The sequence below is a fragment of the Theropithecus gelada genome, chromosome 1, assembly GCF_003255815.1.
Source record: "Theropithecus gelada isolate Dixy chromosome 1, Tgel_1.0, whole genome shotgun sequence".
In the NCBI taxonomy this organism is placed as follows: domain Eukaryota; kingdom Metazoa; phylum Chordata; class Mammalia; order Primates; family Cercopithecidae; genus Theropithecus; species Theropithecus gelada.
The window spans coordinates 146124115-146196203 of record NC_037668.1 but is presented as its reverse complement, the minus strand read 5'-3'; the positions used below and the strand labels follow the sequence as shown (position 1 = coordinate 146196203).

The window sequence follows — 72089 nt, the reverse complement described above, 5'->3', positions numbered from 1 at the left end:
TCTCAATAACCACTCTTAAAGGTTTCTGAAGAGGAATGGGCAAACTGGCTTCGAAAGAAAGAATGAGATCTGCAGTCAGGCTCTTTCTCTGTGACATTGAGAGCAATAAAATACGTTTAATTGACTACTGTACCCTGGACAGGTGGCCTAGACTCAGCTTCTAGATCTAGGTTCCTTGAGAGAGAAGAAACTCTGAGTTGATGACAGAACCCCTTTTAAAATTTGGATGCTGGCTGTGGGTTTGCCTGGAGGAAGTGGCTATGCATGGGAGTTGAATGCACAGGCCACTAAGAGCTTGTGCTGAAGTGTGTAAGACATAGTGTTAGAGAAAAAATTGTCCTACCTTGAAGACAGAATCCTGTTTTCACAGTCAAGGAAAAGGTAAGTAACAACTCAGTGGAGTGTTTTACAAATATACAATAAGCAGGATAAACAATCAGCCCTAGAGGAGGCTCCGGGGTGGGGGGGGGCGCGGTGCGAGGTGAGGGCGATAACTTTCCAGGAGGGTATGCTTAAAGGTTTCATGGAGAAGATTGAGCTTGAGATGAACCACGAATGATAGCTAAGAGTTTCAGAAGTGAGAAAGGGAAAATAATATTCTAGCTGGAAGAAAAACGTGTGGATAAACAGGTGGCTGAGAAAAGGTCTAGTGTATATGAAAAACAGTGAGTGTGTCAGGAGGATTCTCTTAGGGAATAATGGGAAACGTTTGGAAAGGTAAGTTGACTCCAGAAAGTGAATTCTCTACTGAGGGTTTTGGATTTTTATCCCTTCTGCAGCAGGAAAGCTTTGGAGAGTTTCAATTTCAATTTGAAATGATCAAACAATGTTACTGTGCTGGTAGGATGCAGGATGGAGTGGACTAAATAAATTTAAACCACAGAAATGACTTAGAAGTATACTTTAATACTTCAAATAAAAGAGGTAAAAGCCTGAACTTGGGAGTGACAATAAGAATAAAAAGGAAGGAAACAATGTGAGCAATATTGCGAAGAAAACTTTAAAAAATAAAATGGGAGTAGTGGCTTACACCTGTAATCCTAACACTTTGGGAGGTGGAGGCGGGCAGATCGCTTGAGCCCAGGAGTTCAAGACCAGCCTGGGCAACATAGTGAAATGTTGTCTCTACAAAAAGGACAAAAATTAGTCGGGTGTGGTGGCCCATGCCTGTAGTCCCATCTACTCTGGAGGCTGAGGTGGGAAGAACACGTGAGCTTGAGGTCGAGGCTGTAGTGAGCTGGGAGCATGCCATTGCACTCCAGCCTGGGCAACAGAACAAGACCTTGTCTCACACACACACACACACACATTAAACTAAATTATATTAAATTACTTGAAAAAAGAGAAGTAAAAAATGACACTGAGCTTTTGAAACTGGGTGTCCAGAAAATGAGTGAATTTTTGCTTTATCAGTTAAGGTAGACTGTTATGACAATTAAATGCATAGATACAATGAAGTTTACTTCTAGCTTGTGTGACTTTCTTTAGTGAGATGGGTCTCTTCAAGTGGTTCTTCAAGGACTTGAGCTCCTCAACAGTGTGGTTTCTCCAAGATGTGAGGCTTCATTGTCATATGTTTCCAGCCAGCAGAAGGGGAAGGATTGTGGGGGCTGAGCACAGCAGGTTTCTACGAGCCAGTCCTGAAGAAGCACCATTACTTCTGTTCTCAGAACTAACAACAGGGGAGTCTGGGACAGACCATCTAATTCTATTCTGATGAACACCCAGCAAGCAGTCTCTTCCACATTCACTTTATGAAAGGAATATTTATCTTATCGAAATGATTTGTTTTGAAATAAAAAAATACTACATTTGTACCATTTTTCTTTTTCACTCTTTCCGATGTGAAAATTCTTCCTCATCAAAGTTCTTAATTGGCCAATGTCCTATGTATTGCTTATTTTTCAGAAACATATCTATTGCATTAAGTGAGGTGAGCTCGCCTAATTTCTCAGTAACTCTTTAGAAGGCCAAGAGTAACAAAGAAAATGATCATGTTGCAAAAAGAATTTTAAGTAAGAACGGTATATTTGCTCTCTAACTATGGAATTGGATTGGATCTGTTACATATATCTTCTGCTAACTGCCTTTCTAGGCAGTAAAGTTTAAGCGTAACCATGTAACTTGACATTCGAGGTTCTACACACTGTGATCCCAATTTGTTTTTCTGGTCTTTCTCTTCCTCCACTTCCTATGGCATACATCTTCACTGGAAAATAAAGCAGCTTTATTATTGTGTTACTGGAAACCTGTAGAGGAAAAAACAAATTAGATAAGAAATCATTTCACCTTTTATTTCTCATATGCTAGTTATTAAACAGAACCTAGTTTAATTTTAGAAAATAGATGGGATTTTTTGTTGTTGTTGTTGTTGCGATTCTGCATGCAGCACATGTTTTGGGGGCTTACAGAGTGTAGTGGCACCTTTTAAAAAATGACACCTAGTTCACTTTGCTTGGTTTGATTTTGAAGAATCTTTTGCTTTCTACAAGAGATTTGGGGGACGACATTCAGAAGAATATTACAAATGGAATGTGCTTAGAAGCAGTATTGTGTATAGTGTTAGAGACGTCCTATTTCGTTTGTTTGTTTGTTTGTTGTTGTTTTAAGAGACAAGCTCTCGCTGTGTCACCCAGGCTGGAATGAGATGGCACCTTCTTATCTCACCACAGCCTCAAACTCCTGGGCTCAAGTGATCCTCTTGTCTCAGTCTCCCAACAGGTACACATCACCATTCCCAGCTAGTTTTTTGTAGAGACTCAATCTCACTATGCTGCCCAGACTAGTTTCAAACTCCTGACCTCAATGATCCTCCTGCCTTGGCCTCCCAAAATGCTGGGATTACAGGCATGAGCCACTGCACCAAGCCTTATTTGGTGGTTTCCCTTCTTGGTTTAATGTTGGCACTTCCTCCCTTAACTTCAAGACTTTGGGCAATAACCCCTCCATAATGCTATTTCTATAAAACATGCTATTATTTTCACTATTTTTAAAATAATAGAAACTATACTATGTACCTCATAGGTTATAATCAAGAGTAAATGGTATGAGTTAGATGCATAGCATGATATCTGTCACACAGCAAATGCACCATAAATGGGTAAATGTCTGCTATTATTGCTCAGAGAGAATAAAAGGAGGGTGCCTCAAAATGTCTTTAAAATGATTATGAAGAATCTGTATCTTTTCTCACATTCATACAGAACATCCTGTAATTGAAAACCTCGTCCCTACATCCCTAAGAATGCTGTTACTTATCATTTGTATGGCGATATGAAATGAGAAGTGTCCTTTGGGAGCCTGCCATGTAAGCCCAATGTTACCGACACGGGCAAGATGCACAACAAAGACAAATCAAAATGAAGTCTCCACGCTAAGAATTTACATTAAGTACAGCAAAGGAGATAAATGCTTTTTTTTTTTTTTTTTTTTGGTTTACTTCTTGAGACCTCTGGAATGATGAGTTGGCTCATTACATTTTTTTTTTAAAAGGAATCCTATAAGACATTATCCAGAAACTTTTCAATCCAATCTATTTGTGATTGCATCTTTGTTTTCAAAGAAACTATTTTTGGAATTGTTGGTTTAGAGTTCCAGCTCTTAGTGTTGTCAAAATTAACTACTTAGAGATAACTGGACAGGATGTAACTGAGTCAGCTAATGGAACTCATGTGTTGAAGAAAAATTTCTTTACTAAAAAAAAAAAAAAAAACAAGGAAGGTTGGGGGTAGGGGAGGCACCCAGAGGAATAATAATGTGATGTAGAATATGCCTTACCACATTGGCATCTGAAAAGGTTTTATATCATCTTCTTTCTTGAAAGGAAATTAAATTGCCATAAGAGGCTATGCTATCCTAAAATAGTAGCCATCTTTTTGTTTATTTTTAATTAAATTCCATCCAGATAAGGGATCCTCATCTTCCTTCATATGGGCTTTTCGGACTGCCACTGATCCATGTACCACATAAACAAAACACCTTCCAAATTCAATCCATTTAGGATAGCTACTTTTAAAAGCAGTATTTTAAGAATCAGATAACTCCTAATATCTTTTGATAGGGAAAAGGAAATTCCTATTTATTTTAGTGGCTGGAATTATCTCTGAGGCCTGAGAGAAAAGTTACCCCTCAAAGAAGGAGTATTTAATCTAATTCTTTCTGACTACTTGCACTAGGGAACGTAAACAGCTGTCTGTTGTCATTTGAAGGGCTCTGTGACAGCTCCCTACCCTTTAAAATAAGCAAACAAAGAAACAAAAATAAAAAACACTTATATCCATTAGCCCTGCCAAGGTGCTCACAATTCTCACATTCATTCATTCACTTGTTACTGAACACTGATCAGGCATAGGCCACGTGCTAGGCACTGGAAGCACCAACAAGCCCTGTTCTCATAAGCTCACAATCTAACCATATTATGCAAACTTTGGTAGAAGAATACTTTCCAGAGTGTGTTCTGCAAAACAAGTTTACAGTATAATATAAATTGTGATCTGTAAAAAAGGTGAAGACTTCTATGAGCAAATACACTTGAAAAATAAGTTAAAAACCATATAGACAATTTTTATTTCTTGAGTACTTCTCAGCATCTTTAATATGCCCCAGACACCACTGAGTGCATTGTTGAATGCAGAGGGAAGGATAGATGGATGAGGGGGAAGGATGAATGCAGCAGGGTTTGGATAAGACCCTAACTAGAATGACCAGACTTCTTTATCAGCCCTTTCGATTTTTCCCATTATCACTGCATTTCAGTTTGATTGTTGCTCCTACATTTTGCAATAAACGCCAACATTAAGTTTTAGTTTTATCTCTTCATGGGTATCCAGTCTTATATCGTTTTATGTAACTAAGCTGTACCAATTCCCATCACTAGCTCTGCTTGGTGACATTAGGGATAAAGAAAAGGGCATGCGTTTCAGAGTTACAATAGCTTTAGCACACTGACTGGCACTCAATCGAGCCTCAATAAATATTTGTTAAATAAATAAGCAAATATCCGGACTTACATTCCAGCTCTGCCATTTCCTATTTGTTATTCGAACATTCTGAGCCCTAGTTTCGTCAACTGTAACATGGGCCAACGGTATTGATTTTAAAAGAAAGTGATCAATAAATCAGCTGTTTTCACGTCTAGTGGAAGTAAATTTTGCTTTTCTCTTTTGGAACTACAATACCTAAGTTTATATCACTCCTCCTCCCATTTATCTCATGGTTTTAATACATATACTGACTAGGCCACTTTTTCCAAGTGTGGGCTTCGCTATCTGTTCTTGTTTTCTTGTCACCATTAAAACTTTTAGAGAAATGTGAAGGACTAATTCAAAAGTCACTGCAGTCCTCTCTTTCTGGATTCCATCTTTATTCTATAATTATTTAATGAATGCTGAGTATTCTGAAGGTTCTGTGCTAGGCACTTAAGATATGGTAGGCAAGGGTCCTACCTCCATGAATATTAGCAGCATGAGAAGTCAGTGGGACTCAGAATTAAAGAACACTCATTTCTAGGTTTAAAGACCTTTTTGTGTTGGGAATTGGTGGGTTCCTGGTCTGGCTGACTTCAAGAATGAAGCCGCGCACCCTCGCAGTGAGTGTTACAGTCCTTAAAGATGGTGTATTTGCAATTTGTTCCTTCTGATGTTTGGACTCGTTCGGAGTTTCCTGGTGGGTTCGTGGTCTCACTGGCTACAGGAGTGAAGCTGCAGACCTTCGCGGTGACTGTTACAGCTCATACACGTGGCGCGTCTGGAGTTGTTTCTCCTGCCCTGAGTTGTTCATCTCTCCCTGTGGGTTCATGGGTTCGTGATCTCGCTGGCCTCAGGAGAGAAGCTGCAGACCTTCACGGTGAGAGTTACAGCTCATAGAGACAGTGCGGACTCAGAGTCAGCAGCATCAAGATTTATTGCAAAGAGCCAAAGTACAAAGCTTCCACAGCCTGCAAGGTGATGGCAGTGGGTTGCCACTACTGCCTGTCAGCCTGCTTTTATTCCCTTATCTGACTCCACCCACATCCTGCTGACCGGTCCATTTTACAGAGAGCCGATTGGTCCATTTTACAGAGAGCTGATTGGTCCATTTTGACAGGTGCTGATTGGTGCGTTTACAAACCTTGAGCTAGACACAGAGCACTGATTGGTGCACTTACAATCCTTTAGCTAGACATAAACGTTCTCTAAGTCCCTGCCAGATTAGCTAGATACAGAGTGCTGACTGGTGCATATATAATCCTCCAGCTAGACATAAAAGTTCTCCAAGTCCCCACCCAGCTGGCTTCACTTAGTGGATCCCTTGCAGGGGCCAGGGATAGAGCTGCCTGCCAATTCCAAGCCCCGCACCTGCACTCAGCCTTTGGGCGATTGATGGGACCAGGCTCCGCAGAGCCCTGGGGCGGCGCCCATGGGTAGGCTCAAGTGATGCGGGAGCCCACGGCAGGGGCGGGGAGGCGGGGTGGGGCAGCGGAGGGGGGCTGGCGAGGTGGCGGGGTGGTGGGGTGGGGGGGGCAGGGGAGGAATGGGAGGGGGCTTAAAACTAGAAATCCGTTGTCTCCCAGTTCTAGGGTCTTAAAGATTCAAAGCCAAGATGTGGGCAGGACCATGTTCCCTCTGGAACTTAAAGTAGATTCTTTCCTTGCCCCTTCCTAGATTTGGGTGGTGGCCAGTAATCTCGAGTGTCCTTTGGCTTGCAGCCGAATCACTTCAATCTCTTCCTGTCACCGCATGGTCTTCTCCCTGCGTGCCTGTCTTCACACAGCGTTTATCTCTTCTTTTAAAGGCAACAGTAATTTTTCGTCCATTTTGACAAGTGAATTTTGCTCTGATTAATTCTGCTATTTTTTTAAACAAAATTTTGAGATAGTTTTAGATTTACAGAAAAGCTGAGAAGATAATAAAATTCCCATATACCCCACACTCCACTCAATGTCTCCTATTACTAATAACTTGTTATTAATGTAGATTTGTCACAACTAATGAACCAATGTTAATAATTAACTAAAATTTTTATTTTATTCAGATTTGCTTAGTTTTTACCTAATGTTCTTTTTCTGTTCCAGGATACCACATTCGTTTAGTTATTGTCTCCTTAAGCTCCTCTTGGTTGTGACAGTTTCTCAGACCTTCCTTGTTTTTGAGTTCCATGACAGTTTTGAGGAGTACTGGTCAGGGATTTTTGTAGAATGTCCCTCAGCTGGGATTTGCCCAATGTTTTTCTCATGATTATGGTGCAGGTCTTAGCCCAGGAGAGTTCTTGGCTTTGCCCAGTAAAGAATTCAAGAGTGAGCTGGTGGTGTTAGACAGCAGTCTTCTATTGAAGGGTACTTCTCCTCGTAGAGTAGGGCCAACTCAAAGACAGTGCACCCAGAATCAGCAACATATGGGCTTTTGGCAACTCTATTTATACTCATGTAAACCCATTTTTAATTGTATGCAAATTAAGAGGTTGATCAATGCAAATTGAGGGGTGGGTCATTTAGAACTTTCTAGGGAAGGGGCTGTAACTTCTGGATTGTGTCCACGGAAAGGGGTGGTAACTTCCAGGTCATTGCCATGGTATTTGTAAACTGTCATGGCGCTGGTGTGAGTGCCTTATGCTAGTGAGCAATGAGGGCAGTTATGGATCCTTTTTGTTGCCATCTGCTGGTTGCTGCTGGTTTTTTCTCTTCATCCTGTCTGGACCAGATCCTGTTTTGGTCCACAAGGTTGTGACCAGAAAACAAGTCCTGCTGGTCTCCTACCTCAATTAGCCTGGGCTTATGGATTTTTAAGAGGAAGGCTACAGAGGCAAAGTGCCATTTTCAGCTCATTATGCTAAAAGCATGCACTACCAAAATGGTTTGTCACTTACTACTATTAACCTGCACACATGACTGAGATAGTGTCTATCAGATTTCTGGACAAAATACTACTTTTTCCCCTTTCTAAACTATATCGTTTGAAAGAAGTTACTATGCACAGCCCACACCTAAGGAGTGAAGTTATTCTCTACTCTTTGAGGGCAGTGAGTCTACATATATTATTTGGAATTCATTTGTATAGGAAATTTTTCTATTGTCTTCTATTGTTTTTGTTTTGTGAGCCAGCCTTATTAGTATAACCACCATGACTATTAATATCATTATTATTGGACTGAATCAATACTCTAAAATTTAAAACTTTGATAGGAAAAATAGAAACTTGAAAAACAGTCTACGTTAAAGCTGCAGATAGTTTGTTTTAATGGCAGTGGACTTATTTGTCATGCACGGGTAGTAAAGATCATTTAAAATTGAGATCTTTGAGGGTTGTCGTTCTAAAGAATTGCCTGTGTAACGTTCTGTAAAAGGTTGTCCATGATATAGGCAGTTGTTATGAATGAGAATTGGCAACCAGAACCACTGATGCACTGTAAATAGTATATATTTTTTTCTAAATAAATGTGAATCTAATCCTGAATCAGTTCAATCTGTTATTGTTGGGTCTGACAAAAGTCTTAGAGTTTTAAATACTCCTTTCTGGACACCAGGAATGTGTGTCCTTTGTCCCATCCTGCAGGGGCTCTTCATGACCAGTGGCTTTGCCACCTCAATCCCATAAATGGAACAAGGGAATCTCTGCCAAGGAATCTGCCAAAGAATCATATGGCAGGGTGCAGCCTTCCAAGGCGTGTGGGGCAGTCATCCCTCCGGGCCTTGCCTTGCACCCAGGGTACTGCCATGAGGCAGTGCTTAATGGCCCCAGGTGCTGACACTGAGTAGGCACCATGACCTTTCCTCCTTTACTGTATCAAGAATTCCATTTTTCAACAGGGTCTTGGATACTGTTACTTAAGTTCCCCCTGCCCAGGATACATATTAGGTTTAATTAAGTAATTGCAGCTGACAAAACAAGTAGGACCTGACTTCATCAGCTTCCACATTCTCCCCTGCAGGAATTTTTGGGGCATAGAAATCTAAAATGCCTGGTTACCTATTTGGAATCAGAAAAAAAACAATGGGATCAAACCACAAGTCAAAACCTCAAAAAAAGTTATCCTGCCATTTTCTTTGCATGTAAATTTGTTTCAGCCAAGAAAATGTACTTCCCATCTCAATGTCCTCCACTGAGAGGACGGACCCTAGGTCTCTGTCCAGAGTTGGACAACTCTCATTCACAAATAAAAGATAAAGGGTAGCAGTTCCCACACACAAAGCCAACCTATCTATGTGGATATTTCCCTTAGGCTCCCTAGGCCCATTGAAAATTTGAACCTTCCCAGTCCTTTCAGCACTGATTCTAACCCATGCTAGGGGTTCTGCCTCAGTCTGTGTTTGAAGACTAAAAATTTTAAAACATAGACTATTTTTTAGAGCAGTGTTGGGTTAACAGCAAAACTGAACACACAGTACAGAGAGAGTTCCCTTATACTTCCTGCCTCTATATATGCTCAGCGTCCCCAGCTATCAACCTGCTCCATCACAGTGGCACATTTGTTATGACTGATGAGCCTGCATTGATACATCAATAGCACCCCAAACTCACAGTTTACATTAGCGTTCACTCTTGGTGTTGTACTTCCTATGGGGTTGGACAAATGATTAATGCCATGCATCTATCATTATAGTAACATATAAAGTAGTTTCATTGCTCCAAAAATCCTATGTGCTCTGCCTTATTCATTCCTCTCAAAAATCCTATGTGCTGTGCCTATTCATTCCTTTCTCTATCTCCTCTCACCCCTGGCAACCCATGATCCTTTTATTATCTCTAGAAAAGTTTGCCTTTGCTAGAATGTCATGTAGTTGGAATCATACAGCATGGAGCCTTTTCAAATTGGCTTCTTTTATTCAGTAATATGCATTTATGTTTCCCCCATTTTTTTCTTGGCTTGATAGCTCATTTCCTTTTAGCACTGAATAATATTCCATTGTCTGAATGTACTTCAGTTTATGTATCCATTCACCTACTGAAGGACACCTTGGTGGCTTCCAAGTTTTGGCAATTATAACTGAAGCTGCTATAAACATCCAAGGGCAGGTTTCTGTGTGGACATAAGTTCTCAACTCCTTAGGGTAAATATCAAGAAGAGTGATTGTGATTGCTGGCTCATGTGGTAAGAATATGTTTAGTTTTGTTAAGAAATGGCCAAACCATCTTCCCACTGTTTAGGGATTTTAAAACTGGCAGAAAGTTCAGTTGGTCCTCAACCAATTCTACAGCCATGTCTCTGCATCATCAGAGCCCCTGCACCACTGATCAGGAGCGAGTTCTCAGGACTATGATGGGTGAGTAGTCAGCCCCACCAGAGCCAGGCAATCATCTCTCAATGAAAAGTCTGGCCTTGAAATCTCCTCTTCCTGATTATTGAGAAAAAGGAATGCTGATGATTGGGCTTGTGCTCTTCAGAGATCAGAGTTGGTGCATGCTGTGGTTCCTCTTTGGGTTTCTGAGCCCCACCCCAACACACACACACACACACACACACAGAGAGAGAGAGAGAGAGAGAGAGAGAGAGAGAGAGAGAGAGAAATGTGCTTTAGCTTCCACATCATTAGCTTACACATTATTTGCTGGACCCAGAGGGTATTTATGGCTGTTTCCCCTGTGAGGCTGGGCAGTGTTCTCTCCTGTTATGTCCTGACTGTGGGGTTAGGGGGTCCAGCCTCTGCACGTGTCCCAGGACATCACCAACAACAGCAGATTAAGGCACATACAGGTAAACAACATGGAGTGTCTTGCCTTCATTGTATAATTAAGGAGTCTCTGAAAGGAAATATGTGTACAGCTAGCTTCCCGAAGTCTAAAAGTGGTAGTCAGAGTTCTTAATTTCTCTACTACAACCTCATGAACACTACCTGGTAGGCCTGAAGCTGGTGCCAAAACCACAGGGACCAAGTCCCCTTGCTTGGCAAAGGGAACAACTACCTTCACTTCTTCCTCATTCTTTATTATCTACAGAACTTGGGCAAAGTTCACAGTGGAGTAATTTTCAGCAGGGAGAGGACCATAGATCTTGGCAGGAATACTTGGGCAAAGCTCCTGAGGAAAGAAATGGACTTGTGAACTCCAGGAACAGCCATGCCAAGTAACAGATGAAAGTCACTCACAGTGTTAAATATTAATTTGTTACCCCAAAGGCTTCAGAAAAGTCTTATTGGAACTCAGAAAATTCAGAATTACAGTATTCAAGATTTAATTTCACCAAATAAAGGGTTTGAGGGGATACTACTGTGTGAGTCAAGGTTATAATTTACATATTCACCCTAATAATTTGCACTCTATTTTGATTGCATCCTCTACCTTTTCATAATCCTAAGAAAAGATCATCCTTGTACTGCAAAATCAAGAATATTCTCAATTTCCATATGCTTGTAAACTAGTGGTGGAAGCTGCCCTTGGAAAGTAGAAATCACCCACTCATTACCCTTAATTTTGTAGTCAAACGTTTAGTTCAGAGCGGCTCATACACTGATGGTTTTGCAAATCCCATGAGCAGCGTACACATAGCCTAATTTTTTTTTCTCCAGTTACTTGTTTTATAATTTGGTAATGTTGCCATTGTATGAGTGGGTTTGTCATTTGTAATAAAAGTGCTGACCACCTGCAAGAGAAATATTGAAGTATCATGGAAAAACACATTTCAGGAGAAAAAAAAAAGGCATAATAATTAGAACCACATAGTTTTTCTTACTGTGGCATCTTTTAAAATTTTTTTCTAACCCTATTACTGTAAATTCTGGCTTTCTAAGCTTCAGAGATTACTTTTAAAGGTGAATTTCACATAAGTAGATGTATCATGCTCTCTCAAAACAGAGTAATTTAAGTCCATTCTGAAACTTTTATTCTTACATCTTAGTTCGTTTAATTTGGAAATATATCAGTTATTTCTAAATGGAGTCTACTTTAAGCAAATACTCCTGAGAAATCTGAACCAGTTGTGAAATTGGAATTTTTAAATAAAAAATTCAAGTGAGAAGTAAACAATTTGCTTGAGATTTGACATGGCCAATAAACCAGAAATGCCTCCAAGTATGATCTGAAATATTTCACAACTCTGGTGAACAGAGTGTAACCTTTTAATAATGATTTTGACATAAAGGGTTAGGCCCAATTTATTAACTAGTTGGGACATCTAATCAATCCAGCTACAGAACTGTCAGAGTTAAATGGCATAAATACAAAATGAATTTTTAGCTATCCAATCCAGTGGCCCATCATGTTTTTCAGGGTAAAAGTGATTGACTTCACTATAGGAAAACCAGATCACAAGGGAACAACCTACATGAGAACCCTAGAGAAAACCATGGTGTCAGCCGAAGCTGCATTCATAGCCAGTTCTACCATTTACAAGCACCTGAGGAGGCCATTCAACTTCCTGAAATATCAGATAGATTATTCACAAGATTGTTGAGTTTAAGATGTTTTCACTATTGAAAGTGAGCAATGCTTATGCTGTGTTCATCATATTAATTACAGAATATTCTGCTGATAAAACTCGAGCACTGACTCCAAAGATGTTTGTTCATCCTCAAAGCCATTGAAAAACATCTAGAGATTCTATTATCCTACAAGGTATATGAGTAGTGCCATGAGATGGATGTGTGACAAAACAGAAGATGAGAAGGAATAAAAGGAGAAGGAGGATAGCAGGAAGGTGAGGGGAGCTTCAGGATGAGTTAGTTTCTTGGAAGAAAAGGTAGATTTAGAGAGTGACTCAAAATAATATAATAAAGAATACTGAAAGAATTGGAAAACCTTACAAAGTTAAAGGATTACTTTATCTTACTTTTAGGTGAGTACTCTTTGTTATTATTCATCAAGTAATCATTCATGTTTTGTGTATTTCTCTTTCACCAACAAAAATTTGATTGTGCCCTTTCAGGATGACAGAGGAGTTTATAACACTGTCTTTCCAAAAGTGGTCAGTTGCTCTAAGCTTTGAGGTTAACACAACCTACGCTGGTTGATCTCTTAAGAAACACTACATACCATTTTCCCCAAGGTTAACCATCACATTTCCATTTGGAAAATAGTTATTTGTACTATGGTGAACGGCAGTTAGAAGATGCTTTCTGTAAAAGGGCAACTAGTAAATTGTTAAGATTTCTGGAACTTTGTTGGAATTACTTAATTCTGTCATTGTAGTGCAATAGCAGCCACACATCATATATAAATGAATGGAAATAGCTGTGTTCCAATAAAATTTTATGTACAAAAACAGGTTGCTGGCTGGATTTGGCTTTTGGGTCATAGTTAACCAACCCCGATCTACAGAACCAGGAACTTCGTACCTGGCCTCATAGCTATGAAAATAGCATGAGCCCAACAATTATACAGGAATTAAAAAAAAAAAAATAAGAGTATATCTTAAAATAATTAATAATGGGAAAGAAAAAACTGAAAGCCAGGATCAACTTAAAATAATATTCAAGATGCATAAATAACTATTTTTCTTCTGGATAAAATTGTTGGTTGGATGGTTTGGGAGTGGGCTTTTAACTATCTGTGTGTGTGAAGAGACAGCAGAAACTTGATCTTGCTACTCAGACTTCTTAGTAGGATATGGAGTTACAGATCTATGAAAATTCCAGTCACATAAATTTTGCTGTACATATACCAAATATTAGCCATCTTTGGTCATTCACTTACTCAGTTGGTAATGATTTGTTCTTAGTCATTATAAAAATGAAAATCCATGAGCTTGCACATCCCTCCTTCCCAACTATGATGGAGCATGCAATTGTTCATCATTCACAAATCAGGAAAACTCCTGACCATACTTTGAGAAATAGCTGAGAAATAGCAGTCTAAACTTTTCCCACCTTGATGTTTTTGCTCACAGAGTTCATTTTGCCTAGAACACTCCACTCTACTCACTCACCCTCTGTTCACGCCTTACTTCTGGCAGCCACATGTACAACACATCATTACTCAGGGCCGAGGAAAACCTTTCTTCTTCATACAGTGTTCTTGGACTTTCTGGCTTTCTGCTCTTACCAACTGGAAGTAATCTACTGGCCCATATCCCCACCCAAAATGTCCATAGAACTGGGCTTCAGCCCACCATGTCCCAGTGTTAGTGACATTCAACTCTGTGTTATGGTTATGTGTCTGTGCTTTCCTAATAAACTCCTTGAAGAGGGTGAATGGGTTTCATTTTGCTGTGGTGATTCACTGTGCTTTGAGCAGTAGATTGAACATAGGCAAATATCAAGTACATAAATGAATTTCTGAGTGAGATATATAAACCCATAATAACCTATTACATCCAGGCTCTATGTCATTTTCCAAACATTAAGACTGAATCCTAATTGTCCAGTGAGACAACTTCATTGCATTGTATATTTACTTGTTTACTAGGTATACATTAATGATGGTCACTTTTGTACAATTACATGGAGTTTATGGAGAAATTATTTGAACATTCTTTAATTAGAACCTCACAATAACCCTGAAAGGATATCAAAGCACGTTGCAAATGAAAATCTGAAGCTCAGAGAGTTTAGCAGCATCACTCAGACGTTATACTTAGTAAATGGTGGAAAATAAATGTGAGGTGTTATGGAAAATAGAAATATTTTCCGTCTCTTTCTCTCTGTCTTCCCTGATCCTTAGAGGTTTTATAAACTTTGAAGTAGAAGACAAATAAATCTTATCCAAGGCAATCTCTTATAAAGTAATACCATTCTTTATTATGTATTATAAATACAGTGTACATTATATATCACTATACACTATAGTATATAATTTACTGTATATGATATATTATTTATAATATATGTTACTTTGACCTTTCTGTCCCTGTTTTTTCTTATACATAAGAGAATAAAAAATATAGCTAACATGTATTGAGGACTTGTTATGGGTATTCTTATAAGCACTCAAAATATATTAACTAACTTAATCCACACAGTAACTGTTACTATTTGTCTTAATCCATTCAAACTACAATAACAAAATGTCATAGACTGGGTAGTGTATCAACAACAGAAATTTATTTCTGGTTGTTCTGATGGCTGGGAAGTCCAAGACAAAGGCACTGATAGACTCTGGTGAGGGCTTGTCTACTGGTTCATAAAGGCCATTTTCTCAATGTGTTCACATGGTGCAAGGGGCAAGGGGCTCCTTTCATGCCTCCCATTTATAAGGACTGCACTTTCATGACTGAATCACCTCTCAAGGCCCTACCTCTAATACCATCACCTTGCTAATGAGGATTTCAACATATGAATCTGGGGCAGACGTAAACATTCAGACCATAGCACCATCAGTATCCCATGTTACAGATGAGGTACAGGCTTAGTGATTTGCCCAAGTTCACAGCTAATTAGTGGCAGAGCTTTGATTCAAAATATAAGCAGTAAGGTGCCAGATCCTGATTCTTCACTTCTATCCTCTACTGGCTCTAACTATAAAGTTAATACAGTTTAAAATCATATATTTTTCTGTGTGATTGTTAGTATAACATCCAGCTCCCTTGACAGACTTAAGCCACCCAAATTTGTTAATCCTCAATTGCCTCACTTGTAGAATGGGGACAATAATAGTAGCACCAACCTCACTGAGTTGTTTTTAAGCTTCAGGGAGAAAGTACATATAAAGAATTTAGTATAGGACCTGGCCATAGGGAATGCTGCATTCAAAGTGGCTCATGAAATTTGTACTTTTAGTGATCAAATGCATTTATTATCCTATAGTTAATTCTGCCACCATTCTGGTCATACCATACAAAGATACCATATTCTATCTAAGTGTGTCATTACGCTTGAGCTATATGATGGATTGCCTAAATTCAGGTAGCCTAAACAGAGAAAAAAAAAAGTTTTTAACTCAGACAAGTAACATGTTTACCATTTCGGGAAAGTTCTGTAGCTCTTGAGATCTGCTTCCGTTGTTGAAGAGTTTTTTCTCCTTACCGTTGTTCTAAAGAACCAACTAAAAATTGTTTTTCTAGTTCTGTGCAGGTGTAAGATCCATACAGTAGAAGCTTCACAAGAAGCTTTCAGGGCTCAGCATGGGAAAATGAACTTAACATAACTGACAACTGAGTCTTATAAATGAGTGTGTGTGTGTTTGGTTTGGGCTATAGGTAATTTGGGCTTGTTTGCAGAGAAGCTGAGACAAAAGGTGAAACCTAAGATGACCGTTCATATGCATCTAAGCTTCTGACCAAACTAGCTGGTAAATCCGTCCTAAGGGAAAATTAGAAAAGGATTCTGCCATCTAACAGTTTATGTCACTAAACTGGGTATTCTTATAAGCACTCAAAATATATTAACTAACTTAATCCACACAGTAACTGTTACTATTTGTCTTAATCCATTCAAACTACAATAACAAAATGTCATAGACTGGGTAGTGTATCAACAACAGAAATTTATTTCTGGTTGTTCTGATGGCTTTTTTTTGTTTTTTGTTTTTTTTTTTTTAAGTTCTTCTCACTTTGTCCTCTCAGTGCTATTGGCTTTCAATTCTGTTCCTCAGAAATGTACTATTTATATTAGAGAAGTTTCATAGGAAAAAAAAATTGTATGACTGAGATTTTGCTTTTGTGGTAGGTGTTTTCAAAGTACTAGCTGTCACCATTGCCACAGTGGCAGCAGCAGGATTATTGATATTAGAGGCAGTAAGGGCCAACATTTATTAGCTGAGGGATGTTTCTAAGACTCCAACATATTTTACATCTCACATAATTACCACAGCAACCCATCAGGTAGGCAGTTTTTTTTTTTTTTTTCTTGAGACAGAGTCTTACTCTGTCACCCAGGCTGCAATGCAGTGGCATGATCTCAACTCACTGCAACCTCTGCCTCCCAGGTTCAAGCAATTCAAGTGCCTCAGCCTCTTGAATAGCTGGGACCATAGGTGTGAGCCACCACACCCAGCTAAATTTTATATTTTCAGTAGAGACGGGATTTCGCCACATTGGCCAGGCTGGTCTCGAACTCCTGACCTCAGGTGATCTGCCCTCCTTGGCCTTCAAAGTGCTGGGATTACAGGCGTGAGCCACCGCGCCAGCCCACGTAGGTACTTTTATATCCTTATTTCACAAATGAAGAAAGATGCTGCTTATCTTGCCCAAAGGCAATATGGCTAGTAAGGAACAAAACTGCGAATCAGATCACTTCACTCTACTACTTCCTAGCCGCATATTATAATAATATGCATCATATTCAAAAATAAGTATCAGCTTTATGCAAATAAGTGTTAAGCATCCACAAGTTTTAAGATTTCCCCTGTGGTCTTATGGACTTTCTAGACATTCTTCATCCTATTAATAAAAAGTCTTCATCAATGTGGTCAAAACTGCCTTCCACATGGTATGTAGCAACTTTTGCATCCATTTATTAAAGAGTAAAAATGTGGAACTCAAATAAAAAAGACTTTCTTACTTTATATATGTCAGGTTCAGTCATATTTGAAACATGGAAAAAATGAATAGGTCTAGAGAGAATAAATAAGAATTTATGGGTTACTGCTTTTGAAAATATCAGGTTGCTTTGTGTGTGAGCTTTTGAATTTTATATGCACACACTTTATAGAAATGTATATTATATATGCAGCCATCCTTTGTGTGCAAATTGAACATTGCTTTCTTAAATGTGAAATGTACTATCTTCACTGAAGTTGCTCTGCAATTTAAAAATATGAAAGTTAGAAGTTGCCCGGCCTTTGCTTCACCTCCAACCTCTCTACAAAAGTATGACAGTGACTCTGATTGTCATTGTTAACCTGCCAGTGTTAGAGAGGCATGACTGGAGAAGAACCTCATCAATCTCCAAGCTCTGCTTCATTCTTTTCCATGATCGTTTCTCCTCCGAGATGAAAAACAGCATTACAATAGTTTCTTGTGTTCATGAGATCAGAAATTTCTGAGAGTTTTGTTTTCCATTTGAATTGTAGTTTAAATTTGTAGGAAAACCAGAAATGGCCAAGTTTTCCGTTTAAGAGATCGCAGCAAAGTTTGTGACACAGAGCAATCTCTAAACACAAACTCCCAAATTAGTTTTTCTTGTAACTTTGGCCCTTAGGCAGGTACCAACTATAAAAATCTATGACCATGATGGCTCTGCGTGGGAACATGCTTTCAAAGATTTCCAGGCCTTCATCTTGCCATGACTGTTGGAAGACTTTTGGCTTCACTGTGAAAGCCATAAAACCATAAAGCAGATCTGAGAAAAACCCACAGCTGCATACATCTGATGACAGTCAAACTGATTTTCCAAAGATAGGGAGTTCAGCAAAACCCAAACTCCATGATGTCAACAATGCTGGACCTTTCCTCCCCCAAGCAGTGGGTATTCAGTGGAAGATTTAATCCATGTGTTCCTGATCTACTTACAGTTATCTCATCAAAATGCCATTTGCATAAGTGTTTCCAAAGTTTCATGAGCTTTTATTTCTCAGTCTCTCACATGGATTCTGGTGGGAGTCGAGTTTTGCCAGGGAAACATGACTCCCAAAGTCTAATTTATTTTCAAAACCAAAAGTTTGTAAATGTTAAGTAGCTACTTTAACACTTGTAACAGACTTCATTCTCAGCAACCACGTAGCTCATCAGTTAAAGTGTTGTAGAAAAGTGCCCTTTCATCACCACCAAAATTAATGAGACTGGTTCTTTGCCAGTCCTCCTACTTCCTGTATTTTTTTCAGTGCAATCTACAAAACCCAGCCCCTGACCTTAAGGAGCTTACAATTTAATAAGGACGTTGGAAATGGGCACAAATAACTACAGTAGCTTACGATCCTGTAGTGGCTCTCTCTTATATCGAATTAGAATTCAACAGCTTAATATTCAAACAATCATCATCCTCCTTCCACACACAAGTAATTTTTTTCAAACGCATCTTTCAAACAGCATGTGCCTTTTTTCTTTCTCTCCACCTGGCATGTTCTTCCTTTTCTCTTGGCAGTACATTTTCATTTCTCTTCCAAAATTCTGCCTATACTTTTATTGTAGCCTTCCTTCTTATGCATGGATTCTTAGCTGGGTACAGACTAGTATGGCAGGTGAGTGTGTAAAAATTGTGTGCGCATCTGTGTGTGTGCGCATGCGTGCATGTGCGTGTGTGTGTGTGTGTGTGTGTGTTTTCATACTCAGAAATCTGGCCTTATCTAGACCAGATTTGCTGACAATTGTGCCTACCTTACCTTTGTGAGAATGTAAGTATTTTTTGTGTTGCTTAGTGAGACACTTCCAGATTGTCCATCAAACTTTTCATTTTGTGTCACCAAACTCCTTGGTAAGAGAATGAAGCAAAACAGGCTTTCAGAGCTGGAATTAAAGGAGAGAGCAGGAAACTCGAGGAGGAATAGGAGGCCGTATGTAGCCAGCTCGTACTTAGGATCTCACCCACTAATTATGGCACATGTGAGAATACATGAGTCATCTCTGTACTTGAGCATCAAGACTGCATATATCTCTCCTTGGACCATCACATCATGATATCACCCAGTGATCGTTGGGGTGAGAATTTCAGCAGGGCGCAGTGGCTCATGCCTGTAGTCCCAGCTCTTTGGGAGGCTGAGGCAGGAGAATTCCTAGAGGACAGGAGTTCAAGAGTAGCTTGGGCAACTAAGTAAGACCCTGTCTCTACAAAAAATTTAAAAATTAGCTAGGCATGGTGACACACACCTTTGATTCCACTATTTGGGGGGCTGAGGTGAGAGGATGTTTGAACCCAGAAAACTGAGGATGTGGTGAGCTATGATGGCACCACTGCAGTCCAGCCTGGGTGGCAGAGTGAGACCCTGAGAAAAGAAAGAAAAGAAAAGAAAAGAAAAGAAAAGAAGAAAAGAAAAGAAAAGAAAAGAAAAGAAAAGAAAAGAAAAGAAAAGAAAAGAAAAGAAAAGGAAAGGAAAGGAAAGAAGGAAAGAAGGAAGGAAGGAAGGAAATAAATTTCAGGGCCTATTTTCCTATTGCCCTAGGGTGCCATTTTACATCCCAAGTGGAAGCCAATTTAATCTGAATTTATTAGACCATTCAATAAATATGTATTGAGTGATGAGTTAAAACTGTAACAAATTTAATAGGAAATTCAGTTGTACATGAAGTATGATCCCTGCCCTGAAGAAGCATACAGTTATCTTGTACTTTGAAGCATAGATCCTCAGAAATAGAAAGAACCCCAAAAGTCCAAGTGTCTCATTATTTAAATGAGATAACTCAGATCTAGAGAGTTAATGTGATTACCTTTAGACAACGCTCTTGTCTAGGTCAGACACAGTGGCTCACACCTGAAATCCGAGCACTTTGGGAGGTCAAGTTAGGCAGATCACTTCAGCCGAGGAGTATGAGACTAGCCTGGGCAACATGGTAAAACCTCATCTTTACCAAGAATACAAAAATTAGCTGGATATGATGGTGTGTGCCTATAGTCTTAGCTACTCCAGAGGCTGAGGTGGGAGAACTGCCTTAAGCCCAGGATGTCAAAGTTACAGAGAGTGATGATCTTGCACTCCAACCTGGGTGATAGACAAGATCCTAGCTTAAAAAAAAAAATCTTTTCTAGAAGCCAGGTTCCGGATTCAATTCTGTGTTTTTTCCATTATGTGATGCTTTGAGAGCTTACTTTGTTTTGCAGTTATTTTTCTTTTTCCCTCCCTAGCTAAATTATAGGTGTCTTAAAGGCAGGAAGTAATGTCTGATATTTTTTTTCACATTCAGCCCACCCAAGTATGTTATGCATAATTAGACAGACTTAAGTATTCAGTAAATGTTTGTGGGATGAGCAAGTAAGTAAATTAATGAATGAATAGGTAGTGCTAACACAAAGCACTAAATGGGAGAGAACGCTTTGAAAACCCTCATTCTTTCCTATTCCATTGTCTCTGTAGTGATTGCCCTTTGGTTTGTGGCTTAGCAGCTGTCAGTGTGAAAAACATACAGGCTTAGTTGACTCAATACAACTCAAAATGCTAATGTAAACTTAGGTCTCCTTAAAGGAGGTATACTGTCCAAAGTAGGGACATCATAGTTCCACTCTGAACTCTTCTAATGGTCTATATCTAGGTGTAGTTTTTTAATTTAATTTTTTATTAATTTAGTGGTAGAGATGGGGTCTCACTATGTTGCCCAGGCTGGTCTCCAACTCCTAGCCTCAAACAATCCTCCTGCCTTGGTCTCCCAAAGTGTGGGGATTACAGGCATGACCCACCCATGCCCAGGAGGACCTAGGAAGAGTTTCTAAGGGGGCTTTTGACAATAGTCAATCTTGTACAATTGTCTTTAAGAGATACTTAAAGACACTAAATATGCCTTATTTAATTTTGTATACTTCACCTAACAAAGTACTTTTCGCAAAAAGGAACTGGCACTATAATATGCCTAAAGGAGAAAGACTACAGTGGAGAATGGTTCAAATCCACACAGTATGAAGGATGGTTAAGAAACCAGCTGGGGGTGTGTGGGAGGACTTTGAATATCCAACGAACTATCATATGGGAAAGGAGTTGGATTTATTCTACATGTTGTCAGAGGATACGACTAATAACAAATACTTGTGAATGCTACCCTGACACCGATTTGGATGAATACAAAGTACCTTTTTTGCAATTAGAGAGTTACTTGAAAACAAAAGTGGCTGTCTGCTGAGCTGGAGCATGCCCTGCTGCTGACGATGTAGAAGCAGGGTCTGGACGACCCCTTGTTGAGGGGATTTGCTGGCCAGATCTTCTTTACAGTGTCTTCAGACCTTGGGCTCTGATGAAGGTGACGGTGTGGCTCTGCCACTGACATGGCACAGTGCCGGGCCTATGCAGCTAATTTCTTCTTCTTCCATGGCCCTTACCTTTATTACCAATTTCTTAGCAATCCATAACTGTCCATGGAAGTTCTTCAGAAGATTATTGAAGTATTTCTCGTTTCTTGCTTGTTCTGGAAAAGTACTCTCAGTAAACAATGCGTGTTATTATACACATCGTCTGCTACCCTAACCCAACCTAGTATTGTTTAAAGGCAATGAGGAAACATCAGATAGTGCCCAATATAGTCAACAGAGTTCAAATCCTTGCTCCAGCAGTTGCCAAGTGGGGGGATTTTCCTAACCTCTCTACCCTCCTTTCCCCAAACTGTACAATAGGGTCAATGATATTATTGAGCTCAGCAATACGATTGAGGATTAAATAGCATAATGCATGTAGAGTGTTTAAGTACAATGCCTGAAATACAGTAGATGCTCATTGATACCAACTATATTTCATTGTTAATAAAAGAGACAAATTTCTTTCAGCTGCTTTGATTTAAGAAGACAATACCATTTCCAGACATCTCTTTCCTGGGGCTAACTATATTAGTATTCTGAAGAAACTTCATGGGCAGTAAATAGCCAATTTAGAAGCAGGAGAAATATGAGGTAAGCTGAAATGTTACCCCCTGCTGACTTTTTGAAATGCAGATTCATCAATCTCTTTGATGTCCATAGCCACTTCCAATGAACATCTTTCAGCATTTTATTTGCTTTCTTAACCACATCACTTTTCACTGAGTTCAACATTCCTGGAGGATTCAAAGGATCTTGGTACATTCCTCCAAAATGAATTCAGAAGGTAAGTGGAAAGAGAGGGGAAAACATCTTTGAATAGGATCCAGGTTCAGACTGAGGGTAGGAGGAGGTCTGGGGTGGGAGGGTAACAGTGACTCAAAGGGTAACAGTGAATTCAGCTTCAGGATTTCCGTGTGCCAGTCTACTCTGCTAGTGGCCTGATGACTAACCACAACCCAGCAACCCACCCATCTCCTCTGTCTAAATAAGTGGACGCGATGGCATTCAGCCTCCTGAAGGGGAAATGGAGGGACCACACAGGATCAGAGGGTCTCCTTAGGAAAGCAGGAATTAAAGGGGTCATCACTTTCAGCCTTCCCTTAATCTGCTGTTTCAGGGAGTCCACATTCATAGTAGAATATTTTCCCTTTCAAAGTTAAGCACTTAGAATAATGCATTTTCAAATGATTAATCAAATCCCAGTGAGAAGCAGGCTCACTATGCACTGGTTACTTCAGCCCACTGCATCTTGGGCTGCACTTTCACTACTTGCTCCCGTAAGAGAAAATACTCACACATACAACAAGTTCCATGAAGGGGTGGCAAGGAACAGCCGACACCTTGGATTCATGGTGAGCTGGTTTCTCAAGGCTCAGAAAAGCTGCCCAGGGCCGGTGGAATCTCATCTGTGTGTGCTTCACTTGCACCCCAGATGCAGGACCCTGAAAAGTAGCTGTCTCTGGGTTTTCTTCTCCAGGGATAACATGACCTGCTGGATTAATGTGTTGAAGGACATCCTGTTTCCAGTGGGGACTGGAACAGAGCCTAGGCCTTATCTCAGGATGTTGCATTCCCAGCACATTCTAGTTATTCTTAAGAACTGCAAGTGAGAAAGTGGGAGGACTGGTTTGGTCCAAGGCCATCTGGGGAACTGTCCTGCACCAGATGCAAAATATCACTATCAGAGGTCTTCTTAATACCTGCCTCTAATCCTGGGCTGGCATCACTGAAGCATACATCTTTGTCCAGGAGTCTGTCTTCTTACTAAACCGTACACTCCTTAAGGACAGAAACTGGCTTTTATTTACTTTGTATCCCGAGCAGGGTAGAAATGTACATCAGATATTACATGTTGGCATACTTAACTACATTAAATCCTTCTTCCAGAAAACCATCCTGTGTGCTAGAGGCCAGAAATCTAACAATATTACGCGTAGTTACACAGACTCCCTGAGAGTCAAGCCACATCTTGAACCAGCTTCTCCAAGCAGATTCACCCAGGTGACAGCTGAAAAACACAGTATCACGAGGCAGGGCCATGCTCCTGCTGACAAACAAGCACAGTCATGAACACACTTGGCTGTTCTGCAGTTTCCAGGGTCTAGCTACCTGGGTGTCAGCCTGGATCCTGGGCTTCCAGCCCTTCTATTTTGTAAGCACCTAATTACCTCTATTAAGTAGCTTTCTGATGAAATTAGTTCAACTGGTTTTTGTTATCTGCAATTGAACTCTAATTTGGTGCTCATCAAATGTTTGTCGAATGAATGCACTGGGTAAACATTGGTTTACCCACAAGGTTTACCTTAAATCAGTTACTCACACCTGGACTCCTGAAATCACCTGCTGATTCTCAAAGGGGAACAAGGTCCACCTTAAATCAGTTACTCACACCTGGGCTCCTGCAATCACCTGCTGATTCTCAAAGGGGATGATTCATTAACAAGTAAGAGAAAGTTTCTGAGAAATGCCTCCAGTAGAATTCTAAAATGCAGTAAAAGGGGAAAAAAAAGTCACTGTAAAATACTATTCGGAGAAAGAAGTGGCTTTTTGTTCTTACATTTTACCATTATCTAGAAAACTCATGAAGTGGCTTATTTTTGTCACTTAATTCCAATTAAAATAGACTATTGCTGTGTTTTCTAAATGATCACAAAACTACAGGTAGGAAAATATTATTCAAGGTTTACATTCTGAAATAAATGGTTTGTGTGAAGTTGGGGAACTAGCAGAATTATTAGAGTGAACAATTCTTTTTAACCCTCAGATTTGAGTCAAAGACTTGACCTTTGAGAACGTTTATTTAAATGCTATTTATTCTTGTGAATCCCGTAAAAGGCCTGGAGCTTCACTGGATTAACTTAAGGCTTAAACAGTAAGCATCAACCTGAACATTCTGGGGCAAGGCCTGATTCCTAACCATTGAAATGAGCAAGGAAGCAAAGAGCTCTCCTCTGAATTTCTTCGGTGCAAGAACAGCTGTTGGATTCCCCAAGCGAATACATTTCTGTGAAATTATTGCCTTCTTACTGAAGATTCCTGGCCCAAGACTTATGCCTCTCTACCCGAAAAATGCCTTTTCCTTCAGCAGTGCTGTGATTTTTCAATTTTTAAGGCTGAATGATCAGCACCCCTCCAGTTTAGTTAAGGATTAACTTGGCTAGCCCAGACATTTCTATAATGGATCCATGTGTTGACTGACAAGAAGAGGTGCCATCTAAAAGGAGATTGAAAGAGTCTTACAGGAGAGGGGAGGATTAGTGAGGCCTTTTTGCAATCATGAAACAATCAGCCATGTTCTTAGGAGATTTCACTCTGTTGTAACTGAATGTGATGCTGTACTGGAAAAAATAACAAAGCAGAGTGCTAGGCCTGGGATAATGGTCCAGCTTGTCTAGACCCCATGTCCCCTCCTCATGGGAGAAAGCATTTATTCCTTGTCTCTTTCACTCTTTGCTACAATAGATATCAAGTGAGCATGTATGCAGCATACTCTGCGTGGTAGGCACTGGATATTCCTGGGTGAACAAAAGATGCATAGTCATTGATGTCATGGTGATCACAATCAAGTAGGGTGGAGCAGACAATAAACAAAATAAACACATAGATAAAACTGCAAATCCTGCAAGGTCTTATTGGATGCCAGAGATAAATACTTCCACTAAAAGCGTCTTAGACCGTAAAGAGATTTAAAAACTAAGACATAGGGTGGTTCCAAGAGTGGTCCAGTGACTCAGTGATGCCACTAAGGACCCAGAACTTTCTATCTTCTCATATTCCATCTTCAGCATGATGAACTTTCTACTTCAGTGGCTTTTTGAGATATTTTTCTAAAGACAGTTCCTTCTCCACAAGAAAATTAACAACAGCTGTTAGATAAAAATCAACATTAAATTATTTATAGAAAATTGTTATTAGCCTGCGCTTAACTCGTGTCTCTTTGATGGGCTTAGTGTACAATGTTATCTTCTTAATGTTAATAATAGTGAAAGATCAGGCTGGGTGCATCTGATCACTGGGTGCAAAAGATCAGGCTGGGTGCTCACGCCTGTAATCCCAGCACTTTGGGAGGCTGAGGCGGGTGGATCACGAGGTGACGAGTTTGAGACCAGCCTGGCCAACATAGTGAAACCCCGTCTCTACTAAAAATACAAAAAAAATAGCTGGGTGTGGTGGAGCATGCCTGTAGTCCCAACTACTCAGGAGGCTGAGGCAGGAGAATCGCTTGAACCTGGGAGGTAGAGGTTGCAGTGAGCCGAGACCACACCATTGCACTCCAGCCTGGGTGACAGAGTGAGATTCTGTCTCAATAATAATAATAATAATAATAAAAGATCAGTGACACATCCCACATTCATTGAAAGCATTTGCAATGTCTATTCTCACAGTTTGTTCAAGTACTGCTGTCTATACAGTCTGTACCAGAATGCAATATTGTGAAGAGAACTAGCCCCAATCCTTGTCTACACTCCTTTTCATTCTGCCCCAATGCCATCTCCTATTACAAGAAGCCTCACACATAGACACAGGAACACACTAGCCCATACACCCACACTCCAGTCACAGACTGTACAAGATCAGCCATAGTCACTGGTGTGCTTTGGGGTACTCATACCTGTGTGCTGTCTGCTCTTAAAAGAAGACACCTGGGGAAAAGGCCCTCACAGGCCCAGAAGTAGGCTTTGGTCACTTGGATATAAAAGTCTTGGGTTCTAGCTCCCTAGAGGGATAGCCACTTTGTGTCTTTAATGAACTCTAGGTGCCTTTGTATTTGTGGGCCCCCTTTTCCATAAAATAAATCACGAGTTATGTCTTACAACTGTGCTGGTATAGAAATAAATATATTAATATGACGCCAGATATGTTTTCAACCTAAAAGTTCATTTTTTTTTTCTGATTTTAGAAGAAATTTTAACATTATTGTGGCCCCTAATAGTAATAAGGACCCTTGGCACTCCACCTATTGTACCTAAAAGATAAATCTGCCTGCCTGGAGCTTAGTCTTGAAGGGGGAAGGAGCGTGTGCTCTGACTTGGCCTAGAGAGTCATTGCCCCATGGGAAGAGGCAGAGCCAGAGCAGAGCTAGAATTCTGGACCCTTCAGTCACAGGGCTCGGATTTGGGGTTCCTCATCCACCACAAGGCTAAGCGTGTTACCATTTCATAATAAACATGTGCACTCACGTGGGCAGTGAATTTTATTATTATGAAGAGCACTGAATTAATGCTTGTTCTGCATTTGTGTTACTAAAGATCCCATTCTGGTGGCTCTCCTCCATAAGAAAACAGTTGGCCCTGAAAAATGAAAGAACTTCTAGGGAGTCAAAACAATAGCTCGCAACTTCTAAATAACAATTTTTCCAGGTTCTTTGCTTCAGTGTTTCAAAAAAATAAATCCAAGGGTTTAGTCTGAGATTGGGAACTCTGTTACACTATTTTTTTCTTGATATATTAGACAGCACAGAATTAACCAAGAAGGCCAGGAGAAAACTTGGGGCACATGTGAAGTTCTATGAACCACCTCTCTTACCTCTAGTGTATACAGAGTGGACTAGGTGTTTAGTGTCATCCTCTGAAGTAGCCGTAGTTTGCTTCTCCTCCTCCCATTCAAATACTTGAAGCTGCTCAGTACTTCTCTCTGGAAAAGACTGGAAGTCTGACCCCACCAGTTAGTAGAAGTCGGAGTGCCACAGGGCTGGGTGAGCTCAGAGCAGGAGCAGGAATGCCACCATCAGCCTGTGGGGCCCTCCCATTCTCACACCATCTTTCCATGTTCTGCCCATCATCCCACCTGTAAAGCATTAATAACTAGGACATCTTGTTTTCCTTCTCTGCTCCTACCCCACTCCATCCCTCCTAAATGGCTCTCAAATCTTCCACGTCTTCTTCATCTCAAAGCCAGTATCCTAGCTAAGGACCACCTGAACTCTTGCAATAGACCCATTCCTGGTTTTCCTGACTCTGATCCTTCCTCTCCCTCCCTATATTTCCATATTAAATTGCAATAGAAGGGATCTTACATAGATCTGTGCCACCAGGTACCTCTCCCAAACTGGAGTTCAGGGAAATGTTTCAGTAGATATTAAATATATATTTTATCTTGCCCTCATTGGAACAATCTTTTATTCTATTATTTTTAGGCCATGCAACAATTAAGTCCCTTCTCTCCCTGGTCCCAAAGACACTCTGTTTTATTTTATTTTATTTTATCTTATCTTATTTTATTTTATTTTTTGAGAAGGAGTCTCAGTCTGTCATCCAGGCTGGAGTGCAGTGGTGCAATCTCAGCTCACTGCAACCTCCACCTCCTGGGTTCAAGTGATTATGCTGCCTCAGTCTCCCGAGTAGCTGGGATTATAGGTGCCCACCACCACGCCTGGCTAATTTTTGTATTTTTAGTAGAGATGGAGTTTCACCATGTTGGCCACGCTGGTCTCGAACTCCTGACCTCAAGTGATCCAACCGCCTTGGCCTCCCAAAGTGCTGGGATTACAGGTGTGAGCCACCATGCCTGGCCCTCTCTGTCTCTTTTAATTTTAGTGAGGAAAAAAAGACTCCTCTTATAGCAAGAGGCACAGACCCATCAAAGAATTTAATTACCCTTTACTTCCTATCAAATACAATGACGAAAACTATTTAGATATCATTAGCACTATGTTCAGTCCTCATCTGGAGATTTGAGACTTTGGTGGTAATACGTCTATAGTAGACACCCAGAGGGAGCCCATGCCTAGGGTTAGGTATCTATTGGGAATTCCCAGGCTGTCATTCAAGCTAACAGAGGGAACTCTTTTCATTGTATTTCTTAAGGTAGGGTTTTGGGGAAGGGATGGAATCCACGACCTTTGTCCATTTAAAAGGTTGATAAAATATTTTGCATTTAGTTCCTCGTGCAAAGTACCTGCACATGTTTTATTCCTCTTATTGAACATGCAAATAACAAGAAGGACTAAGAGAAGCCTATGACTCTCCATTGTTCTGTAGTAAACAGGAAAACTAGCCACATAGTGTTGCCAGGTTATCATCAGCACCTATTTGGGAAGTTTCTTGGGGATTCCCACACAACAATTATAAACACATTTCTGACTTTGCATTTAAATGTTTTCTCTTCAAACAGATAGAGGGTGAAATTATTCATATTACAGAAAGATGCTTCACAACAGCAAACGATCACAAGGATACTTTCTATGGCATTTGCTCAAGTTTTGTTTCCAGATCACTAAATAGTTCAGCGGAGAAAAAACTAAACTGGGGAGTGTTCTAGGCCACTGTTGATAACATATCCATCCATCAAAAATGAAATTATAATGACAAAGGACATTAGTATGTCAATGGTTTGTTTATATTTTACAATTTTTATTTCTTTAGACAGAAAGCTAAGCACTTGATAACCCTATTAAATCTTTTTCATGCTCTTTCTTGCCTACCCGATATATAAGACCTTTCATCCTGCATGTTCCTTCAACTTTATTTCCCTTTGCTCTCAGACTCACTCAAACTCTATTTTACCTTCAAACTCATTTCTGAACTATTTCCTGTGCTTGCCTTGCTCTACACTCCATTCCACCTATCCCCAGTCCATCCGGCACACCCACCCAACAAACTCATACTCCTGCAAGACTCAGATTGGGCCTCGCTGCTCCATAGGTACTTTTCTGACTTCTGTTGGGTTTACTGAAGTCCTCCTTTATCCCTTCCATATACCTCTATTAGAGCACAGATAACATGGAACTCTTGGTAACCTCCCCAATAGATTACAAGTTTTTTGAGGACCAGAGTTGCCCTCCTCTTTTCATAACCAGTGTGTCCGTGTTCAACACCTCCTCATGAATCACTGCAGTTCAAATCCTGCCTCTTCCATATGTTATCCAACCTCAGCAGCCTAGAATACTCCCTTACATTCCTACTCTCCAAAACAAATGAAACTTCCATAGCACTTGTTTATATTTTGCTTTGTGAACAGTTCTTTTCAAGGAAATGTGCAACACACAGTCCTTATCTTTTAACCACAATATTAGATATATCAAAATAGTTAGAATACTATGGACACTCCTAGGATTGGGCCACACTAAACAGTGGCTATTTCATAAGTGCTTGTTCAGCCTAATGGAATTAGTGTGAAAGAAGAAATAGCAGGGTCTGGCATTGTGGATATATACTGTTGGCACAGCAACCTTGCTGTTGCAAAAGCATATATATTATAACTTACGGCCTTGTGGCTTTTGTGGAATCATCAAATATTTTTCATGATTATATAACAAAATTAAGTTTGAGAAAAGGAATCCCTAAAGGACAAAAGCAAACTAAAAGAAGTAAACCCAACTAGACATTGCTTTATGGCATAACCATATACAGAGAAACTATTTTAATTGTCTTAAGAAGACAAAACTGTCTCTCCCTCTCTATATATATACACAAACACACACACACACAGACACACACATACACACACATACACACACACACACGCATACATACACACACACATACACACATACACACACATACACACACATACACACACACAGACACACACACACAGACACACATACACACACATACACACACACATACATACACACACATACACATACACACACACATACACACACATACACACACATACATACAAACACACATATATACACATATATATATACTCAGTGGGTTTTTCCCTAATGATACTAAGAAATTCAAATACACACACACGCACTCTCTCTCTCCTTTCAGTAATCATATTATTGGGAGTGCTATTGGAAGTGTTATTCTAAGATTCATCCATTGGGAATTCCTTATTTTCAGCCTACAAAAAGAAAAAAACATTGTAACATAGATTAGATTAAGCAAAAATTCTATAGTCTTAAATTTGATTTTGAAATATTAGTATGACCTCATAATTTCATCTTTTTAAGAAAAACATATTTACTACCTCTGCCCACTGAAAAATGTCTAAAAGCAAAGGTCAACCCAGGATCAATGTGTATTCCCTAAATACCACGAAGAAATGACTGGCCTCAGGTCTGGGAAGGAAATGTACAAAATGAGCCTGGATCTTCATGTACCACAGAGAAAAGATAACATCAAAGACCGTTGAAAGTGTGTAGAAAGGGCTCAGGAGCCATCCTGAGGAGCCTCTTACTGGCCAGAGATGGGTCAATTTAAATATCAGTAAAGATAATGGCAATAGATTGAAAGACATCAAATATATTTAAATTTCTTAGTTAATAATGGCTATAGAAATAAAAACAAGTGGCTACTTTTGACCAGCGAGTTATTTAACTATTTTGAAAACTGGTAAATAAAGAAAAAAGATTAAGCATTTATTCTGACTTTTCTATATGACCAGTACTTCAAGTCAACCAAGTAATGTATGAGAATTTTCTCTTTATGGAAGGATTCCAGGTAACAAATTTAAAGAGTATGATAGAATACAATATCACCTTTTTGCTACTCCTAATTATATAGTGTATCTAAATAATGATCATCAATCACTGCTGGCTTCACAAAAAGGGAGACAATTAGACATTTTATATGCCCTAATAGAGGCTCACAGCACCATTTATGAAGCTGGCTTGCCAAATGAATCCAAGGTGAACGTGATGGAGCCTCTAAATCCAACTAATAATTTGCAGAAAACACATGGGATAGAAAAGCATGATACGTGAAACCACAAGGATCCAATTAGCAAATCCTGACAGTGGGAAATTCTACAGGAAAACAATGTGGTTAAAAAACAAAAGAGTAGGAGGAAAATTGAATCTATACATTAAAAGAAATTTAAATGACATATCAACCAATTTTAGTGTATGGAACTTATTTTGATGCTGATTGAAGATATATAAATGTATCAAAATTATAAGATAATCAGAGACATCTGAACAGAGATTTAACATTAAGAAACTATAGGTAGGATAATGATACTGTGCTCATTTGTAAAAGAATATTTCCATTTTAGAGATAAAGAATTAACATTTTACAGATGAAATAGTATGAGGCCTGAGATTTGTTTGAAATAATCCAGGTAAGGGTTGTCCGTGCGTTGATAATTGTTTAAGAAGGAAATTGGTATATGGAGGCTTATTATGCTATTTTCTATATTTTTGCATGTGCTAAATAGTCTACAACGAAGTGTTTTTGAAAAAGATTTTGAATAGCTAATTAGAAGGGTGAGAAAACAAAAGCATAAGACCCAGCTTCTAGAAATAATGCAAAATTAAGACTCAGAAACACTTTCGTAAGGAAAACCCTGCAGCCACCACTAAGTATCATTGGAGTCATCTGTTCTTACAGGAGAGCGAGAGAGAGAGAGAGAGAGAGAGAGAGAGAGAGAGAGAGAGAGAGACTGCCAGAGAGCACAAGCATACTCTCCACTCATTCCGTCTCAGGAACTTTTGAGGAAAAGTCTGGGGAAGATGCCTATAGTTATCAGAGCCTTTCCATAGCTTCAAGGGAGTCTGGAAAGAGGGGGAAAATGATCATCTAGTATTTTCTGTTCCAATTACAAGAGGTTTGCTGTCCCATCCCCACTGCGAAGAATCAAAATGAGAGCAATTCCAAAAATACAGAAAATAATTCAGACATCAAAACACAGAATTGAATGAACAATATTTACCTCCTTGGGCAAGTAGCAACCTCCCTGAGTTTAAGTTTCCTCATCTGGCAAATGATTAAACAACACCATTCTCCCAAGACTGCTTTGAGGACTGAAAGCAATAATGTGTCTATTAAACAGCACAACACAAAAGGTCACTCAGCAATCTTTCCTTCCTCCCTGTCTCTCTGTTTTTCTCCCTCTTCCCTTCCTTCCTTTCCGTTTAACTTCCTATCTCGCTTCAGTTTCTATGTCCTTTGTGTTTTCAGGATAATATTCTATTTACTTAAGGGATACAAAGTAAATAAATGTTTTTGAAACTGAATTAGATCGAATTGGATCCAGATTTTCACAGGAAAAAAAAAAAGTTTCCTTTTCCCTTAGTTCTTCTTACACACCTGGCTTTGCAGGAAAAGAAATTAGCATTTGGAAACACACATCTGCCTCAGTCACAGGTGAGATATTAATGCATTCCCACATGTCCCAAATCCTCAATCTTTGATCAGTATGATGGGAACTTTCATTGTCCAATAAAGCAAGGGACGGACTCTTTGTTTCATTCAAGTCAGTATTTCTTCTAACGGAAACACACCCCAGGATGAAACAGCCCTGCATTTCCAGCAGCCTCTGGAGCATCAGGTGGCCCTCCAGCCTTTGAATGCTGTGGGCTGGATTGACTCAACCATGGTTAGCTGACTTTTATTTCTTTTCTTCCTTCCTGCTCATTCAATATCATCAACCAGAGAGAAGGAGCTCTGTGTCATAAAAGCGACCACAGCTGAGCCGATCTCTCCCTATGCCAGTCCACGTGGTAATTTTGGAAGGGCCCGGGGATATCTGACCTTATAAGAAAGTTTTGTGATTAATGGTGATTTTTATCTTCAGACTTCAAAGACTAACTCATGCAGAGAATGAGCAATCTATAGGTCAGATATCCTACATCCCAGTCATTTTCTTTCGTTGGTCAAGAATTGAGAACTAAACACCGACCAGCTGTAAAAGACATCTATCCAGTCTGCAGAAAAGCCTACTTAATAGGCCCCTGAGGGGAATTGTTTAAAATAATGCTATGCAATTTCTCCAAGAGTTTCTGCTGGGGAAAAAAAAAATGAACAAATGGAAAATTTAACACCTAAATGATTGATACTTCATTCATGAAGCAAGGTTATTATCTTGCCTTTTTCTCTTGTGGATGAGGTATTTTGCAGGTACTTTAAGAAGTCAACCTACCTTTTATTCAGCAATTTATCAAATATTTATTGTGGCTTTTCTTATAAGATACAGTACAGGTCCATGGGGTTATAAGGGTAGAAATAAATGGTGCCCAGCACTGAAGGATTTTAATAATAATAATGTTAGCAATGGCAATCATAACTTCTAATGCATCTACTAAGCTTTACTTTTTACAGTGTTTTAATATGTCCTAAGTCATTTTAATAATTCTTATAATTTATTATAATGTGATAACTTTTTCAAGATCATTTTAGCAATATATTGTATTTCATCTCATCTTCTAGTTGATAATATAAGATGCTTAGCCCACTGTGTGCCCAGAAGTACAGTAAGTCCTTACTTATCTTTGACGATAGGTTCTTGGAAACTGGGACTTTAAGTGAAAGCACACATAACAAAAATAGCTTTACCATAGGCTAACCGATCTAAACAAGAGTTAAATTGCTACGGCATATTTCTGGTCACACACACACACACAAAATAACCAAACTTCTAAAGAAAGACCCAAACACTTCTAATACTGAAATAAACATCAAAATAACTTTGAAAGGAATGTGGGCTACACATACATTTAAGAAAGGTTGACAAAAACAAGTAAGATAATAATTTACCCACTTATTCAAGTTCAGGAGCTCAAGCGGCCAGAGCCAATTCTGGTAGCTCAGGGGTACCATGCTGGAACCAGCCCCAGACAGGCCACCATTCTCATTGCAGGGCACACTCATACACAGCAACACTCACTCACACTGGGACCAGTGAGACACACTGATTCATCTGACAGACACAGCTGTGGGTTTTGGGAGGCAACCAGACATGGGGAGGACATGCAAAGTCCACACACACAATGACTTCAGCTAGGAATCCTCTTTTTTTTTTTTTTCTCATCGACACTTTAAGGAAATGACATTGAACTTAAATGGCATTATTCAAGGACCTGCTGTGTAAGCTCTAGAAATAGTAGAAACCCCTTACCCACATACCTTGTTCCCTTAGGTATAATGAATTTAAAACTACATTTGCATGTTCACACCAAACACTTGTCACATAGCTGTGGCTTTCTATTTTGTGTAGCCAGGAGGATTTCATAACTTAATGAATAATCCAAACAACAACTGCCTGGTTTACCTTGACTTAGTTTCCTCTTTCCTTTGTGTACACAGGTAGAAAAGGCTTAGACTATATGTTTGGTTTGAAGTTTGAAAATCTCAGTTTTTCCCCAACCATCAAAAGTATTTACCTCCCTCCCTTGTCCCACAAGCAACTAAGCCGCTTTCTTGAATTGATTCCCACACCTGTTCATCATAGAACGAAAAAAATTAAAGCAAATACCATATAAAATCTCTCTTCTTCAACAAGGTCTTCTGTTTTGAAATACTGAAACAGTTCCTGTTCTATTATCTCACCAGCTGTGGCCTTTTATCTCCTAAAGGGAATAGCTGACGTCTTACCAGTCAGAGTCATTGTGCTTACGGACGCCATAAATATCTCCTTTAAATCCTACATGATAAATTTCCCACTGATTGGTAAAGCAGATACTGTAACATGCAAAAGGGAGCGGGAGAGGCTTTGATGATGCTAAACTAAGCCCCTGGAGATATCCCAGCCCTCCCTCCAGAATTTTACTTTCCAACAACTGGAGTCAACAAATACGGCAGAAAATGTTGTCTGGATTATCGACTCCCATTATTTTTTTTTAAACTGGATTTCAATGACGGACAACCTAAAATTTACTCATACGGAACACAAGACAGTTGAATTTGTTAAAGGTCCAAATGAGAATGTGTTTCTTGTACAAATCACAATATGCTTTCTAGACCACAACCTAAAAAGGAAGGAAAAAATCCTGTGAATAAAAAATAAAGCAAGGATTTTCAGTTTTGTACATACATTTAAAATGACTTTATCTCTGACTCATGTTCTACTTTATTTTTGATTCTTGGGAAGACCTGTTCCTATACTGTAATTTTTTTTTCAATAACAAGTTTCCATTTGTAACTATTAGTTGATCTTTCCACAAAATTGGTTTGCTGGAAAGGACAGAGAAAAGAAAGCGCATTCCTGGATCAAATGGAACTGGTGAGTGTGAAAGTCCTTGAACTTGACCAAGCATTGTCAGTTCTCATAGTATGACCAAAAAGAAACTAGATTATTCTTTATGTTTTTCTTGGTACTCCTAATGTAAGTTTATTCAAATGGGGGGAAAAAATAAACAAGTAGACTGTAGTTATAAGAGAAAAAAGGTGAAAATAAATTATTTTGGTGTTTTTTATTACTTGGAACTTTATTTATGGTAGGATATAGATTTAAGATAGTTTTTTGTTTTGTTTTTTGTTTATTTGTTTTATTTTATTTTTAATTATTTGTTGAGACGGAGTTTCGCTCTTGTTGCCCAGGCTGGAGTGCAATGACACGATCTCGGCTCACCACAACCTCTGCCTCCCTGGTTCAAGCAATTCTCCTGCCTCAGCCTCCCGAGTAGCTGGGATTACAGGCATGTGCCACCACGCCCAGCTAATTTTGTATTTTTAGTAGAGACGGGGTTTCTCCATGTTGGTCAGGCTGGTCTCAAACTCCCGACCTCAGGTGATCTGCCTGCCTAGGCCTCCCAAAGTGTTGTGATTACAGGCGCGAGCCACCATGCCCAGCCTTGTTTTGTTTTTATAAGCAACGGACAGTCTTTATAATCTGTGGAACTGGGGTATAATATAAATAATAACATACCCAAAGAAACATCCACTCTGACGCTCAATCCTTTTGTGCCAACCCCACAGGCAGCCAAGAAGCACTTTGACAATGGGGAGAAAGGAACTGAAGCTGGAAGATAAATGAAAGGTAATTGGTAGCTTTGGGGCCGATACAGCAAAGAAGTTCAAAGTGCCTACCTATTTACAGAAATGACTCATTTCTGTAAGTGGCCTAAACCCTATTACCAATTTAATTCATGCCCCCAACACACATATTTGCCTGACCATTCTACCTTAAACAGAATAAGACAGACAAGTTACTATGTATTTCGCTAAGCATTCGAATTTATTAAAGTCTGCACTTTGCTCAGACGAAGGGTTTGTGGTCTTGTCCACTGGTCCTAGCTGGGAGTTGGAATGTGTTGCTCAGTTAAAATAATATGTCCTCTGTATGTTCTCCTGTAACAACTGGACAGTGTTTTCCTTGGCCAGAGGGGCTGAGCTGTATTCACTGGCTCAAGGACTATAAGGTACCCAGTGGAATGTTTCATGTTTATTGGCTAATGGACTACTACTGAGGACTGAGGGAAACAAACTATAAGCCATTCATGCTCAGTCAAGCCTCCTTGGAGGAGGCGGAATTCCCCCGTGATTGCTGCCACCCTGCTGATTCAACCGCCACTCAGACTGCCATCAGAGGTTACTGGCTCTAGACTGTAAGTTACAGGAAACCTTTCGGCCTCTACTTGGTTATTTATAGAGGAGTTTATAGGATTCTTCCACAACTCGAGGGAGGAAAATCAAACAAATGTCACCTCCTATTATCGTGGCAACTAAGTTCCACTCTGAAAATAGAAGCTGGAACGTTAACCTGTTAACTAGTAAACCAATCCAGTGGTGTGTTTACGTTTTAGCAATACTTTTTACATTTAAAAACAATTATTTCAAACCTTTACCACTCTCAGGAATTTTCCTTGATTAAGCCCACTCCAATATGCACTCTTTGACACCTATTTGCATTGGGCTAATGCTTTAATAATGGACTTCAAGTGCACAGAATTTGATTATTCATAATTATTTATTTATTTCCTTCCTTGATTTCTTCCTTCTTTTACTTCTTCCCCCCGCCCCCGTCTCTCTCTCTCTCTCTCTCTCTCTTTCATCTTTCACAAATACTAATAAAAAACTGACTACGTACCAGGCATTATTCCAAGATTTTCAACCTTCATAACAACGCTAGGGGGCTAAGTACTCTTGCTAATTCCGTCTTAAAGATGAGAAGACTTGATTTATGATATACTATCATCACTAGTCTAATCATGACTCTATTTTATTTTTTCATTTACCCATTGTATTCCCTGGCTTATTATTTTGTTAGTGATAAAAGTCAACTACCCAACCCAAGAATTTGAACATGAGCAATGTTTGCACCTATCTATACAATCCTCCCCATCCCATTACCCCTCTGCATAACCCTGACATGCGGAATTTTGTGTTTATATTATTTTCTTGCATTTTTAAAATGATAATTTTAGCAAATATATGTTTGCTCAAAACTGTTATTGCTTATAAAGACTATCATGCTGTGATCATCTGAGAACCTGCTATCACTAAGCATCATATTATCACATATACCTGTAGTTCATTTATTTTCATTGCAATAAGTTATTCCAGATATACTACAATTTGTTTCCCTCTGGATAGTCATTTGCTATCTGCTCTTGTTATTGTAAACACTACTTTTATGAACACTTTTATGTGTTTATCTGGGTGCACAAAGTAATAATTTCCTTTAGTATATACATGTAGAAAATTGTTGGGTCATAGGGTGTGTGAATATTAAACTTTAAAAGATAATGTCAAGTGGTTAACCAATTTATACCAGCACTATATAAGGAATCTGGTTGATCCATATACTTTTCAATTTTGCTGTAGTTTAAATTCTTAATTATTGCCAATAAATAGAGTGTAAAGAGATATCCATTATCTCTTTGATAATGATACTGATTTGTTATTCTGTATATTGATTTGCTCAATGTTGCTATAAGACTCAAGATCCTTCCATATGTTTTTAGCTGTATATGTTTCTCCTTCTGTTTCTCCTCTGTAAAGTGTTTATTGTTAATTGTTTTTGTTTTTGTTTTTTTTTTTTTTTTTTTTTTTTTTTTTTTTTTTTTTTTTTTTTTTGGTCATTCGAGTGGTTTGGCCTTTCCTTATTATTTTATGAGTCTTTACATATGCTTGATACTAAACCTTTCTCAATTATATGTTCCAAATGAATTTTTCTCAGATTGTAGCTTGCTTTTTCATCTTCTTTAAGAATTCTTCTGATGAACAGAATTTCTTAATTTTAATAGTCAAAAATCATAAATCTTTTTCTTTTATGGTTTTTACTTTTTGCTCCTGTTTAAGAAATCCTTCCCTACCCCAAGATTGGAAAGATATCCACCTATATTTTTCTACTAAGTGTTTAAAATTTGCTTTTGACATTTAAGTCCCTAATCCATCTGGAGTTGATTTATGGGTATGGTGTAAGGGTGGGATCCAAATTCATTTTTTTTCCAAGTGGACAACCAGTTTTTCCAGCTCCTTTTATTGAATAATCCCTCTTTTCTCCACTGAAATGCCAGACCATCTCTGCCCTCGTTAAAGTTCCACATATGCATGGATTTATTTCTGGGCTCTCTATTCTATTCCACTGTCCATTTGTCTATACCTGCAGTGTGGTCTTCTGGTAAGAGCGTGGTTCTCAGTCAAAAGTACTGGTCATTTATAACCAAAGGGACTTCAGTATGTCACCTGACCATTCTGTTCAGTTTTCTCTTTCATAACACTTGGATAACAATTTCCTTTCTCATGAGAATGCTGTGAAGACTAAAGGGAAATCTGTGATACTGTTTTCTAACCTATAAAATTCTTTGAAATATTTTAGCTTGTTTGTTTCATAACCCTTCTCTGTTTCTTTTTTCTTCTTCTTTTTTTTTTTCCATCTTTCAGAAATCTTTTGGTTATTAGTAACAAAAAACCTGACGTGCACTTTAAAAATACAATTTCATGGCCCAAGTAACTTAAATATTCAGGTGGTAGGGCCTACCTTAGGAGAGGCTTTAAATCTTTTTTCCTTCTCTCTTCCCTGATTCCTGCAATGTCACCTTCATTTTGAGACCTTATGATTCCAACGCAGCTGTCAGGGGCTTCTGGGGCTGCACGAGTCGCTGTTCACATCCAGCTTTAAAACAACCCTCTCCAGAGAGCTCCCAGAGAAGAAAGAGGAAACTTTTTCCCCAGACATCCTGGCCAAAGTTCTCTGACACGTGTTGTATAGGTTTCACCTGGGGCATGTGCTCCATCCTTCTCTAAGCATTAAGCAGACAGTTTGGGATCTGCGGCTGAACTTCCTTCTTCCAAAGCTTAGGAACTGTGTGCAGAGGGTTGAAAATTGGTTATTATTACTGAAAAGAAGCAGAGAATGAATGCTGGGGGATAGGGAGACAGCACCCATAGCAAATGGACATTACATTTTAATTTTAATTTTGAACAAAAGAACACACAGATATGGTGTCAAATCAAGTAGTGCTGAAGAGTTTACAGGGAGAAAAGCAACAGCCACTCTCACCAACACTGGTCTTACTCCAGGGGGAAAATATTTTTAACCCAGTCTGCACTGGACTCTCCCACTGGACTGCTATCCTAACTCTTTAACAATTTAGACTTAATTTCTTTTTGAATTCAGCTTTATACATGCCAGTGCACTTCTACTTCTCCATCCTTACCACTAACTCATTCCAAAGTTTGATGGTAATGCTGTTATTTTAAAATATTTTATTGTTTACCTTTGTGACTTTAAATAATATACTTGTATTTCTTTTCCCATCTATTTTAATTAGTATCTCAACTTTCTTCTCCGAGGAATTTTAGCTAGCTTTTCCATCTCCTCTACCCAGTCTTCGTTCACTTCCTCTTTCTGTCACGTGCATTTTGTCTTTTGCATTATCAAGATTGTGAACATTCATATTGTGTCCCTCAACAATAAATAATACTTTCCTGCTCTGTACATATTACAAGTTGAATTTGCAAAAATTGTTCACCATCGGCTCAAGTTTTGTGCTAACATAATATTTCCTTTCCTGTGGGTCCAGCATTACTTAAAGCAGACCCCTACACTACTCCAAGTAAAATGTCCTTTTCCAGCGAGGTTAAATAGAATGGGTTCGATTGTATTTTTCCAATTATGCTTTTAATTTGTGTGTTATTTGCATAACAACTTTCTCCAACACATTTCATTTTTTGGACATCTCTTTCATGTTTTTTTTGTCTTTTGTCCTCCTACATGTTTTCTCTTTGAGTCTGTTTTGTAGCAGTCATTTTGCAGTTCCCCTTTTCTGCTGTCCTGTGTTGGAGCCATGATCCTCGGAACCTCATGTCTCCCATTTTTTTTTCTTTCCTCCTGTTGCTTCACTATATCTTCAATTAACTTCCTTAAAAGTCATGATTAAAAGGTAAACATTACCCTCCCTTGACTGTCAGAAAAAAAAAATTTATTTTGTTCTCACACCTGATTGATATGTTGGCTCAGAACTTTGAGAGAACATTGCTTCATTTTCCTGTAATATCCAATTGTTTATAAGAAATCTGACATTAATCTGATCCTTATTCCTTTACATATGGCTTCTTTTTCCTGTCCAGAAGATTTTATGAACATGCCTTGATCCTAGATGCATTATAATTTAATGAGAATATTTTATATTTCTGATTTTAAATTCATCTTGCTTAACGGTCAGTGAACCCCTTCAATCTGAATATTCTGGGAAGTCTCCTGTGACATTAAAAACCAATCCCCTTCCCCTATTTTCACCATTCATGTTTTAGGTGTCATATGTAGGTGAGTTTGGAACTTGCTTTGGTTTAAAATGTCCCCTCCAAAATTTATATTGAAATTTGATTGCCAGTGTGGTGACATTAATAGATGAGACCTCTAAGAGGTGATTAAGTCATAGGACAAGAGTGGATTAAAGCTGTTATTGCAGTAGTAGGTTAGTTATCTAAGGAGTTCATCCTTTTTTTCTCTCTGTCTCCCATGCTCCCTTGTCTTTGCACTTTCCTTCATGGGATGACACAGTAATAAGGCCCTCACCAGATGACTGAGCAGATGCCAGTGCCATGCCCTTGGACATCCCAGTCTCCAGAACCATAAGCAAAATAAATTTATTTTCTTTATAAATTACCCAGTCTGTAGTCATCTGTTATAGCAGCAGAAAGCAGACTAAGACAGGACCACCTGAATTGGTCTCTCGTTTTGTCTAAATTTTATTTAACCATACATGCAATGAAATGTGCTAAAGTGTATATACATTTAGACATTCACATAACCACTCTCCAGATAAAGATAGGGAATGCTTCCAGCATCTCAGAAGTCAATAACGTCCTATTTCGAGGTATCGTCAATTGGTTTTGTCTATTCTTGAACTTCTTATAATTATACAGTATACACTCCTATTTGTCTGGCTTCTTTCACTTAACATAATGTCTGTGAGATTCATCTATATGATTTAAAATATCAGTAGTTGTTTTTTTTTTAATTGCAGCATAATTTTCCATCTTCCACAATTATTAGACCTCCTGTTGGTGGACATGTTTCCAGTTTGGAGTTATTATGAAAAATGCAAATGTCATCATTCTTACATATGAGTTTTGAGGAATATATTTACTTATTTCTTTTAGGTCTATCTAAAAATGGAATTATTGGGGCTCTATGTTTAACTTTATAAGAAACTGTCAAACGTTTTTCCAAACTGTACCCGTGTACACTCCTGCTATGATACTGTATGAGAATTCCAGTTGTTCAACCACCTTACCAATATGAGTTACTGTCAGTCTTTCAATCTTTTTAATTTTAGCCATTCCAGTGGGTGTAAATGGTATTTCATTATAGATTTGCTTTGTATTTTTCTAATGAGTAATGATGTTGAACATTTTTTCTGTGTGTATGACCCTTTGGATATCCTCTTTTATGAAATTTTTGCTCAGGTGTTTTTTAATGCATTTTAAAATTAAGTTATATGCATTTTCCCATTGATTTGTAGAAGGTTCTATATATTCTGGACAGAAGTAGTTTTTAGATGTATGCATTATAACTGTCTTCTTGCATGCTGTGGCTTGCCTTTTTTCTTAATGGTGTTTTTACATTAATAGAATTGTTTAAATATAAAGAAGTCAGGTATGGGGGCTCACACCTGTTATCCCAGCACTTTGGGAGGCAGAGGTGGGTGGGTCTCCTGAGGTCAGGAATTCGACACCAGCCTGGCCAACATGGTGAAACCCTGTCTCTACTAAAAATACAAAAATTAGCCAGGCATGGTGGTAGGCATGCCTGAAGTCCCAGCTACTCAGGATGCTGAGGCAGGAAAATCACTTGAACCCAGGAGGCAGAGGTTTCAGTGAACCAAGATCACGCCATTGCACTCCAGCCTAGGTGACAGAGCAAGAGTCCATCTAAAATAAATAAATAAACAAACAAATAAATATCTCCGTGTTCCCAATCTTTTCATTTATGATTAGTGCCTATTTAAGAAATATTTTCTAACCCCCAAATTCATGAAGATATTCTTTTATATTTTCATCTAAAACCTTTATTTTAAAAAATTTTTTATATTTAGATTTACAAGCCATTGCACATTAATTTTTGTGTATGATGTGAGACAGGTGTCACTAGCATCTCTTTGATTGAAAAGGCCACTTTCTCCACTGAATTGCGGTACCAGTGTCGCTGAAAACCAACTGACTATATGTGTGTGGGCCTTTTTCTGGACTCTCTATACTGTTCAATTTACTTGTCTAGCCTTGCACCAATACCATACTCCCTTAATTACTGTTTTTACTATGAATCTTAAAATCTTATTAAGTGCTGCAATTTCATCTTTTTTTTTTCAAAATTGTCTTGGCAATTCTATGAGTTTTATATTTCCATATACACTTTAGAAAAAGCTTGTCAATTTCCACAAAGAAAAAATTTATTGGTATTTGATCAGGATTGCATTGAATCTACAGTTCAGTTAGGGTAGACTTGAGATTTTAACAAAACTGAATTCCTAATCCATAAATATGGCAAATTTTTCTATTAATCTCCAATTACTTTAGACACATTGATTTTCTCTTAGCAATATTGTATATTTTTAAGTCTTACAAAATTTGTATTAAGTTTCTTTCTAGATATTTGGTAATTTTACAGCTATAAGTAATTTTAAGTGGTAATGTAAATTTATTTTTGTTTCCATTTGTTTACCTCTAATGCATAGAAATACTTGAATTTTTATATTGACCTTGTGGTCAGTGTTCTGTCAAGCTTCACTCATTATTCCTAGCGGCTTTTTTTGCAGTTTAAAAATTGTCTACATTTCTAATTACTTCATCTGTGAATCTTTTTCTGTCACTTTTGCTTATTTACTGGGTGATTTCCTTAGCTTTATTTTCCATGAACTTTTAGCTTTTGTTTTTAACTTTGAGACCCTATCACTTCTCTTTAAAAGCTTTTTCTCATCCTTTGATTTTATTTTTTTAGAATATCTTGCTCTTGCTTTGTGAATACAGTGAAACCTCAAATTAATCAAGTTATATTATCTTTATGTTGCTTTTGTTTTCTGATTTTTCCTCTATGATAAGTTTTATGTTTTTTGAAAAAAATCTTTCTTTTTCATGCCACTTTTTTTATATACCTAGTAATCCTTACTTGTTTATTTATATTTAGGAAATAACTGCTTGGCTAATAAGTATCTCCTCTGCTGCTATGTCTCTTTTTCCTTCAGTCTGTCTTTTGGATGAGAATATTCCTGGCTGCCAGCTGGAGACAGAGCAGAACATGTCAGCTGGTCAGCTTTCCTCTGCTTCAGTGAAGAAGGCAAAGCTCTCAGACTGTTGCCCTTTCTTCTGTAAGAATGTAATGAGAAGGACTTAAACCTGTGATGCCAACATCTACACTAGGCATATTTCAAATACTTCATTCAAGTTCCTTAGCAATAGTAGCATCGCTGCCTGTGCCAGGTAGGGGAGATTGGGAGGAACTATTCCTTATGAACACTCCTTTAGGGAATGCTCTTGTGTTTTCCTCATTTCTAACAGTTTGATCTCTCAAACATATGTACTGCCATTTCTCTGAAGCTCCCTTGTAGCATATGCTGAGCAGTGACTCTCATGCACTGTCTTCCCTCAACATGCTCTACCTAATGTGCTTTCATAGGTATGTTTATTACCTGGTGGTCACTAACCTCCTTATCTATCTTGCTTTGCTTTTGTGTCTATTCTTATATAAATACTAGTATATGTTTGTGTGTGTGTTAGTGTGAACACACACAAGTATATATATGCATATATAGTGCATATTTTATATGTGTAAAAGTATATATGAGGAATATATACAATATTCAGATTTTATATATGTGTGTCTATGTACGTGTGTGTATATATGTATATATGTGTAATTTTTTTATTGGCTACTTGAGAAGAACACAAGTGTAACATAAATCTGCTATCTTGAAGCAGTCTTGAATTTTTTTTTTTTTTTTTTTTTTTTTTTGCGTAGTACACAGTCAAACTACAAGTTTAATCTTCTTAACATTGGAATCCTATGGTTTATCATTGTTGTTAGACAATTCTACATGGATCTCATGTTTATGCACAAGGATATTTGTCTAATGAAGAGCCTTGGAAAATAGAGATAGTCTTCTTCTGGAGAAATGGACAGATTTGTTTGCTGTCCAAGATAATAAAGAGAATGCTTATCACCAGGGCAAAAGTTAGGAAGATTTACTAGCCACCTATTATAAAAGATTGGGATTTTCTAAGCTCAATCCCTCAAACTAACCTTCAAGTGGACAGCATCTCCCTGGACTGTTCTGCATCTCTCAGGGGGACTTCAGGGGCAAGGGGAATCACACAAATATGAAGCTCTGCTATCTGCTGTGTCATGCGTAATAAAGTTCTTTGTCTCTGACCCAAGAAACTTGTGTCTTCTACCAGAATTCATGATATTTACATCAGGCTAACTAGCTATTTTGCAAACAGAGTGCAATTTAAGAAGTACATATTGTATACAGGACAGAATATAGAAGGTGGAATTAGTGGTTTCAACTTGTATTATACTAAATCTTGGTATCTTGGCTAGTCTCAAAGATACCAAGATTTAGTATAAAACAAGTTGAAACCACTAATTCCACCTTCTAAACTTTGGTTGCTATCATTTTGTTTGATCTTGAGAATTTATTGTAACCTTGACATTCACATTCAATCTCTTTTACAGTCATTTTAGAGGGTTTCTAGAGAAATTAGAACTAAACAGATATATTCAAGCTACCATTATTAACTGAAGTCCTACATAAATGCTGTGAATTTTACATCTTAAACTACAAAAAATGGAAATAGAAACTATTAAAAATTTATTTCAAGCCATGAAAGCTGAAGATGTATGCAGAGAAAGACTTTTTTAAAATTATACATTTTTCACATTTCTGTGAAGCTTTAGTGGTCTTGTCACTTACTGACATTACTTTAGTCTGTTCATTGTTGCTTAAACTCATACAAACTAGTTTGAAATGTTAGTATTTAAGGGAAAAAAAAAGGAAAGCATAGGAACAAAACCCAAAAAACTAAATATGTTAAAAGTGGTTTTGTCTGAGTGAAGGAAATAACTTGGGGTGATATTTCCCTATAGTTTTCCAAATTTTTCTATATGCATAGTTTTCAATCATAAAATGTTACAAATTTAATTTTAAGAGTGGGTTAGTAAAGAAGAGACAATTATAAAAATTCAACCTGAGATCAAACACTCACCTAAACCAGTGTCTGGGGAATATAAAATGGTTAATTTAGGCAAAGACCAATTTCCTGCACCATCTTGCCCTCTAACACTTAAATGAAAATTTGTGTTTGCAATATTGACATGAAGGCCCTAAAAATCCTCAGACAACAAAGAAAGATATAGCTATGCTTGCAACATGGGAATTTGCTAAGGGCGTTTTGTAAGGATTATTCAAAAAGTGTTGTAATAATGATTTTCTGACTAACCTGCAATTAACCACAACATTAAGTTAACCCAAGTGTTGCAGTTCCTTCAGAGTTCTGCATAATTACAATCTTCCCACTGTTTCATACTTACCTCCCTAGGATTTTTTTTCCTAGGGAGTTATTCTATATATTAAATAACCAAACATAGCCCAGTCATTCAAAGCTGAACTTCTTTCCATAATTAAAAAAGTGCTTTAAAAAAACAGCTTCTTTCTGTACTTAAAATAACTGGCTACATGGGAATCTGGCAGAGGACATGTCCCAGTGTCCTGGGCTCATTGAATTACTGTGACCCCAGGAGGTACCTTTTTCTTTCTATCATTTTGGAATTCTGATTTTTTAAAATTTTATATTAATTTACTGCTTTAAAAGCACCAGCGATATTCTTGTATATCTGTCCCAATCAAAATCTTAATATGTGAGCAGCACTTTGCAAGACACAACAGAGGACATACAGAAGAATATAAATTCTATCTTTGAGCTTACCATTCAGAAGCAGAAACCAGATGTAAATATAGCAAACCTTTAAAAAAAAAAAAAAAAAAGCACGCTGAAGTCTGGACGTGGTGGCTCACGCCTGTAATCCCAGCACTTTGGGAAGCTGAGGTGGGTAGATCACGAGTTCAGAAGATTGAGGTCAGAAGATCGAGGTCATCCTGGCTAACACGGTTCACCCTGTCTGTACGAAAAATACAAAAAATTAGCAAGGTGTGGTGGCACATGCCTGTAATCCCAGCTACTTGGGAGGCTGAGGCAGGAGAATCGCTTGAACCCGGGAGGCGGAGGTTACATTCAGCCGAGACGGTACCATTGCACTCCAGCCTGGGGGACAGAGCAAGACTCCATCTCAAAAAATAAAAATAAAGAAAAGCACACTGATGATTTGTAATAGGACCCTTACACAGGAGGAGGAACTGTGTGGGATGGCAGAGTGTAAATGCCCAGGGGAATCAGAATATACAGTCAGGAATTTGAACTATACCCAGCTTTTTGTGGAATGGTGATAAAGGCTCCAGCTTGAGACAAAGTGATTCAGATGTGTCTGGGGACATCTGGCAAAAAAGCAGTGTCAGCACCCAGAATCTTGTCTGCATAAAGACTGAGAAAGTTTCTGGAAGAGAACTGGTCCTGAGAATGATCCAGGAAAGATTAGGTTGACTCAGTAAAAAAGTCTATGTCATGGGATGAGGAAGATGATTCTGAACACAGCAAGTCTGAGATTCATCCTTACCTTAATTCCAGTTCAGCTTAGTCTGAGTGTGATGGGAAGCAGAGAGTTCTAAGTAAATGCTGAAGCAGTTTTACTTTGTGACATCAGCAACTCTGCATTGGGATTCCCTCTAGCAGAACTTAACAGAAAGAAAAAGTCTCCCCTGACCACTTTTCCATAGGGTATAAATCATCACACAGCTTTGGTGCCCTGAAGTCACAGCCTGGTTCCTGGCAGAGCTGGCACTGTGTCTGCCATGCCTTGCCAACTGCCTGAGGGTGGTCAGTCAGGAGAAAAGGCCATGTCTTATGGGTCAGTCACAGAGACAAGGGACCTGACAATGGAATAGAGGCAGCTTCTGGAGCAGGCTTTTAAACCCTGCACAGCATTAGCAGCAGCCATGGGGAGACGGCTGAACCAGTCAAATGTCAAGCCTGGAATAGCAGAAATGTACCAGCCATGCCCCAACTTAAAAACAGCTGTGTCCCACAACAGAAGATCCAACTTATCTGTGGCCATGTGAGAATGTAGGGAAAAACCCTCTGTAGGGGAAAAACTTCCAGGGGTTGAGGGGACCTGTGTCAGCATAAGAGGACATGTGATAGTGACATTTGAGTCTTTAATGTTAGCATGCCTCACAGCCATCTGCAAGAAGGAGAGATCTTGAGAAATCTGGGCTATACAATTAGTCATTTCTCAATGCAAGTATAGGAAAGACAGCCTTTAGCTTTGGTGTTCAATATTAGGTTTATAACAAAGCTAAAAATAGGCATGTGTACAAAAATAGTGTCTAAATGCCCCATGTTGATTATCTATTATACAAGCAGCCTTAGAGACTCACAATACTAAGATGTTACAATGACAGAAATCAAGTAGACCAGCCCTCTGATGTTCAAGTATGAGAGTGAGACCCAGAAGAAAGAAAGTCAAGCACTGACTGGTGGTGGAACAGGAAGAAGAACAGAAATCTTCTGACTTTCAGCCCAGGGATCTTTGCATGACACTATAAGGACTCAGGGAGACCAAATGAGAAATAAGCCTGGCCATTTGATTCTAGCAAGTGTTAGCAAATAAATCTTTAGCCATTCTGTACAAATAAAAACAAAGTGGGGAATTTGTGTAAGAATGGTTAAGATGCTCTTTCCTGCAATGTGAATATGTTTAGATATACATTTCTATTGTAAATACCAGGCTTGGTTTCTGGAATAATGCCTTAAAAATTAGAAACACCATTAGAATTAGATTCAGAACAGAAAAAGTTTGCACAACTTTTTGTTTTCTCTAAGGAATGGATGAAGAAAACATGGGGGGTGGGGAATGAAGAAGAGAGGCGTGCAAGCAAAAACAAGAACCAGTATGAGGAATGAAAATATAAGAGGAAGTAAGTAGAGGAGAAAGAGCCACATGAGAATCCTGGAGTGTCTACATGAATGAGACAGGTGGGTAGAACTCCATTCAGAGGACATTGAACATGACGTTCATCTGTTTTAACTGGTGTGATTTACTTGACATAAGTGACAGCCCGAAACGGAAATAATAATCATCTGTCAAACAATTCGTTTGACTGTTTCTTGACTGTCCTGCCTGTTGTTTTCTTTTTTTAACCTAACCTGCCTGTTTCCTTGACCAGTCAAGTCAAAACAGACAACCCGATGTGTACATGTTAACACAGGCTCTCTCTCGAGTTAATGTCTCAGAAGTCTGAGTCATTGCCCTGAGAACCCCTGATTCTAACTATTCTCTTCTTCTAAATTAGAATGGGATGGCCTCTGTTTATATTTTCATTAAATAGAACCACATGATTGCAATCTTGCCACTGGGGGTTGTTAGCAGAGAATTTATTAGCATAAGCCAGTATCCTTGACTGCAGGGCTGCTTGGGTTGCTGGAGTACACCCTTGATTTGCTATTTTTCCTCAAGAGTTCCACTTTAGTAGGTTTCTCCTAGGGGCCTGTGTCTGTATATTGAAGGAGAAAAGAAAAATATGAGTACATCCTTTACATGATCCAGCTGTCTCTGCTACTCCAACCCTCTCTGCTGCATTATCAGAGCTTTCCACGTGAAGTCTGAAGTCTCCACAAAGGAAAAGTAAAAGATTCGCTTTCACTTATCCTGTGAAAATATAATGGACATATTCCTGGGAAGTGGCAGTGGCTTACTAGGTCTCTGGTCCTTTTTCACGTGTAATAATCAAGTTAGAAATTTTCTTAAGGTGTCTTCCTTTTACTTAAAAGGTTGTCTCCTCCGAACTCTCATATACCCTTTGAGGCCCAGCTTAGATGCCACCACCTCCATGATGTTCTCCTCGATTCTTCCCACCCCATCTGAAAACCCACACTTTTTGGATTTGTGTTTCCCTTCTCTGTGTCCTTAGACTCCACTTCTCCATTCCCTGCTTTGTATCATGCTGATGGCATCTACAAATGTGTCAGCTCCCTGCTGCTGGCAATTATGTTTTAACCATCATCATGTTTCTAATAGAGTAATGAATGTTAACTCAAATTGAACTAGCAGAAGGCTAATGGGAAAAGTCTGAGGATGAGGCGAGGAGAAAGGGGGGAGAGGTTATTGGTAGTTGAAAAGAATGTAGAGGGAGAAAGAGGAAAAGACAAGATTGTTTGGTATTACCATGGAAGAGGGTACAGGGTGCTGGAAGGAGCTTGCAGGATAAGACAAGGGGAAGCTCAGAAGGAGGATCACTAAGATGAAGGCAGAACAGAAAGTGGTCAGAAGTCAGTGAAGTGCTGCAGTTAGAGAAAATGTCATCATAATGGTGTGGACAGTAGTTCCTTCCTTGTGGGAAGGGGAGGAAGGTGAGGAGGGCAGGGAAGGGTAATCCTCTCATCCCAGGCTGCCTCTCCTTCCCATTTCTTCCAGAAGTCTGCCATGTTGCCCAGGCTTACTAGCCTCTGTGACACCTTGTTATTCTGTCACCAGTCCTCATGCAGAGGTTTAAGTCTATTCTTCTCTCCATAGCTCCAGCACCAGAGGAATTCTGAGATTAAATTCCCTGAGTCAGCTCCGTCTTTCAGGTGTAGCTAAAACGTGATTGTCCTTAGATTACAGAAGTGTGCAGTTAACATGTATGTGTGGTCTTACTTTTCATCTATGATATAGATATATACACATGACATACAGGGGTGAGATTTTTGACTTTCTATATCCCTTCTCTTATAATCAGGTAATCAAATTCGTTATGAAACCTCAGAAAGGATGTTGAGTCTTCAATAACACTGGGGAGGAAGATGTGCTGTTCAGAAGCAAGAAGTGTTGACAGTGTAAACAACAGGCCAATTCCTGGGGTCCTAGGAAGAAAATAAAAAGATAACAAAGAGCAGCCTGTACCAAGAAATCGTCTTTGAGGGTTAATATGGAATAAAAGGTCTTCCCATCCTAAAGAGGCCATCCCTTGATCCCACCCCTCAGTAGTCTCTGTTCTTACTACTTCATTGCCTCCTAACCTCCCAGCCACTTTCCCAAAATTGGAACCACAACGTGGAATTTGGATTGTGGGTAGTCCCTGATCCTCTTGCTGACAAGGTGTAGGAAGGAAACAGAGGGCGAATCTGTGATTCTGTTCTTTCAGTAAAAGGTGAAAGTCATTTTTAAGATATTTCATAGGCATTATCTTATCTGATTCCTGCAACAATAACCCAGTGAAGACAAAAAGCAACTTTTGTAATCTGCCTTTCTCCATTCAGTTAAAGAAACTCAGAGCCTAAAGGAGTTCTGAGAATTTTCTAAAATCACTCAACTAGTGAGAAGCCAGCCTGGCCTTCTACTACCAAAGGTAGTGAGGCTTTCACCACCTCTTCCTACTTCTTGGTTCACTGATGATGGTTCTATGCTATTAAGATGGAAACTATTTATTGGGTACATTATGGGTCCAACAGGCTTTTGTGAACTGGGCTGACCTGGGGAAGTAACTATCAAACATGACTTTGTTTCATTGGAAAAATTTGTTCTGGGTTCTAAACAGCTGATTTACATACAATATTTTAGTACACAGCTCATTTTAAATTGAGGACTGCTTGTACTAAGCTTCTAACTTCTAAGGATAGAAAGATAGTCCCTTTTATTTTTCCTGTTCTGCTTTTGGAAACTACCAACAAGGGTGCCAATTAGCACCAGATGGGACAGGGACTGTGTGATGTGGAACTCCGACCACTGGGAACTGGAACAAGTCCACTAATGTATTAAGCAATCGAAGAGCCAGAGGTTGGGCAGGCTTCAAATTTGGCACAATGTAAAGTTTGGATTTGCAAAGGCCCAGCTTTATACACAGAATATATCCCTTCTCGACTCACTGCCTATGAACACTAGCAAGGGGAATGGGAATTTAGAACTCTAATATCTTCGAGCCTGTAGACTTTTATTTGCACATTGCCTTTCACTCTGTATCTTTTCTCCATTTTGAACTTGAGCAAATCTTTATGGAATAATTAAGAGGAGGTGTAAATGCTTGTTTATCTTGAAAACTTGGGTTTTAAGTCTATAATTCTTACTTAGCTGTGTTTACTTTCTGGATATCTTGATTTTTGAAATTATAACTTTGCATATGTCCAAAGTCAAAGTCAAGAGTAGAAATGAAACATCAGGTTAACTCATACTCAAAGGTAATTGAGATTTAAATGGTACGTGTTTACTAAAAACATAGATAAGTGAAGCAACATGGAAATTTCTGTCAATATTATTCAGATAAATGTCATTTTTTCTCCTCATTTAGCCAGCCATGTGCCTTCAATGCAAATTTGGCTTGCTGAGTTTTGTCACTTACCACTCACGCTGTAATTCATCAGCTTTCCCAGGCAGTGATCTAAATCACCTTGAAGACAGTTGAACACAAGATAAATTGAATGCAGTTTTACCTCAGCTTCATACAGCCTGTATTTAATAGAAATGAAGTTAGGTTTCGCCTATAAAATTAGTGGGTTAGATCTGAGCACTACTTTCCAACTTTTTTTCTTATTATGCCACATATGGAAAATGATATTATTTAATAGCGCTCACTGGTCTAAAGAGAGAGATAAGATAGCTCATGGCTAGGGGAAAGTGACTGAGGGCTGGAGGTACCCAGATTCTACCCAGCCAAAACAGGACTGGGGGATCAATACCTCAGCACACCTGGATTAGTAGCACAATGTGTTCACATCTACCACTGGGAACACCAGGTTGGAAGTTCTGGAGTAAAACATATTTAAGGACTCTTTGGAGATTCTATGACTTCTTTATATATAATTTCCTGGGACTTGACCACTGATGTGTGATTTGGGTATTATGGTTCAAAACCTTCTAAATCATAAACTGATCCCAGAATGTTTGACTCTTAGTTAACAGCATGGATAAGGCCCCTAATTCAGGGATGACCAACTGTCCCAGTCTGACCAAGAATGAGGGGTTTCCCATGACATGAGACTGTCAGTGCTAAAACTAGGGCAGTCCTGTATAAACCAGGGCAGTTGATATCCTACCTACAATGTATTAAAATCCTTTATTAAGGAAACAAAGAAAAGAGAAGCCAGGGTTTCTGCTTTCAGGGGCTTGATGTTTGTTGTAGTCTTTCTTCCCTGGCCATTGGAACCAGAGGCAGCACCCCTGTGAATTGGTCATAGAGTCCAGGTCATCTATGGTTTAAAAAGCAGAAGGCTATGATTTTTCTTATAAAATGTTTTCCTTTGTAGAGTTGTTTTTGCCAGTTCCAAGAGGAAATAGTGGGCTGAAATCAAGAGGCATGACTGGATGACTAGTACTAAGCAAATGATTCGTGCAAAGATTTCATTGGAAACATTCAGACTCATAACAATAGTAGTTCTGACATGACTACCTCTTGCCTGAGAAACTCATAAACATGGCCTCTAGGCTATACTTTTTTTCAGCAGCTGCTGATTCTTTAATTTAATTATAAGCTACAAGTAAGCTTCTTAAAGAGGCAATGTCTATAGCAAACAGTGTTCAGAGGACACTCTGTTCACAAATTTTATGACAGTCAGCACTGTTGCAATTACATGTTCTAATATGAGATGGGTGGACTGGTGTGGGAGAAATAAGAGCCACCATTCTCCTCCTCCCCCACCCAGACTTAAACCAAAATTGTTTTTGAGGTTCAAAAATATTCACATGACAGCTTTCTATGTTTGGCTGGAGCAGACTAAACTGCAATGCCAAGAAAATGGTTTCTTCTATCTTTAATTCTAATACATATGTCACAGGACCTAAGGGGTGCTCCAGTGCTGGGTCCTCCCTCTCATGCAGAGCTCCTGTTTCATTGTGTTTATTATGCACTTATGTGCACAGAACCAGGCTTTGCACTGAATGAGAAATGAGTAAGATAACAGTCTTTGCCCTCAATGTACACACCATGTCGTGAGGGAAAAGCCATCAAAGCAAGTAAGTAATTTTTACACAAAGCAGAATAAAAGAAACAGAATAGAAATGTGAAAACTTAAAAAAGGAAGAAATGGCATGTGAGCTGGTGGCATTTGGCAGGGTTCACAATATCAGTGAAAGGGGTGAAATTTGAAGTTCTAGAAACACACAATAGGAAGTTTTTTTCCCTTGCCATTACCCACAAGACTAACACACTCTTGCTTGTCTGAGATCCATGTCACACAGAAGCTCTCTTTTCTGAATGAACGTTGACTTTGAAGTCAGACAGATTTGAGTTTGAATTCCATCTGTGTCAGGCATGAACTGTGTGACTCTAGGAAAATTCGTGTCTCTAAATTGATTTTCTACTTTATAAAAGAGAATAACAAAAACCAGTTTTATAAATGTAGAAGAGGTAAGATATGTACATACAGATCTTATACAAATTGGGCAATTTATGAGAGAGAGAGGGAGAGCTACATGTAGTGGGAAGACTTGTACTGTGGTCTCTCATGGTGTATGGCAGCCCCCAGTTCTTTCATTATTAGAGAAACCAACAATACATTTTAAACTTACGGTGAATTAGATGCATTAGAATCTCAGATTCTAAGAAAGAAATCCTTAGAATTGAGCTAGACTCATTGTTTTAGTATTAATGTCTTTTTCTGCAGGAGATGGTGGAGTTAAAGATGCTGCAAGAAAGGAAGGGAGAAGATGTGTAAGTATGTGGACAGCCAAAACCTGACAAAAAAAGAATGAATATAGTTCAGAAAAAGACGCATGTTTCATGTCCTATCTTCCAGTAAAAAGTAGTACATATTTCTCTTTTACATGTGTTTTATTATGTCTTTGGTTACTGATATTTGATCAAATGTAAACAAAATATTCATTGGACATACCAAGCATCACTTATAATGATGCAGCTTTATTCTTGTGTAGAAATTGTTGGAGGGACTTGCAATATGGTTTTGCAACATGTGTAACATTTTGGCACATACCAGTGATAATTTGCAATGATTTTTCCCCTTCATGAATATATTCCAGATATTCATTTGAGACTCTAATATGAGGAGATCAACTTAGGTAAGCCAGTGGTTCAGGGTTAGCAGGTTGGATGTGATTATCTCCAAAAGTCAACTCCCCACTCCTGCTTCCTTTAGCCATCTTTTCCACTGCTTATTTCTTCTTACCGTTAGTAATATTTTTTCCCTAATACCTATTTCAGCTTTTCTTCCTCAATAACTAGATGTCTTCAGTAAAGGAAAAAAACCACACTCCCTCTTAAACTACAAAGATAGTATTTTTCCCCCTTTTATACTCAAATAAGAAGAGGAGCCATACAAGGAGTAGAGCTTGGTGGAGGACAGAAGAGATGCAGAGGAAGAAAAGAGAAGGGCAAGCATGGTCTCTGTTTCCCTCCTTTTGTTGGCCCACATACTGTTTTCTCCTCCAAGTCTCTGACTAATTACAAATTCACTGTGGGAGGCTGTTGCTCTTTCCACCTGGTTTCCATTGCATGGGAAAGAGATCAGTGCCCAAAACACATTTCAGTGCCTGACATGGAAATGCCAAGAGTTGAGACAACCTACTGAGCAATATTGATAGATAAGCAACAGTCACATCTCTATCAAGTCATTTTTTTTTAAATATCTACATCAATTTCCTTTTGCTAGATGAGTCAAATGCTTACAACTCTAGTTCTCTCATACTTGGCAGAGTAACACTACATTTTTTTTTTCTGGTTAAGAATTCTATGATCTTCAGCAAATTTGCTTGTTCTGTCACTGGCTCCATTTCTTTGGGATTTTTCTCTAAAATTATCACAGTGTTCACTGCCCTCAGTTTCGATGTTGGGTACAATAGGTCTATTATTTTTATGCAATGCTAAAATTTCTTTTTAAAAACCTCTGGGAAATTAACAACTGAATACATCAAATGTGTGGAGAAGGTAACCTACATCCATTCATTCATTTGTTTATTCGTTTACACAACAATATTTAGTTAGCTCCTACTACGTAACCAGCACTGTATGGGCAGTGGGGATACAGCAATGAAGAAAAAGAAAAAATAAATAAATAAAAGACAAAATCCTCTCTATCATGAATTTTACAATGAATATTCTGTGACGAGAGAGACAAAATACAGAACATAATAAACAATTGTATTACACAATACTTCAGAGAACTGTACTTAGGTTAACAGAGATGACAGGTGCTGGATGACAGGAGTAGGATTTTTTATAGAATGATCATGGGCATCTGAGAAGGTGATATTGAGGAAAGAATTAAAAGAGGTTAAAGAGCAAACCCAATGGATAGAAAGTAATACTACTATGGGCAAACACCCTGAAGTGGAACATGGTTGTGAGATGATACCAGGTGCGCTGGCTGACTATATTATCTTGGGCTGTATGGAGTCAGGAACATGATTTTACCATAGCACTTGAAAATCAAGCTAATAAAAACATGTTCAAATAAAATATTACTCTATTTCCTTCATGTTAGGCTCAGAAAAATTTTACGCTAAGTGAGATCAGCGTTCCCTCCTTTCAGACTTATCCATTGGTACTACAGAAATACTGTAAACAATATAACTACAGAGCAAGTGTTATGATTGTTCAAAAACATAAATGTTGTTTTGCATTGTAATATAATGAATACACACTGAGTTGTTTGCTTTTGGAAAAAGGTAAATGTTGGAATACATTCTATAAACATTGTTTAAGTTATATTATAAAGTTACATTTTATAGGCAGTTTTACTGGTCTTATAGCCATCAGCCAAAAATCTCAGGTGCTTAGGTCGGTGGAAAAATAAGCTACTGTCTGTAGGGTTTTCAATAAAACAGTCAAAAAAGAGGTTGATGTTAAAGAAAAACTAACATAGAAACTAATATTATTTTAGAGATCCATTTTTTTCTGTTTTACTTTATATTATTCACATTAAAATACTTTATAGTTTTGTTTCTCTCAAAGGATTTAGGTTTTTTCCAAAACCACAACTTGGTCTTCAAAGTTGGGTTTAAATTAAGATTGAAAAAAATATTTTTTAAACTCTTGTAATTTCTAATTATTTTTAATCAAGTCTGACATTTTGCTTATCTATATTTTTTTTTAAAAAACTCAATTCATCCACCTAACAAAAAACTACTTGTACTCAAAAGCTATTGAAATAAAATTTTCTTTAAAAATCTCAAAAAAGACATTAATGATAGCAGAAAGGGACTCTTGAATCACCAACAGAAGGAGAACTTACATTTTCAAAGGGGGCTATAAGTAAAACTGATATAGTCATCTTTTTCCAAAACATAGTAGGAGTATAAATTGCAAATAATTAAATTGGGTTTCTAGGCTGAATGATAACTTTTGAGAGCTGACATCTGATCACTGAGCTCACCTATTCAAATAAACGTAGTATTAGTTGGTCTGTTTTTCTTTCATTATATTTAAAGCTAGGAAAATCTAGATGGAATAACCAGTCTCTCTCACTGACAACTTTGTATTTTTCTGCTGCAAATGAGCTCAATTTTCTTTAATCATTTTTTATGTGTTTAAACAAACTCTAAATAAGCTTTATATTTTTAAACATTGACATATACATACCCTTATACACCTAACCCAAGAGAAGATAAAATTAAATTTTAGTAACCTTCTTTATTGAAGCCAACATGGAGTGCCTCCTTCTTCTCCCACAGCAATGTCACGAGGAGAATGAGAGCCTCCACAAGATCTGCCCCGAAAGTCTTCTCATCTCTCCACTTCATGAGCCTTACCCCTCTGAGTACCATGTTCTTAAAGTTTCACAAGGGAGCTGGGGCTCGTTTGCTGAAGGAAATCCATACAAGCATGACATTAGCATGTCAGTTTTATCACGATAATCCTCACCAGGACTTCTCTGGGACAATTACCAAAATGTTCTCAGAGAATAAAGAGAAGCAGGAAGATCATGAGAGCAGACTGGGGAGTGTGATGACTGAACCAGTAAAATCACGCTAGAGAAAGAGGACCAAAGAGAAAAGTGCACATCAACAGCAAACACTCTCATTCACTTAGACCCGTCATCATGGAGGCTGAAGGACTTTCTGGGCTTGGTCTCAAAGAAGACTGGAGAAATTAAGGCTGGTAGGCACCTGTTTTAGCTAACTAGATACAAACTTGTAAAAATGTTAAACCAAAAAAAAAATGAGTCTTCCTCCACCACAACCCCAGACCACATTCACAGAAATAACTACTGTTCACTATAACAGTAGCTACATCTATAGAATATTGGTATTCTATGCCTATGCAAAGAAGGCATGTGTGTGTGTGTGTGTGTGTGTGTATAATATACAAGATATGTACATAAATATATATACTTCACGTATATGGGTTCATATATATTCATCTGATATCTAGCTAGCTAGCTAGCTATAGATGTGAAGTATACCCATACCACCCATTGCTGGTGTTATTCTAAAATGACTGTCTCAGAGTTTGTACACATTCTTCTTCGGATTATCTGTATTGCACTAGGGGGGTTGATGGAGAGGGAAAAGGCATCTAAGATAAGAGCAAATACAGAATTGAGCTTTTCTCCCTTGGGAAGGGGCTGAAGAAATTAATATTAAGAAAATTTCAGAGGATATGATTTCTTAAGAGATAGAAAGTAAAAGCATATACCAGGGGAGAGGAGCAAAACTAACATCTGTGGCTTAGACATGAAATTGTGGCCTTTGCTGATCTCTCTACTGCTCAGGATGCAGGCACATCATCAAAGGCAAGAGATCCAGACTTCCAGGAATGAAACAACAGCAAACAACCAGTGGCTCACCGTGACACTGGAAATGGCTGTGAGGAATGTAGAATGCTGAGAGTCAACTGTCCAATGGGTGAATGTGGGAAAGAACTAAGACAACCCCTCAATTTCCCAAATATGCCAGAGGAAAGCCTCCCTTGGGGAATGGCTGATGCTTGGAATATAGATGCCATGTATAATTATTTAGTTCACAAATTGAGGTCAGTTTGACATTATATCGTAAGCTGTAAGGAGAAGAAATCTTCTTACCTCTCTACATTCCTAATTTGGCTATAAATGTGGTGTGCTGCAGGCAAGTCACATTGGCACATGAGAGCAGACTGTTAAATTCTCAGAAATTTTGTAAACCAGTTGTTAAACACAGGCATCATTAAAAATTAAAGTATATAAACTTTCAAATAAATAAATTTTATCAAAAACAAAAATATATTTTTCAAAACTCAACACTTCCTAATTATTATCATTTTACTACCATCTATGCTCTTGAAGTTATTTTTACCTATTGTATGGGTGTAATGGAAACAATATGTCCACCTCCCTTTCCCTTTGCCTTTAGTTGCATCACATTGATAGCTGGACATTGGCTAAGGTGGAGGCATTAATAACACAAAAACTGGCAAACACCACAAATCAGGACCTCATTTGTTCTGCTGATTGTCTACACCACTGGTTCTCAACCAAGGTGAAGTTCGCCCCTCAAATGCCTAACATTTGGCAATGTCTGGATAAAGTTTTGGTTCTTCCAACTGAGGATTACTACTAGTATCTAGAGGGTAGAGACCATGGATGCTGCTAAATACCCTATAATTCACAGGATAACTGTATTAGTCTGTTCTCACATTGCTAATAAAGACATACTTGAAACTGGATTATTTATAAAGGAAAGAGGTTTAATTGATTCACTGTTTCACATGGCTGGTAGACCTCACAATCATGGCAGAAGGTGAATGAGAAGCAAAGCCACATCTTACATGGCTGCAGGCAAGGCAGCGTGTGCAGCGGAACTCCCATTTATAAAACCATCAAATCTCATGAGACTTATTCCCTATCACGAGCACAGTACGGGGGAAACTGCCCCTATGATTCAATTATCTCCATCTGGCCCTGCCCTTGACACATAAGGATTATTACAGTTCAAGGTGAGATTTGGGTGGGAACACAGCCAAACCATATCAACAACCTCCCATAACAAAGAATTATTCAGCTCCAAATGGCAGTAGTGCTAAGGCTGAGGAACCCTGGTCTAGACCCAATAAAGTGATATGGAAAATGTTAACAGTGCAGATTAAAGTATCATGTCTGTCCTGGTTACATTGGCCTATGTCTGCCCTCCTTTCCTATCATCACAGGCAACTTTAGCTAGCCTTCTGTCTTCAGAATTTTCCAGGCAAAGGCAGGTATAACTTTCTCAATTATCAAATATCCCCAAGCCTAACAGAACCCACCTCAGGTGCTCTGGAGTGATCTCTCACCATGCTTCACTCCTGTACCACAATAGTATCTGACCCATGACTCCACCTGTTGCTCTTGGGACCTTTCTGACTTATTTGGTGGAGGGAGCAACATTAACATTCTCTTTTTCTGTGAATTACCTCCAAATATAGCCTCCTCTAATAAATCTCTGTCTTCTGCCTTCTAGTGTATATTCTGGAATTAACTAATAGGATATGGGTCTCAGGACTAGCTTTGCGATCTCATGGTAAATCTTGGAAGTTTATGTTAAGAGTGTGCATATTTAGAACTCACTGCTCTCAGCTTTGGGGATTCAACTGAAACTTTAAATAACAGAAAAATTCTAAGGCAACAACCCATTCTATATTCTTGAAGAGTCCCATTGCAAGAGCTGGACAAAAGCAGACTCTGTTTATAGAAAACCATTGATCAAAACTGAAACAAGTCTGATGTTCAGTGTGAAACTATACAGCGGACCACCAACCGGGCCTCTAAAGTTGTGCAGCTCCACCTGGGAGTGGCTGATGGGATTCAAACTCTTCAAAGTTCCAAGGGGATTCTCTGACCTTTAGTATTTGGACAGACAGAAAGACATTGTGCAGATAGAAGGCCCATGGATAGAAACCGACTAGGCATGGTGGGTTGGGTTCACTTACTGGAAAATTTAGGCAAACAGATTCAGTGATTCTAATAGGCCAATCAATCATCCACACGAGTAAGAACTTCACACTGGCAGAGGCTAAGTCTGGATGACCTGTTGCATGTGGTCACCTCCCCTTGCCTTCTCCCATGCATTGTCATGGACCTTCAATCAGAGCTTCATGCTCCATCCACCTCAGTCCACACAGAGGTCTCTAACAGCCAAATGTTAGTTTTCTTTGAAGAACCTTAGAAAGTGGCTACTTGCACAAGCTTCTTAAAGTCTAACAAAATCAAATAATTGAAATAGTAGAGAATAAAGTGAGTGGATTCGAAAAATCCACATCCCCCAAGAAAGAAATCCCATGAGTCAACAATCTGAGAAAATGAAAACCAGAACTAAACAAGTAAACACGTTCTTCTTCCTTGTATGCAAAATTTAAGTAGTTTGTCACTTTCTTCCAGAAGGCACTTTACATAGTAGCCTTTGGTAACTGCTGACTTTACAGAGAGATTTATTGGAGGTAGAAAAGCTGTAGTCACTGCCTTGCCAAAGCAGTAAACATAAGAGATTTACTTTCCACAACAATTTACTTTTATATGTTAAAAAATACTTCAGGAAGGATGTACATTCAAAGAATATTTAATGGAAATGAGTAAAAGGCGCTGATTATAAGTTTGGGAACTCAAAAGATACCACATATTAAACAGAAAATTACTGTCAAAAATTGTCCCACATGTGGAACTGTATAAACATAAGTCATTGTAAGTTAAAAACTACCTTATTCCTTGCTACAATAACCAAAAGGGACTCAACAGACATATAAATTTCTTCTTATATGGTGATTACCTCACTGTCACTCCTTTACCTTCCTCTGGAGGTGCCAAAAAAACCAAGGCCAGCTGGGCGCAGTGGCTCATGCCTGTAATCCCAGCACTTTGGGAGGCCGAGGTGGGCAGATCAGGAGGTCAGGAGATTGAGACCATCCTGGCTAACACAGTGAAACCCCGTCTCTACTAAAAATACAAAAATTTAACCGGGTGTGGTGGTGGGCGCCTGTAGTCCCAGCTGCTTGGGAGGCTGAGGCAGGAGAATGGCAAATGAGTTTTTATCAGAGTTATTCCCAAGTGGAATGAGTATGGAATATTATTCAGCAGTAAAAAGGAATGGAGCACTAACACATGCTACAACACAGATAAACTACTAAGTGAAAGAAACCAGGTACAAAAGGCCATATGCTCTATGATTCCATTTACATAAAAGATCCAGAATGGATAAATCTATAGAGACAGAATGCAGATTGGTTTTTGCCAGGAGCTGGGAAGAGGAGAAAAGGGGAGAACCTGCTTAAAGGGTAAAGGGTTTAAGAATGATGGAAATATTTTGGAACTGGATAGCAGTGGTGGTGGCACAGTGCTGTGAATGGACTAAACACCACTGAATTGTTCACTTTCAAATGGTTAATTTAGAAATAAGAGAGGAGAAATAGCAACAAAAATGTTGAATGAGTAGTCACAGGATTCCCAAGTTCCCTAGCAATTAAGTTGTTTTCTTCAGCATAGGCCAGAAGTTTACTCAATAGAGACACAGTGACATATATAAAGTCAAGGTTAGACTAGAGAAACTCAAGATTCCTTCTAGTTTGGAACCATGATGGTCTGTGATGATTTGACATGCTCTTAAGAGCTTCTTCAAATACAAACAAAAGTATCTCCGATGACCCACAAGTTCTGCATGGCCTCACTGAAAACACCCTGTGTCCCCACCCCACCCAACCCCTACTCATTTCGCCCCATGTTGCCCCTTGTTCTAACTGTCCTGCTTTCTTTCAGTCCCTCATACACACCATGATCCCTCCCTTTCTCCAGACCCTTGCACATGCTTTTACACTCCCTAAAATGCCCTCCCCTTTCTACCTGGTTAATTCTCACTCATCCTCCAAGCATCATTCCTTCTGAGAAAATGTCTGTCACTCATTGCACCAAGACAAGAAGGGCCAAATATAGTGGAAACAAGAAAGGAAAAGGGAATGAAGGAAGAAGTGACTGTGGAGGCAGGATGGGCAAGACTCAACGACCTTAGGGATCAAGAGTTACTGATTGGATCACAGAGGCTTTGCCAAATGCAAACTTATTTGCATTTATTTGACTATCATAATTTGCATCATTTACCTAGTACATCTTATTCATACTTATATGCTATACATATATTATATACTAGGTATTAAATTTGTCTTCAATGCTCTGATGTCCTTTCTTCATCTAACTGTATGCTGCTTAGAAACAAATCATATTGGGCTGGGCACGATGGCTCATGCCCGTAATCCCAGCACTTTGGGAGTCCAAGCGAGGTGGATCACCTGAGGTCAGGAGTTCGAGACCAGCCTGACCAACATGGAGAAACCCTGTCTCTACTAAAAATACAAAATTATCCAGGCACAGTGGTGCATGCCTGTAATCCCAGCTACTTTGGAGACTGAGGCAGGAGAATTGCTTGAACCTGGGAGGCAGAGGTTGCAGTGAGCCAAGATCGTGCCATTGCACTCCAGCCTGGGCAACAAGAGCAAAACTCTGCCTCAAAGAAAAAGGAGAAAGAAGAAATAGAAAGAAAGAAAGAAAGAAAGAAAGAAAGAAAGAAAGAAAGAAAGAAAGAAAGAAAGAAAGAAAGAAAGAAAGAAAGAGAGAGAGAGAGAGACAGAAAGAAAGAAAGAAAGAAAGAAAGAAAGAAAGAAAGAAAGAAAGAAAGAAAGAAAGAAAGAAAGAAAGAAAGAGGGAACGAAGGAGAGAAATCATATTCATCTTTCTATGCTACATTTCACCTAGCCCAAAGACTTGTCGGTGGTCAGCATTCTTTCTAAATAAATATATATTAAATGAATGAATGAATAAATTGTTGCTGTGGTTTGCTGTTTAAGTTTCCAGGTCTGTTAGCAAACCCCAGACTTGTGAAATACTTGAAGGGTTGTGTACACTCCTTTTTTGTATCTTTCTTTGTGCACTGCTAAAACCTAAGCATACGATAGGGCTCAGGATATTTCTGAGGAAGAAATGAATGATGAGTGAATGATTTCAGGCTATCTCTCCAGGAAAATGAGTTTACTCAAGCCACCACCAGTTTCTATGAGTATAATAAATACATTCAAATGTAAGTCTATACAAAACCTATTTAGGTAAGGCAGGCAGCCACTCAACCTGGAAGCACATTAGGTAGAGAGGATTATTGCTTTTTCATCAGTGTCATGCTCACAGCGGTGAGCTTGTGTGCAGCACAGTTCTATAACCTCAGGGGGACTGTCAGCTGTAGATACTGAAAACACAGTTCTGCCACCAACAGTCCATTTCTATTACAGTGAGTGACCCTCCTGTAGTTGGTGGTTGCAGTTTCAGCCATGTTGGTAGTCAGGATTTGTAACACATCTACCTTTCACTCACACCATCTCCCCAACACACTCCCAAGTGAGAGGCCGCAGCTAGCTATTCGACAAGGTACTTTCCCTATAAATCTCAGCAGGAAGCAGCATGGTGAAATGGGAAGAACACAAGATTGAGGGCCAACTCTTGTGTTCTGCTCCCAAATATTTAACAACTCCATGTTGTTATATATAACAACTCCATGGAGACTTTAGGAAAAGGGAAGGCAACTAGTGGTTTGCTGAACACCTATTCTGTGCCAGATAATTTGTATATCATTTATTTAATCAGCATCATAGCTTTACCTTATAGCTAATATTGCTTCTTTTTCACAGCTGGAGCAACAAAGAGGCTGAACAACTTGCCCAAGGCCAAACATGTAGGATGTAATAGAGAATTTGTACCCAGGTTTTTCCGGTAAACTATTTTTCTTTTCTCTGAGCCTCAATTTTGTCTATAAAAGAAAGAGATTAGGTGTACATGATTTAATACCTCCATAATTTTTCTAGAAACTTTTAACCTACTCCCTGATTTGTAACCATTACCACAGGAAGTAACATTGCAGCAAGAAGTAAAACAGAAACTATCAAAAATAGATAAAATGAAGAGATATACTAAATTGAGTTCATCTCTTTAAATATTGGATTATGGACAAGGCAGGTAATCTTCATACATCAACCTTGTGTATTCAATTGAAGATATTTTTAATAAATTCAAATATAACATTTTAATGATTCAACAAATTTTTTTTTCAGATTTTAAACATTATGCTATCCTCTTATTTAGTTTGTCCAAAAGATTATGTTTTATTGAAGCTATTAGTGCCCAATAATCTCACTTTTGTGCCTAGATTGAGACCTTTTGGGAAAAAAGTTTGAGGACTGGTGAATGGACACTTTTCAATGCATGTCTATTAACTCCAAGGGGGAAAAAAACTACGTTGTACTTATTCACTCCTATGTGCGTCAGTCTAAATAGAAGGAGATTAATGTCTTTCTCAGATGAAGGAGCTAGACAGTACGGTAAGCTTGTTTCACTGGCACATAATAAAAATCTTTGAAGCCAAGGACCAGGCTGCTTTGCCTCTTTAGGTAAGAGAGGTGTCCTCCTCTTCCTGAGCTCTTCCCCCATACAGAGGAAGGATGGGGATCTTCTACTTTATAAGTACCTCTTTTGGGCATTGCAAGCCAATGTCAGCTTTCAGAGACGCCAATCTGGCACTCACAGAAGAATTAAGGTCACTTAAGGAATACGTGCAATAAAAAGAAGAGAAAAAAAAAAAAAAGATTTTGGAAGGCCATCAAAGACTTAAGAGAGGGCATTCCGTGGCCAGGCAGAAAATGATAAAGGATCCGGGATTTATGTGCTTAGGAGAATTGAACCACACTGTTATTACAAAGCCATAACAAAACCCTGGCTCAAGCGCCATTCTGCCTGTAAGTGCAATTTCTTAAATGGAGACTAGATTCACAAGGAAGATTATGATTTGTTTGGGATTTTGCCCCCAAAGTGTAAGAATAGCTTAGGCATTAGGTATTCCTAATTTGTTATAACTTGTGAGCAACTGGCTAAGTTGGCAACTGTAAAGAGGCTAAGACTGCAGTGGAGTCTAATAAAAACCCTAATAAAAGTTTTAAACTAGTTCACACATCTGCAGTCTAACGGGGGGTATTACCTAATATGTGCCATCACTGCAGCAGCCCCACCCCACACCGCTGGCTACTTGCTGGAGAATGAGGGTTGGGAGGGGTATTGGTGCAACATTTCCCCCAGGCAGAATTTACTGCTTCTTAGAGAACCACAACCATCTCCACAACCATCTTCAGATGGACCTTGAGGGGATTTATTTAAAGAAATATAGCTAATTCTCTCGGGTTCCCATAATTTGCACTTGCAAAAATTCTTTGAAAAGCGTTGAAGCACACCTCTTCAATGTATAGATATCTTCACCAGGAGACAAGAAATTGATGTCTGGCATTTTAATGCCCCCGTGCAAAAATAATCAACTCCACCCCCAGGGTCTCAGCAGCAGCAGTTCAAAGAGAGATCCCCTCCAAGTGCTGGGATTGCATGATTTCACTAGAGTGGAGGAAGAAGTGGGAAGCCGGTGGTAGGAGGTGGGAAGCCCAAGATTTCTTTCCACGCTTTGAAAATTAATCAAGAACCTTGGGAAAATACAAAAGTAGAATTTTAATACAAAAATTTAAAGCTTAGTAAATTGCTGATATTAAATGCAAAAAAAAAAAAATTCTTTTCCCATTCCAGAATAAGTATTATATTTTTCTAAGAGAAAGTGTTTGCACCATGAGCTGACATTATAATATGTTTAATTAGGTGATTCTAAAGGTTGTTCTAGCACATGCATAAACCAGTCCAGCATAAGGCCCCATCATTGGCTCGGTCTCAAGAGAGGGTGCACATGACACTTCGCTGCTAACAGTAGCAGCCTTCAAGGCCTGTGCCCACCAAGAGCACATAGATCAAGTTGGCTCTTAGAGTCTAGTCACACATTTATATTAAAAGGTAGAAAAGCCACCTTCTGGGACTTTTCCAGAACTTCAAATAGTCTCCCTTCTCTCAGCTCATCAAGCTTAAAATGGTTTTCTTTGTTAGCTTTCAGCCACCCTTGCCTTCCAGACTAAGGAGATTTGAAACCCCTCTCCCCAGGTTATGGAAGATACAAAGGACTTTTCAGTTCACCCTATTTTCCTGAAAGAAAATCTCTCTGTCTCATAAAAGCAGCCCCAAACCACACAAAAGCCTGGGGGCCGGGAGAAGGAGAGAATCCAAGCCAATTCTCCCTTCAATCACTTTAACTGGCTGCCGAGAGCTGCGAGGTGTCCTGTGTCTGGTGATTAGCATCAGGTGATGCCGGGGTGCCAAAAAATTAGCAAAATAACCTGCCTTATTCTAAGAAGGAGACTCATGGCAATGAAATTATTGTCCTAAAAATAAATGTGTTGATTAGGTCTTTGCATTTGTGCATGCACTCTCAAACAAAGAAATAGAGGCATGCTTCTAAAAGGGGCATTTTCAAAGAGAATATTATCCTCCTCCTCATGCCCAGCCCCACCCACCCAAAAAATAAAGCATTATTACATTCAAATCCACTAGGGAAAAACAACCAAATATACGTTAATTCTACTTATAACCTCTGTTCTATAGTCATGCTTATCATCATCTTTTTTTTTCCTGTTCTCTAAATGAAAACCAGAATTGCCTGAATTCGAGTTATTAAGATATTTTCTGACAATTTTAAATCACAGAACATTTCTTCTTCAATATTTTATTTGTTCTGTTTGCACATCAAGTAGCCTGTTTCCTCTAACTAACACAGTATTTACCCTAACACAACAAGTAGCCTCGAGTCCCATTCTGCTCTCATTTGCCTTAGGGGTATCTGAGGTACTGGCTTCAGGTTGTCTGGAAGAGACTCCATGAGGGTTCAGGGAGTCAACATCTGAACTACATCTGGGGCATTTGGATTAGTATCTACACATTTGGGTTAAGACACCTTCAAAAAGGGGTGCATGGGAGTCACTCACATTGTAGCTAGTATTATCCCCATTGAGTGAAGTAGTTGGAGTTTAAGGAGGGTCATTCACACAGGTGGTGGAAGAGCTAAGATTCAAATTCAGATCTGCTTGGTCCTAGAACCTGCACACGCAAGCCCTTCATGATACATCTTCCCTATTAGTAACATGAAACAGACCCAGAATTTCTGACTCAATCCTCCAGAAAGCAAGGAAACTCTAGGATAAGGGGCATTCCCTTGCCTTCTCTAACTGCAACTTGCAACTACACCCCCTTTCCCCCACCCTCAGCCCTAGTGCATTTTCTGGCTAAGAGACATACATGTGTGACTCAGAGACATGGTGTCCAGAGAGGTCTGGAGCAGAGGCATTGAGCAGGTTCTTTGAGGAGGTACCTACCAGTCCACAGGTGGGAGTCAGGCAAGAGGAAGGGCTGGGGCAGAGGAACTAAGCCAGTAGGAAGTGGAGCCCAGTATAGGCTGCAACAACTACATGTGGTAACTGGCCCCAGACATCATGGAGAGGAATTAGTATGTATTCAAGAACACTGCCTTTCCATAATAGAAGATATTTCATTGCCAAGTTACCAAGAATGTCTAGAAGTGTCAGAACTGGGCTTGGATGAGGACTCTGGCCAAATAAAACTTTTCCTGGGGCTTGTTACCATTATTTTTCAGTGGCAATAGTGACTCAGAAAACAATCTTTAGAAATATTTTTTATCACCTAGATCTACTCAGTCAAGTGTCCTTCTATTGTGATGCTGCTACTCCTGAGTTGGACCCATGTTTTTTCCAGTTTTCTGAGGTCACTACACTGTGCTATTTAGAAGAAACAACAGATACACACCATTCTCTATTCCAGGCTACAGCTTCAGTGCCACCACTCCAGTCAGGAGGCCCTCAACTCTGGCTGCAAATTAGGATTATATAGAAGAAACTAAGATCAGCATAAATGTCATGGTAAAACAAAATAAACGTGTCTAGTGTTTTCAGTAAAGAATGATTAGAAAATATGATCTATTCACATATTTAGATAGGATTCATCTCTATGCATGCCCCCAACCTGTAACAAACCTATTAACAATTAGTCAATGATGCATTAAGTTTTCACTAGAAAGCCAGCTATGATATATGGTACAAATGAGCAAAAGTTGAAGCTCTGAGTTCATGTAAAAGATGGCTGTGTGTAATTTCATCCATCCTCTGCCCTCTATGTCTCTCAAATGATCAGTGGGAAGCTATAATACACATTTATCCACAATTACAATGCTGTTGAAATAAAGAAAATATTGTAGACAAATAGTTTTTCGATTTTAAAAGTTGGAAGGTTTTTTGCTTACTTCTTATCTATATATATTTAATTAGATGTGGATGCACCTGCTTGGCCATTTTGTACATAATTTTATTTTACAGTGCCTTCATAAAAATAAGAAAACAGTGGCCCCTCTGGATGACTTCTTGGCAAGAGGAAGATACTTTTTTACAGAAGAAAAAGCTGGTGCCTACCCCCTTCTTCCAGGTAGGACTGAGCACAACCTGGATCACATCTCCCACTCATTCCCTCCATCCGGCATTTATAGGCAGGGCTTGGAATGTGCAACCCTAAGCATGTAACCCTACAGGATCGCCCACATTCAATTCACAATTATTGTTTTACCCAACATCATTCGATGGAAAATCTCCAGGAAACATTTCAGAAATCGGTCATAATTTTTCAGTTGAGACAAAGTTTGGGAGGTTTCTAGCATTTAGTGAGAAGAGACCAGGGATGCTAGATGCCTTACGATGTTCAGGGAAGAACCAAACTACAAAAAATTGTTCCACACCTTCAGATCAGAAAAAAATATATTTAAAACACTTTTAACTGGTACAGTCACCTGAAGCTTGACCCTAATTTCTTTATAATTAAATTAAGTAATCTGTTTAATAGTTTGTATATATATTAATTTTCCAAACATGCAGCTACTGTATGAATGAAGAGAAGACTGTACATTGTTACCTGACAAAGATTTGCTCAACATTTTGGAAAATTATGCCACCAAGAGAAACTCAGGTCATAGGATTTTTGTTTCTAATACAAGATACTTGTTATCGTTTATACTAGTGGTTGTTCCATTCATGATGATTGAACATATGCATACATATATATCGTTAGATCTTGTTTCAAAATATCAAACATAAAAGATAATGGCAACAAGATTCAGCTGACAATTTGAAATTGGATTATATAGATTTGCCCATAAAAGAGAAGTTATGGAAATGCCTTCTCTCCCAGTGTGTTTTTTCTAATGAAGTAACAAAGTCATGAAGATTAAAGAAACATTTTACAAAGAAACATCGTAATAAAGTTGTCAAAAGTATGTCACATTTCCAAGGGATCTTGTCCCTGGAATACTCACAAATAGTCTTTTAATCAGAAAAAGGACGAATCTTAGCAATACAAATGATTGCTAAAGTGTGATAAGCTACATAATATTGGAGAAAAGCTAATTTTACTAGCTATGCAAGAATTTAGTAAAATGATCATGGAAAAAATGCAAATAATTTTTTAACCTTTCTTTTGAGCAGTGTTACTGTATCAAGAAGAGTTGATGGCAGTGTTGAAAAATTAGCCATGTGATGAACTGCAACAAGTAAATTTTTATGTCAAGTATATGAAAGCATCTTGTATGATAAGGAAGACTTACTGCTCATATACAAAGGATCTGCAAGAAAAAAAAGAGTTGCAGATAAACTAATATTTTCAAAAGTACTGATGAAGTACAAAAAAAGTATGTCAGTAGTTAGAATTCTTTAAAAATATTAAACAGAAAAATAATTTCCTTTCCAGTCATTGATTGTATCATAGAAAATGGGACCAGCTGTGATTTGACAATAAGGCTTTGTAAACAAATTAAAATACCACCATGTTTTAGCAGTTCCTCAATGATTAGTAGGTAAGAATCTTGGTGAAACATTTCAGAAATCAATATATTGTTTAGTCTTAAATTAATAAAATTAAGACGTCTATGAATTATTATTTAGAAACCTAAGAATTGACAAAAATAGTAAAAATTTTATCCAACATAATAAGTAAGCTTTTCTTATAAGATAGTTCTTCAGAGGGAACTGCTTATCAATTTTATGCTTACTATTTGACACTGTTGTAGAATTATTTCATTTCATCATTGATAAATTAGTGACAAATACAATACCAAAATTAAAATGCTGAAAAATTTTGTATTTATTTTTTAGAGATAGTTGTAAAGTTAAATGAGGTAATTTTGAGATGCAAGGAAATGAAATCAATCACATCAATGTGAAAGAAATATTTACGGGAATTATCAAGAAACTTAGATTTCTTTAAAATAATCTTTGTCACTGAACATTTTCATTATTCTTCTTTCCAGCTGCCGAATGAAGTTAAGTGTAATACTATTTGGAAATACATTACTCTCATATGGATGCTACCAAAATATGAAATGTAACTATCTGAATGAATTAGTGATTAATGCATGATCTATTCATTTGAAATGGAAAAAGAGCATGTCAGCCAACATTTACAGAGTTCCCTGAGGGAGGAAGAAAGGACAGGGGTCCAAGAATTTAATCATTCTAATTACAAAGTTACCCCACTCCTTTTCTTGTTTGTTTGATTTTTTTTCAATTTTAATATAATGTTTAATGAACAATATGTTTAATGAAAATAGTTTTAACATCATTTAACATTGATTCAATCTTTCTATTAATCTGTTTAAAGGACTGATATCTACATTGCCAGGGCGTATAGCTATTATGTATTATAATCCCTTCTTTTTAACCCTCATTTGGTTCTAATTCTATAACTATATATTTAATGCTCACCACCAGTACTTGTCATGCTTATCACTAGTAATTTTGGTTATGTCATGCTCATTCTTTAATATTTTCCTTCAAGGGGTCATGGGATGGAGATATCTGAAGTTCTTGCCTGTTCATAACAGTTGGCTTCTCCTCTTTACAGTTAAAAGTCACTTTTGTATCACACCTTTATTATGTCTAAAAATTTCCCTAGAATACATCCTAGTATTGATTGTCTGGCTTAATATTCTCAGATATGTGACATATTCTTTCAATATGCAGTTTCTATTATTGTTGTTGCTATTTTGGAAAAGTTCCTCAAATTATACTGTTAGGATTTGTCCTGTTTCTAGGCTTTTATTTGGTTCTTCGGGGACTCCTTCATTTGCATTTTTAAAATTTGGCCTCTGTTCAATCTTTGTCACTTTCCCTTGAATCTTTTTCAAGTGTCTCATTGTTAATGTTAAAATTTTAGACTTTTCCATAATCTTCATCTATTTTTTATCTATTTTTCCATAAGGCATTATCTGTTATGTGTATTCACTCATGTTTCTCCTGCAAACCCACTTATTTAAAGAAAGAAGTTGAATT

General features: G+C 38.5%; 1 long non-coding RNA gene across 1 annotated transcript; it reads right to left on the bottom strand.

Moving 5' to 3' along the window:
- Positions 1-25326: 25326 nt before the first annotated feature.
- LOC112609968 lies at positions 25327-57674 on the bottom strand. Its single transcript, XR_003116259.1, has 4 exons — positions 57499-57674; positions 27633-27637; positions 27242-27359; positions 25327-25581 (listed from the first exon to the last, which is right to left on the bottom strand). It is a non-coding gene; the product is annotated as an uncharacterized LOC112609968 (long non-coding RNA).
- Between the last annotated feature and the right edge of the window lie 14415 nt (positions 57675-72089).